Here is a 72,089-nt window from a genome sequence, read left to right on the forward strand (position 1 = left end):
TGTCTTTATGATAGGGATTCTGATGCCAGGGAAACCTTTATTCCGGCAGTGAGTGGACTACCCCAGTGATCTCATCCCTCCAACTGCCTGCATCCCATCCACGCGCCGGGCTCCAGGTGAGCTGACTCCCCAGAGCTCTCCTCGCCTGCCTGGTCCGCCTCTCATCCTCTGATCCGATTCCACTAGTGGACCGAACTGAACCAGGCTGCCACCTCCTCCAGGCAAGGACCCTGGGTTATTCACATTATTTGAGTCCACAAGGTAGGACCAAAAAAAATCTGTGGATGGCAGTGATGCTGGAGATGATCTGTGATATAATTTCCACCAAATAACCCTCAAGGACCCAGCAGCCATCTTTTTGACTGAGGATACCAACTCATCATATACTCTTTCGTGTGAGATGAAATGAGATAATGTGAGATACTATATGTACAAATGTTTCATAAATGGTAAGACATCATACAAACAATAATGAATACGGTCTCCATTGCCCTGATCAGTGATTCATCCATTTCTAATGACCCTTAGCTTTTGATTGATATTTCCGGTACCTGAGCCAGACCCATCTGCCCTGTCCATCTTATCTGGAGTTCAAATTTTGATAGCCCATCCACCAGTTCCTGTGTTTTAGATACCTGCAACAGGTCAGCCTGGCGCTTTTCCAGTGCCCAGACAACCTTTATGTGGCACATTGGAGATGGTTCTTGAAGTAGTGGAGAGCCAGCTTGAACTGGACCTGAGCTTTGGTGTTGGTCCGGTATACGTTGTAGCTCTTCTCCAGGGCTGCGAGCTCTGGGTCCGCCACTGGAGAACGGGGCTGGTGACCTACAATCACATTTGAGCAGGACCCCACAAGCAGGCTCCCGAGCCCATCAATAAAGAACTCTGCCAAGAGAGGGAAAGTGCAAGAAGGAAATGTGAGCTTCCGCCAGAGACCCAGGGCCATACTGCAGGTCTGGGAGGAGAGTCAGGGGGAGGGGACACAGTTTATACCCCTGGGGAGCTTCCGCCCCCATGAAGCCACCTGCCCAGGCTACTGAGTTGGAAGGACAGACAGTGATATGGGTAGAGAGACACAGATTGGCTTCCAACTGGACGGAACTGTGGACTCCAGGACTGAGGGGAATGAGAGGGGAAGTTCACCAGCTGCAGTTAAATAGGAGAGGATGTCTGGGAAAGGAGGAGCACCAGCAAGGTGGGTAAAGAGGGAGGGGCCAGAGCTGTAGGGAAAGGAAGGGGAAGGGTGTCTCGGAGAAGCAGAACAGCCTGGGGGAGACAAGAAGGCGGAGAGTGTGGAGGGAGGCAAGAGAGACCACGAGCTCTCCATTTTAGGGAGAAAGGGTGAGCTCCCCATTTTGGGGAGAAAGGGTGAGCTCCCCATTTTGGGGAGAAAGGGTGAGCTCCCCATTTTGGGGAGAAAGGGTGAGCTCCCCATTTTGGGGAGAAAGGGTGAGCTCCCCATTTTGGGGAGAAAAGGCGAGCTCCCCTGAGCAGTGGCACACGGCCCTCCCTCCTTGGGAAAAACCAGGCTTCTGAGATCAGTCCACAGCGCAGCTCCCTTCCTCACTCTTCCAGCCTCCCCACCTGAGTGAGCCACTCGCTGCAGGCGGGCGTCGAAGCCAACTCTTTGGAGCCGCTCTGTGTGGGCCAGGAAGAAGTTGACAACACCACTGGTCACCACGCAGCTGGGGAAGCCGTGCAGGGGCCGGAAAGATCCTGACCGCCGGTGGAGACAGTCCCCATTCTCACTGTGCTCCAGGAACAGCTTAAACTGGAACATGTTTCCAAGCACGCTGCCGCCTACCTAGCCGGTGGGCAGAGAAATCCACATTAGAGAATAGACTCAATATCCATGTAGCCGCTGTCAGGAAGCCTTACTGGACTGAACCTCAGTTATGACAAGAATCACACCCTTTATCTACCCTTCATACTACACTTACACCAAGTCCAAAGGGCAGACAACTCTGCTCCGTTTACCCTCCAGCAAGCTCACTCTTTCCAGAAGGTGACTCACTCCCTTCCAGTACAAGGAGTGGTGTTTAGGTGCAAGTGAGAGGCAGCCTGCTCGTGCAGGGGTCCCTACGTGGACTTCCTGCAGCCAGTAGTTTGCCTCAAGCTGCCTTCCTCCCATTCTCTGCTCCTGGTTCACCTCTCTGTGCTGCCTGTCCCTGCACTCGTGGCAGATGCATGCATCTAGCTGTTGGAGCCCGAGCAAAACAGGACAAGCAATTATATCTATTCCTGAACCATCATAATCACCCAGGGTGGCACAGCAGTCTGATTGTCTGCCATCACCTGTTCTTTACCTCCCCCCTTAGTAAATGAACCCTCTTGAGTTTTAACTGGACCAAATTAAAGTCTAGCCAATTACCCACAGAAGATGAAATTTTCCCACTTCCCTTGCAAGGTCTGACCATGTGTCTTAAGTCCTGGCTGAAAGGATGTGATCTAGAACAGATGTCTGCAACTTTTATAAGAGAACTTCTTGTCCTTCACTTCCCCTCTCCCCATTTCTTCCGACCATGCAGCTGAGGGCCACAAAGATGGACAAACAACGGGGAAGGAAGCTGGTCCAGGATGACCCTGGAAGGAGAGTTGAGTGCCAGCTTGCATTCTTACACGGGCGGGAACTGCACCTTCTATGTCATTTACGCTATTGTGATTGGGTCTCTAGAGACATCTTAGTCAAGCCAGATGCTTTGAGGACTGTCCACCTGGAGTACGAAGTAACTGTGGTCACTGTGCTACTTCTTATACATTTTCTTTCTTTTTAACAGTTTTATTGAGCTATCTTTGACATATTAAAATTGTATATATTTAAGGTGTACAGCTTGATGTCTTGATATATGTATACATTGTGAGAAGATCACCACACTCAAGCTAATTAACAAATCCATCACCTCTACATAGTAATCTCTGCAAATTTCAAGAATACAACGCAGCATTATTAATTATTGTCACCTTTTTCTTCTCTTTTCTATGTGTGAGTTGACTTTTGATGTTTTTGTTATTTTTTTTAATGTCCTTAAGGCCACATAGTCTTTTACAGCCTTGTGCCATTTTCATTTTTGTAATGGTGTGTGCCAGGGCCAGAGCCCCGCTCGCTTTCTCCGGCCACTCCAGGGAGGAAGGTAGAAGTAATAAACACACCATTTTAAAAACAGAACAACGGTGAGTTTTGGGCGCGGGTGTTGGTGTAATTTGCTCAAAGAAAAGTAAGAATAGAGGCAGAAGCAGAACTCGCATGTCTGATTCCCGCGTGATGGCCTCAACCCCAGAGCTGTGCTGCATCACCTCCTGCACCGGGCCCTCCCCCGCCCCTTCCGCCCTCCCTTCTCTCTTTCCCTCTCCTCTTCTTTCGCATACTTTCCTCTCTTCCTTTCTCCTCTCCTTCCCCTCTCGCTTGTCAGATTGCAATGGGGTAGAACCAGCAACTCTCCCTTACCACGTCCAGTTCCGTCTTCTCTAGGACATCCACCAGCACCTCAATCTTGGTCTTGTCGTTGAAGAGAAAGTCATCGTCCACCCAGAGAACGTATTTGGTGGTGACCTGAGATATGGCCAGGTTCCTACCAGCAAACCAGCCCTGTGAGTGGAGTGAGGTTAGATGGTGGTTGCCTGCCCTGCTACATATCAGTGTCACCTGGGAGCTTTCTCAGTTCCCAGCAACCAGGCAGCACCCCAAACAGTGGCCGAGAACCTCTGGGTTAAAGGGAGTCCATGTCTCAGAGACACTGGGAGAAGGACGGACTCTCTGGATCAAAGACTGAGACAAAGGCAGAAAGTCCTTCCTTGGCCCTGTGGCTAATATGGACCGATGGAAGTCCCCTTTCATCCGAGAGAGTCTCTGTGGCTCTCCCGCCCTTTCCCCTCATGCAACCTGGAAGCTGTTGGAGGGGGGGACTCTCCGGTATGTATAATATCCACTATCCACTTCCTCCTGTGTGTGCTTGCAAGATGGTGCATGGGGGAGAGAGCCGCTCCAGCGAGGGGGGAATTGTAGGGATGAGAGGTTTCTCTGCTGTTGGACCTGAATGTCAGGAAACCTTAGACTGTCAGACACCTCAAGTCACTTAGAAGGACCTCAATCAATTTCCACACCAAGTGTGAGGAGAGGCTGATTAACCACCCTGCTAATGCAGAAAAGGGAGACTGACCTGATTTCTCTGTGAATTTGGAATCAGCAAGGGGACTCCCCTCCCATGCCAGGACGCTGCTGCCTTGGGAAGGCCACTGAAGCAGCCCCATTCAGGGCAGAACCAGATTGTGGGCCCCCTTGTCCCGGGATCCAGGTGTCTCCCCATCTGGGAAGGACATACCTTCCCATAAGGCATGGTGTAATACTCCACATGGCTGTCATTAATTTTCAGGGGCTCCTTGCTGTCATCAGCCACGATCACGGTCAAGTCTGGGTAATACTCACGAACGCTCTGGAGCATGGTCATGAGCTTGTGGGGACGGAGGAAAGTTTTGGTGGCAATGGTCACCAGGTCTCTGAGCTTCCTCTCTGAGCAAGAAAGGGTAGATGTCAGAGCTCTGTCTTCGGGAAACCTCACTGTCCTGACTTGCATCATTCTGGGGGCACGTGGGTCATCTGGTGCGGTGGGGTCGGCTGAAGTTAACGCATGCTGAAAGCTACACCCTCACCTATTGTTTGTGGGTGAATGCAACAGAACCCGACTGCAGAGCCACTTCTCAGAATGACAGAAATCAGAAATCATTCCATAAACCCTTTTCAGTACATGCTGCACCATTACCCAGCTTCTCCTGGGTCTGTGGGAGTGAGTGGAAATGAGACAGGGAGACAAGAGTACAGCCATTTTGGAAAAAGACCGGTCTTGGGTAAACAAGCCTTGCAAACTAAAGGACAAAGGCCCTGGGGGCCCGAGTCCCAGAGGAAAAAAACCAGACTCACAGGAATAAAAGATTAACTTTATCTCTGTGCCACTAACAGTATACCTAGTTGCCACAAGACAAGAAGCTCAACTGTAAATTTTAACCTAATCTGTTCCTGGGCTTTCTTACAGAAAATTCTCCTGCATTTCTTCCCTCTCACAGAAGCACTCCCTACTCCTGACAGCCACCATGGAGTCACCTGCTGCTGATCAAAGAAGTTGGATGATTTCTGGAAATTATCCGTGATCACGAGACAAACCGTCCCTTCTGTTATAAAAGCAACTCTCCCCTTCTACTCGGGGAGCTGGCACTTTTTCCCTGCCTTCTCTCTCTCTTTTTTTTTTTAATTTTTTAATTTAATTTAATTTAATTTTTTATACAGCAGGTTCTTATTAGTTATCCATTTTATACATATTAGTGTATACACGTCAATCCCAATCTCCCAATTCATCCCACCACCACCAGCCCCCGCCACTTGGTATCCATACGTTCGTCCTCTACATCTGTGTCTCTATTACTGCCCTGCAAACCGGTTTATCTGTACCATTTTTCTAGATTCCACATATATGCGTTAATACACGATATTTGTTTTTCTCTTTCTGACTTATTTCACTCTGTATGACAGTCTCTAGATCCATCCACGTCTCTACAAATGACCCAATTTCGTTCCTTTTTATGACTGAGTAATATTCCATTGTATATATGTACCACTTCTTCTTTATCCATTCGTCTGTCAATGGACATTTAGGTTGCTTCCATGACCTGGCTATTGTAAATAGTGCTGCAATGAACATTGGGGTGCATGTGTCTTTTTGAATTATGCTTTTCTCTGGGTATATGCCCAGTAGTGGGATTGCTGGGTCATATGGTAATTCTATTTTTAGTTGTTTTATTTTTTTTAAACATCTTTATCACGGTATAACTGCTTTACAATGGTGTGTTAGTTTCTGCTTTATAACAAAGTGAATCAGCTATACATATAGCTGATTATATATATATCCCCGTATCTCCTCCCTCTTGCATCTCCCTCCCACCCTCCCTATCCCACCCCTCTAGGTGTTCACAAAGCATGAAGCTGATCTCCCTGTGCTATGCGGCTGCTTCCCACTAGCTATCTATTTTACATTTGGTAGTATATATAAGTCCATGCCACTCTCTCACTTCGTCCCAGCTTACCCTTTCCCCTCCCCGTGTCCTCAAGTCCATTCTCTACGTCTGCGTCTTTATTCCTGTCCTGCCCCTAGGTTCTTCATAACCTTTTTTTTTTTTTAAGATTCCATATATATGTGTTAGCATACGATATTTGTTTTCCTCTTTCTGACTCATTTCACTCTGTATGACAGACTCTAGGTCCATCCACCTTGCTACAAATAACTCAATTTCATTTCTTTTATGGCTGAGTAATATTCCATTGTATATATATGCCACATCTTCTTTATCCATTCATCTGTCAATGGACACTTAGGTTGCTTCCATGTCCTGGCTATTGTAGACAGTGCTGCAATGAACACTGTGGTAATGACTCTTTTTGAATTATGGTTTTCTCAGGGTATATGCCCAGTAGTGGGATTGCTGGGTCATATGGTAGTTCTATTTTTAGTTCTTTAAGAAACCTCCATACTGTTCTCCATAGTGGCTGTATCAAATTACATTCCCACCAACAGTGCAAGAGGGTTCCCTTTTCTCCACACCCTCTCCAGCATTTGTTGTTTGTAAATTTTCTGATGATGCCCATTCTAACTGGTGTGAGGTGATAGCTCATTGCAGTTTTGATTTGCATTTCTCTAATAATTAGTGATGTTGAGCAGCTTTTCATGTGCTTCTTGGCCATCTGTATGTCTTCTTTGGAGAAATGTCTATTTAGGTCTTCTGCCCATTTTTGGATTGGGTTGTTTGGTTTTTTAATATTGAGCCGCATGAGTTATTTATATGCTTTGGAGATTAATCCTTTGTCTGTTGATGCGTTTTGCAAATATTTTCTCCAGTTCTGAGGGCTGTCTTTTCGCCTTGTTTATGGTTTCCTTTGCTGTGCAAAAGCTTTGAAGTTTCATTAGGTCCCATTTGCTTATTTTTGTTTTTATTTCCATTACTCCAGGAGGTGAGTCAAAAAAGATCTTGCTGTGATTTATGTCAAAGAGTGTTCTTCCTATGTTTTCCTCTAAGAGTTTTATAGCGTCCTTACATTTAGGTCTCTAATCCATTTTGAGTTTATTTTTGTGTATGGTGTTAGGGAGTGTTCTAATTTCATTCTTTTACATGTAGCTGTCCAGTTTTCCCAGCACCACTTATTGAAGAGACTGTCTTTTCTCCATTGTATATCCTTGCCTCCTTTGTCATAGATTAGTTGATCACAGGTGTGTGGGTTTATCTCTGGGCTTTATATCCTGGTCCATTGATTTATATTTCTGCTTTTGTGCCAGTACCATATTGTCTTGATGACTGTAGCTTTGTAGTATAGTCTGAAGTCAGAGAGTCTGATTCCTCCAGCTCCGTCTTTTTCCCTCAAGACTGCTTTGGCTATTCGGGGTCTTTTGTGTCTACATACAAATTTAAAAATTTTTTGTTCTAGTTCTGTAAAAAATGCCATTGGTAATTTGATAGGGATTGCATTGAATCTGTAGATTGCTTTGGGTAGTATAGTCATTTTCACAATATTGATTCTTCCAATCCAAGAACATGGTATATCTCTCCATCTGTTGGTATCATCTTTAATTTCTTTCATCAGTGTCATAGTTTTCTGCATACAGGTCTTTTTTCTCTCTAGGTAGGTTTATTCCTAGGTATTTTATTCTTTTTGTTGCAATGGTAAATGGGAGTGTTTCCTTAATTTCTCTTTCAGATTTTTCATCATTAGTGTATAGGAATGCAAGAGATTTCTGCGCATTAATTTTGTATCCTGCAACTTTACCAAGTTCATTGATTAGCTCTAGTAGTTTTCTGGTGGCATCTTTAGGATTCTCTATGTACAGTATCATGTCATCTGCAAACAGTGACAGTTTTACTTCTTCTTTTCCAATTTGGATTCCTTTTCTTTCTTTTTCTTCTCTGGTTGCCATGGCTAGGACTTCAAAAACTATGTTGAATAACAGTGGTGAGAGTGGACATCTTTGACTTGTTTCTGATCTTAGAGGAAATGCTTTCAGTTTTTCACCATTGAGAATGATGTTTGCTGTGGGTTTGTCATATATGGCCTTTATTATGTTGAGGTAGGTTCCCTCTATGCCCACTTTCTGGAGGGTTTTTATCATAACTGGGTGTTGAATTTTGTCAAAAGCTTTTTCTGCATCTATTGAGATGATCATATGGTTTTTCTTCTTCAATTTGTTAATATGGTGTATCACATTGATTGATTTGCATATATTGAAGAATCCTTGCATCCCTGGCATAAATCCCACTTGATCATGGTGTATGATCCTTTTAATGTGTTGTTGAATTCTGATTGCTAGTATTTTGCTGAGGATTTTTGCATCTATATTCATCAGTGATATTGGTCTGTAATTTTCTTTTTTTGTAGTGTCTTTGTCTGGTTTTTGTATCAGGGTGATGGTGGCCTCAGAGAATGAGTTTGGGAGTGTTCCTTCCTCTGCAATTTTTGGGAAGAGTTTGAGAAGGATGGATATTAGCTTTTCTCTAAATGTCTGATAGAATTCACCTGTGAAGCCATCTGCTCCTGGTCTTTTGTTTGTTGGAAGATTTTTAATCACAGTTTCAATTTCATTACTTGTGATTGGTCTGTTCATATTTTCTATTTCTTCCTGGTTCAGTCTTGGAAGGTTATACCTTTCTAAGAATTTGTCCATTTCTTCCAGGTTGTCCATTTTATTGGCACAGAGTTGCTTGTAGTCTCTTAGGATGCTTTGTATTTCTGCGGTGTCTGTTGTAACTTCTCCTTTTTCATTTCTAATTTTATTGATTTGAGTCCTCTCCCTCTTTTTCTTGATGAGTCTGGCTAATGGTTTATCAATTTTGTTTATCTTCTCAAAGAACCACCTTTTAGTTTTATTGATCTTTGCTATTGTTTTCTTTGTTTGTGTTTCATTCATTTCTGCTCTGATCTTTATGATTTCTTTCCTTCTCCTAACTTGGGTTTTGTTTGTTCTTCTTTCTCTAGTTCCTTTAGGTGTAAGGTTAGATTGTTTATTTGAGATTTTTCTTGTTTCTTGAGTAGGCTTGTATAGCTATAAACATCCCTCTTAGAACTGCTTTTGCTGCATCCCATAGGTTTTGGATCATCATATTTTTGTTGTAATTTGTCTCCAGGTATTTTCTGATTTCCTCTTTGACTTCTTCAGTGATTTCTTGGTTATTTATTGACATATTGTTTAGCCTCCATGTGTTTGTGGTTTTTACGTTTTTTCCCTGTAATTGATTTCTAATCTCATAGCGTTGTGGTCAGAAAAGATGCTTGATATGATTTCAATTTTCTTAAATTTACTGAGGCTTGATTTGTGACCCAAGATGTGATCTATCTTGGAGAATGTTCACTGTGCACTTGAGAAGAAAGTGTAATCTGCTGTTTTTGGATGGAATGTCCTATAAATATCAATTAAATCTATCTGGTCTGTTGTGTCATTTAAAGCTTGTATTTCCTTATTAATTTTCTGTTTGGATGATCTGTCCATTGGTGTAAGTGAGGTGTTAAAGTCCCCCACTATTATTGTGTTACTGTTGATTTCCTCTTTCATAGCTGTTAGCAGTTGCCTTATGTATTGAGGTGCTCCTATGTTGGGTGCATATATATTTATAATTGTTACATCTTCTTCTTGGATTGATCCCTTGATCATTATGTAGTGTCATTCCTTGTCTCTTGTAACATTCTTTATTTTAAAGTCTATTTTATCTGATATGAGTATTGCTACTCCAGCTTTCTTTTGATTTCCATTTGCATGGAATATCTTTTTCCATCCCCTCACTTTCAGTCTGTATGTGTCCCTAGGTCTGAAGTGGGTCTCTTGTAGACAGCATATATATGGATCTTGTTTTTGTAGCCATTCAGCGAGCCTGTGTCTTTTGCTTGGAGCATTTAATCCATTCATGTCTAAGGTAATTATCAATATGTATGTTCCTATTACCATTTTCTTAATTGTTATGGGTTTGTTTCTGTAGGTCCTTTTCTTGTCTTGTGTTTCCCACTTAGAGAAGTTCCTTTAGCATTTGTTGTAGAGCTGGTTTGGTGGTGCTGAATTCTCTTAGCTTTTGCATGTCTGTAAAGCTTTTGATTTCTCCATCGAATCTGAATGAGATCCTTGCCAGGTAGAGTAATCTTGGTTGTAGGTTCTTCCCTTTCATCACTTTAAATATATCATGCCACGCCCTTCTGGCTTGTAGAGTTTCTGCTGAGAAATCAGCTGCTAGCATTATGGGAGTTCCCTTGTATGTTATTTGTCGTTTTTCCCTTGCTGCTTTCAATAATTTTTCTTTGTCTTTAATATTTGTCAATTTGATTACTATGTGTCTCGGCGTGTTTCTCCTTGGGTTTGTTCTGTATGGGACTCTCTGCGCTTCCTGGACTTGGGTGGCTATTTCCTTTCCCATGTTAGGGAAGTTTTCGACTATAATCTCTTCAAATATTTCTCAGGTCCTTTCTCTCTCTCTTCTTCTGGGAACCCTATAATGCGAATGTTGTTGCATTTAGTGTTGTCCCAGAGGGCTCTCAGGCTGTCTTCATTTCTTTTCATTCTTTTTTCTTTATTCTGTTCCACAGCAGTGAATTCCACCATTCTGTCTTCCAGGTCACTTATCCGTTCTTCTGCCTCAGTTATTCTGCTATTGATTCCTTCTAGTGTATTTTTCATTACAGTTATTGTATTGTTCATGTCTGTTTGTTTGCTCTTTAATTCTTTGAGGTGTTTGTTCTTTCATTCTTCTAGGTCTTTGTTAAACATTTCTTGCATCTCCTCGATCTTTGCCTCCATTCTTTTTCCGAGGTCCTGGATCATCCTCACTATCATTATTCTGAATTCTTTTTCTGCAGGGTTGCCTATTTAAACTTCATTTAGTTGTTTTTCTGGGGTTTTATCTTGTTCCTTCATCTGGTACATAGTCCTCTGCCTTTTCATTTTGTCTATCTTTCTGTGAATGTGGTTTTCGTTCCACAGGCTACAGGATTGTAGTTCTTCTTGCTTCTCCTCTCTGCCCTCTGGTGGATGAGTCTATCTAAGAGGCTTGTCTACTGCCTTCTCTCTTGTGCACAAACTATCTCTTTTAATAAAAAACTCTGCATGCTTAAGAGTCTTGTGGAAGCAATATTCATTTCTATGGTATTGCTGCTGCCCAAGAATCTGGAAAGGGCTCAGTAACAGAAAGAGTCATGTAAATCATGTTCAAGAGCATGGCAAATGAATCCTCTCCTACCTTTTCTCTTCTCAGGCCACATGATAGGTTTGGTTCTTTTGTTATAGTAAAGAGAGAATCAGGGGCCTGAATTACCACAGGAGGTGGTCAAGGTAGGGGACTCCCAGCCAGGTTGGTGGTATAGCATTTTGCTTTGAAATTCCATATTGTTCCAAACACATAGCAATGATAAAGAAAAATGTAGACATAGCCATGCTCAAAAATAGACATTTCCTCCAAGAACAGAAATCAACAGCCGTGAGTAGAGCTGGAGCTGGGCTTGCTGCAATCTGAGGTCAGAACAGGAGAAGAGGCTGGGAGGCCAAGTCTGAGTGTTAATGGAATAAAAGTGTCTCATAAGGTATGTGGGTCCACAGCCAGGCATTTTGCTGGAAGCCATGGACTGAAGCCAGGCTGCACTCCCTCCATCTCTCACCACATACTACCTGCTGGGCAAGGAACCCCAAACAGCCATCATCCCTGTACACACCGCCGGGTGCAGAGATGACACCACATCACAGCCAAGCCCTGTGCCAAGCCACCCTCAGGCCCAGCAACTGGCTCTTCAGTGACGCCAATATCACTAGGGGACAGGGACCCCAACAGTCCAGTATAAAATGATGGACTAGGAATCTTGGCTACTGGGAGTAGAAGCAACTGTAAAGCTGTGAGATGGGAACAAATCAGGAGAGAAAGAGAGAGAGGAAAGAGGGAGAAAGAGGGAGAGAGGAGAAAACGAAACAAACAAGCAAAAGCCTCCTACTCAAGATGAGCCACCAGCAAAAATTCCGAGACACTCAGAGAAAACTACAGCCAGCAAATCTACCCTGCGCAGTGTCTATCTACAAAATAAGAGAGGAATTTGGAAAGGATTTAAAATGAGAATATTTAAAATCTTTAAAGTGACAAATCACAGAATCACATATATGAAAAAGAAAATATGGAACAAAAACAGGCATAAATGAAATGAGAATATTTAGATATGAAACCAACTTAAAATTACTGAAGATAAATGTAAAGAACCAAAAGGGAGACGTGACTTCAGATATTTAAAATTTTTTTAACAAACATAAGAGAATGCTATGAACAACTCTGTGACAAAAAAAAAAAATAGGCAATTTACATCAAATTTAAGACAACTTTACAGAAACATTTAAAAAATTGACTCAATGTACATACAGATCAATAACCATTAAAGACACAGAACTGATAGTTTTAAATTTCTTCCCTTTCTCTCACTCCTTCTCATCCACATTCCCATCCTTAACCACCTTCCCCAAAACTTGGACAAAAAAAAAAAAAAAAGACATAAGGATCAGATAAGTTTTAATAAAACTCCAAGAGATGTATTATTCCTATTTTATTACAATTCACTTCAGCAAACAGTGAAAAAAGGAAAGCTATTCAACTCGTCTTACAAGACTTGTATAATAATATTGACAACAAAATTGGGCAAGGACATTACAGGAGAAAATAGTCTCAGTTTTGAATACAGATGCAAGAATCCTACATAAAATTGCAAAAAATTTAATTCAGCATTTAATCAACTAATACATTGCAATCAAGATGGGTTTATTCCAGAAATACAAGAACAATTTCAACAGCAGAAAATCAATCAATGTAAGTCACTACATAAACCCAATTAAAGGAGAAAAATTATTTCAATGGGTACAGACAATTTATCTGATAAAATTCAATACTCATTCATATAAAAACTCTCTGCAAGGAAATAGAAAGTAGAAATAGAAAAATTCTTAGTAGCAGTAATAGAAGGAAAGGGACTTCCCTGGTGGTCCAGAGGTTAAGACTTCGCCTTCCAATGCAAGGGGTGCGGGTTCAATCCCTAGTCAAGGAGCTAAGACCCCACATGCCTTGCAGCCAAAAAACCAAAACATAAAACAGAAGCAATATTTTAACAAATTCAAGAAAGACTTTTAAAAAATGGTCCACATCAGAAATAGAAGGAAAGAAGGAAACTTTCTTACCCTGACACATCTACCACCCTCATACCCAGCAAACATGAATGGTAGAGCATTCGAATGTTCTTAAAGTCAGGAACAAGCAAAAGTGCCTGCTACCACTGCTATTATTCAACACTGTACCGGAGATTTTAGTAAAATGCAGTAAGACAAGAAAACTAAACAACTGATAAGAACTGGAAAAGAAGAGACAAAAATCATTATTTGTTCAAGAGACTCTTTGTTAAAAACAATCACTAATATGAGAGCAAGAATGATGCTGCTTGTAAGTTCAACATTCAAAAATCACTAATGTCCTATATACCAACAGCAGCCAATTAAAATGTAGAAGAAAAAGATCCAATTTATAAAAGCAATTAGAAATATAAAGTACCTAAGACTAAATCCAATAAAGTGTGCAATTTCTTTACAAATAAAACTACAAAATAAATTATTGAAGAACCTATGAAGAGACTACGACATGGAGATTATAATATGGAGAGGTATACCAGATTCATGGTTGGGAATATTCAACTTCATAAAACTGTCAATTCATCTCTAATTAATCTACAAATTCTATGAAATTCTCATCAAAATCTCAAGGGATTTTGGAGGATCTTGATGAGCTGATGCCAAAACTCTAATGAAAAAGTAAAAGACCAAGAAGAGCTGAGAAAATTTTGCTAAATGAAGTACAGTCATCCTGAAGTATAGAATTTATCCCCACTAGATATAAAACCTGTTATAAAGTGTATGGAAACATTGTGGAATGAGCGCAAGGATAAATAGATCAATGTGACCTAAGAAAGGTTCAGACCCCTGCATGCATGAAAGTGGGTGTGTGAGGGGCCGGCTGTACAAGCAGGAGGAGGCTGGACCACTAGGTCTGTGGTGGTGGGACAATAGGCTCTCCATACACAAAAAATTAGGTCCTCTTCACATGCCACACGTAAGTATCTAAATGTAAGAACCAAACATGTGCAACTTTTGAAAAAAATACAGGAGAGTATCTTTATGGCTCCAACGTAGGGAAGAATTTCTTGAATAAGGCACAAAAAGCAAAAGCTAGAAAAAAACCAAGGAATCAATTTTATTAAAGGATAAAGCTTTATAATAACAAAAGACCCCGAAGCAAAATCAAAAGACAAGCCATGGACTGACAAAAGGTCAGAAACTAGAAGTTCATGCCATACAATGTAACTTTTATGAGAAGTTCAAAAATGCATTGTACCACACTGTATATGCTCTGTGTGTGTGTGTACACGTGTGTAAGAATAGAAATCTACATATTAAAATGTACAAAAACAGGGAAAAGAAAGATCATGACTGCTGGAAGAAGGGAGGGGAATAAGATTGTGGTGATTTCCATTTTATTGGTAACACTTTACCTTTAAAACAAATCTGAAGCCAAAAAAGGTTTTTTGTGAACTCCTTGTACTTATTTCTTTTATTTTTGAGAAAGTTATGATGTTAAGCCCATACTTTAAATCCCTCTCCATAGATACTTAATACTATTACTTTAAAATAACAATTTATATTTTGAAAAGAATCTATTTGAATAGATTACATTTTGAATATATAGGTAATACAGTAAAAAAATGTCAACTGTTCAAAATTCTAAATGTATTGAAAGTTACACCATGAAAATACTTCTTCCCATCCCTGTTCCCAACTACTTGGTTTCTTCCCAGGGGTTTACCAGTATTACTAATTTCTTGTTTATTTTTCTGTAATCAAGCAGTTATGTCTTCTTTCCTCCTTTCTTTTTACAGAAATGGTAGCTTACTCTTTACTCTTTTCTGTACATCTTCAAAAGCATTTTGTATCAGAATAAAAACCTTCCTGCTCCTGTTTTCCTCCTCCGTCCTTCTGAATGGCACTGCGTGGCATTTCATTATACCGATGGACCACATTTGATTTAACCAGTGCCTCCCACTTTTAAGGTTTTTGTCATTGCAAACAATGCTGCAATAAATACCTTCAAACAAATGTCATTTCACACAGATGTAAGCATCTGTAGGATAATTTCTAGAAGCCACATGATAAGTGGCTGGACCAAAGCACATATACATTTAAAATGCTGATAGACAGGACTTCCCTGGCGGTGCAGTGGTTAAGAATCTGCACTTCCACTGCAGGGGGCGCGGGTTCCATCCCTGGTCAGGGAACTAAGATACCACTCACAGTTTATGTTTCCCCACTCCTCCAATACAATATGAATGTAGTTTTCATTTGCAATTTTCTTAGCATGAAATTGAGCATATATTTTAATGGCTAAAAGTATTCTTGAATTTAACTTTTTGTGAATTGGCTTATTCTTTTCTTATTGTTCTTTTCTTATTGATATTCTTTTCTTATTGATTCACAAGTGCTCTTAAGTAAAATTAGACTTTCGACTTTAATGTGTGTTGAAGATATTTTTTTCCCAATTTGTCCTTTGTCATTTGACTTTGCATATGGTAAGTTTGTCATAAAAACATTAAAAATTGTTATGTATTTTATGTTTTTAGTCTTTTCCTTATGGCCTCTGGGTTTTGTGTCATATTTAGAAAAGTCTTATACTCCAAAGTTTTTATTTATTTATTTATTTGGCTGCGCCGCACGGCATGTGGGATCTTAGTTCCCGGACCAGGGATCGAACCCACGCCCCCTGCAGTGGAAACACGGAGTCCTAACCACTGGACCGCCAGAGAAGTCACTCCAAAGTTATTTTTTAACTCCACGTTTTTTTCTAGTACTTAAAAAAAAATAGATATTTGCCTATTTGGAATTTATCTTGGTATGAGCTGTGAGATAGATTCAATTTGTTCTTTTCCACATAGTTACACAGTTATCCTGCATGATTTCTTGACTAATCCATCTTTTCTCCCTTTAATTTGAAAAGCTTCCTTTATCACATGGTAAAATTCCAACATGTCTATTTCTCGATTTCTAATTTGATTCCATTGATGTATCTATTCCTGCTCCAGTACCATTCTATTTTTATAATTCTCCTCCTCCTCCATCTCAGACGGGATCCCTTCTGAATCTCACCAATATTCTATAGGACCCACCATGAAGCCCCAGGGACAAGGGCCTTACCTGGTCCAGGGTCATATAACTTGGGCATAACAGGAAGGCGGATGGTCACTGGAAACTTGGCCACTGAGGACTTGGACTGCAGACTCACTGGAGAGAGAAATAAGGTCAGGGTGGGTGCACTGTGTCTGGGTCACTCCCCACGCTGCCCGGGAAGCCGACGAGATGCGGGAGTGGACCGGTGGAACGAGACTGAAGACCGCATGGTCTATGGCATCCCGCCTCATAACTTGCTGTGCATCCCTGGGGCAACCAGCTGATCATCTCCGAAACTCACATTTCCTCCCCGTGAGAATCTGTCCGGTAAAGTGGGCTTGGAATCAGAGGGATGGATTAAGTTTGACTTTGCCTTGTTATCTGAAATTCCTTGGGTAAATCACTTCACCTCCTTCTCTATCTACAAAACCAGGATAATACTACCTGCCCCATTTTATACCTCACAGGGTCATTTTGTGATAAGAAATGTTTGAAAATCTGAAGGTGAAGAGAACTCTGCCTCTAGTTTGTGCTCATGGGAAATCTGTCCCACACTTCATTTTTTCTGTTTGTGTCCTGGGAATGCACCCTGTGTAGCCACTCAAAATGGGAACGGGTGCCTTTAATTCATCCAGAAAGAAACTGGGGCTGCCCTGACGGTGGCAGGAGTTGTTCTCCCACGAATTCTGGGGACGGGAATGGGGACTGGGATGGGAGGAGGAAGACAAAGCCACTGACCTGGGGGCTGCTAGCTCCCCACATCCCTCTTTCCTGTTAGTGCCCAGGACAAGATACTGATGCATAGACTGCCCCCCATCTACTGCAGCCAAAATCTTCAGCTTTGCTTGCTACTGAGAATGAGGAACAGAACTGAATGGTTTCTAGGGGCACAGCATGAATGATCTGTCTTCATGGAGAGCTGAGCAGGCATTTTGCCTGTCCTTTCCTTCAAGTCACTCTATGTGGTCAATGGCAACGTGGGGGATAGCACTGGGTACAGTAATTGGGAAGTTAGGTGTTTAGAGTTAGAAACAGGAGCCAGAGAGGCAGGCTTCCTGGAGGAGGAAGACTTTGAGGGCCTGATGGTGTTTTTCTGGGTCCCTAAGCATTTTGGACAGGTCCCTAAGCATCCAAGGACAGCCTCTCACCTACATCCACCCTGCAGCGCTGATACTCTGTGCTTGTGTATGTCACGTGCTGGAGTATGAAATTCAAAAGCTTCCGGTTACTGGTCGAAATGTTCAGCTGCTTCTGGCCTCTGCCCTGCACCACACTGTCTGGGATGTCAGCGAGGGTGTTCAGTGTCCCCAGAGAAGCTGTCAGGCTGACCTAGGGTGGATGAGATAGAAAGACGAAATGCAAAGAACAGCACATACCCAGAATGGCCAGCAGGGAGCAGAGCGCATAAACACGAGAGGAGAAGGATCACGGGTGCCCCTGAAACCTAGGGTCTGGCTCTGCGGTTGCTGCCCCAGCCCCAGTAAAGAAGAATCAAGTCCTAGGACCTGGTGTGTTCAAGGGCCATTTCTGAAGCATTCTTATCTCTTGCCTTGCAGGATACCATTTTCTTCCTACCCCGGCTGCTTGCTTGCTTGCTTGCTTGCTTATTTATTTATTTGTTTGTTTGTTTGTTTATGGCTGCATTGGGTCTTCATTGCTGCGCGCGGGCTTTCTCTAGTTGTGGCGAGCGGGGGCTACTCTTCGTTGCAGTGCGCAGGCTTCTCATTTCTCACTTCAGTGGCTTCTCTTGTTGCTGAGCACGGGCTCTAGGCACGCGGGCTTCAGTAGTTGTGGCGCATGGGCTCAGTAGTTGTGCTGCACGGGCTTAGTTGCTCCGCGGCATGTGGGATCTTCCCAGACCAGGGATTGAACCTGTGTCCCCTGCACTGACAGGCAGATTCTTAACCACTGCACCACCAGGGAAGTCCCATGGCTGCTCCTTTTGAATTCTGTTTGCCGACTCCTCCTTGTCTATCTGACCTCCAAAGAGAGTTTTTCAGGGTTTGGTTCTGCGTCCTCTTCCCTTCTTAATCTACACCTTCTCACTAGAGGAGGCGGCAGCTTAAATACTATTCATATGCTGATGGTTTAAAAATGTACATCTTCAGGGACTTCCCTGCTGGTGCAGTGGTTAAGAATCCGCCTGCCAATGCAGGGGACAAGGATTCGATCCCTGGTCTGGAAGATCCCACATGTTGTGGAGCAACTAAGCCCGTGCGCCACAACTGCTGAGCCTGTGCTCTAGAGCCTGTGAGCCACAACCACTGAGCCCACGTGCCACAACTACTGAAGCCCGTGCGCCTAGAGCCTGTGCTCTGCAACAAGGGAAGCCACCGCGATGAGATGCCTGCGCACCGCAATGAAGAGTAGCCCCCGCTCGCAGCAACTAGAGAAAGCCCGCGTGCAGCAACAAAGACCCAACGCAACCAAAAGTAAATAAATAAAATAAATAAATAAAGTAAATAATTTTTTTTTTTTTTAAAGTACATCTTCAGCTCCTATCTTTCTGAGATCCAGCTGCCTGGTTGGTTGCTCTGCTAGGAAGTTTCACAAGCAGCTCAAACTGATATCTTCAAAACTGAACTATGTTTTTTTCTCGATAAACCTGTTTTCCACCCCGTCCCTGGCTCTCCTGGCCTTGTGAATGGCACCTCCACCCACTCAGCTGTTCCAGTCCCCAAATGAAGTCATTCTTGTCCTGCTCTTTCCCCCATGCCTACAGCCAATCCATGAGTGAGTCCTGCCCGGTCCACCTTCAACATGTAGCTAGAATCCGTCTGCTTCTCTCCATCCCCACTGCTACTCTCTTCCCTTGCCTTCTTGTCTTCTGCAACAGCCAGTTATCTTTAGGAAAAGTAACCTAGATTATGTCATTCCTGCTGAAAACACTTTAGTCATTCGAGAGATACTTTCTGAAATCCAAACTACAGGCACTGGGAAAAGAGTAGTGAATAAGACAGACTCCCTGCCTTCAAGAAGCTTATAGTCTAGTGAGGAAGAGTGGCAATAAGCATATCATGACATATATAAAGTAATTCAGGTATGATAAGTGCCATGAAGAAGGTAACACACACACACACAAAAGAAGGTAACACAGAGTAGAGACAGAGTGACAAAGGTGTAGGGGGCAGCGGCGGTGAGGGTAGCTGCGGGGGAGGTGGCCAGAGGCGCCCTCTGGAGGACAGAGCAGCTTTGCTCGATCACCACCCATTACAGCCTTGTGTGGCATGCAGAAGGGGGAAAACTAAAACTATATTTCCCACACTCCTTTTCAGTTAGGGTTCTGGATGTGATTTACATCCCACCCCTTAGACATACTTGCATAGACCTTGATTTGGAGCTATCTTAAATGGGAAAGAAGGGCAGCCCACAGAGCATCCACCTTGCTGGCGCTGACCCGAACAGAGGCAACACAGCCCGGCTGTGGCGGCAGCTTCCTCTTGTAGCTGAAGGCAGCAGCACCCTTGGTGGCCCAGTGTTCTGGAAGTCCTCCCTGGAACTCCAGCTACCCCACGGCTGGAAAATTCATGACTTCTATAGGCACCCTTCCCCCTCTCCCCACCATGGACTCACGTCTAATATTTAATCAGGATAGAGACTCTGTCAAAATCTGAAACCAGCTACCATGGGGGGAAGAGGGCACAGGCAGTGAGCCAAGGACAGGATGCCAAGTGCAAAAGGGAGCTGGGAAGGGGACTCTTGCCTCATAGATGGGAGCATCTGGTCCTTCAAACTGGAGACCTGGAGAACACAGGAAAAAGGACAAAAAACACCATTTGAGAGGATGCCAAGGACTCCCTGATGCTCTCACCTTCCTGGCCGACTCCTACACATCCCTCCAGAGTCCCTTTAAGTGTCACCTATCCAGGGAGTTTGCTGACCACTCCCCTCTCCCCAGGGCTCTATTAGATGGTGTCCCATGGTCCTTCTCAAATTCCAGCAGTTCTAAAGCCTCCGATGCCCACCCTCAGTTTTGGATGGGTGCTGTGAATTAATCCAGTCCCTTCCAGGTATCTCTGTTACTGAAGGGAAGGAAGCAATAGATAAATAATGAATCATCCTTATATAAGTTTCCTGGAATAGTCAAATTCATAGAGACAGAAAATAGAATGGTGGTTGCCAGGGACTGGGGGGAAAAGGGAGTTACTGTTAAATGGGTGCAGAGTTTCAGTTGGAAAGATGAAAAAGTTCTAGAGATGGTTGCTGGTGATGGTTGCAGAACAATGTGAATGTACTTAATGCCACAGAACTAGACACTTCAAAATGGTTAAAATGGTAAATGTTATGTTATGTATGTTTTACCACAATAAAAAAAGAACTACCCAAAGTGGCAAATCATTTTTTAAATGACTATTCAAAAACACTAGCAATTGGGGCTTCCCTGGTGGCACAGTGGTTGAGAATCTGCCTGCCAATGCAGGGGACACGGGTTCGAGCCCTGGTCTGGGAAGATCCCACATGCCGCGGAGCAACTAGGCTCGTGAGCCACAATTACTGAGCCTGCGCGTCTGGAGCCTGTGCTCCGCAACAAGAGAGGCCGCGATAGTGAGAGGCCTGCGCACCTCGATGAAGAGTGGACCCCACTTGCCACAACTAGAGAAAGCCCTTGCACAGAAACGAAGACCCAACACAGCCATAAATAAATAAATAAATAAAAATTAAACTTTAAAAAAAAAAGAAAAAAACCTCAGTAACATTCAGCAATAAACATTTATTAAAAAAAACAAAAAACTAGCAATTCATCCCAAATTATTTTATTTTAGACTCTATCTCTGTTCTTATAATATGATCAATTCAAGCTCTAATTCAGACATATTCTTCTTATGTGGCCTTAGATAACTCTGTGAAGTTGGCAAAATAATATTTACCTCACAAGGATGTGATGCTGAACTAAAAGAGTGTGTAAAATTCCCTTGTAGAGGGGAGTTTTAACTGGCATAAATATCCTTTGCCATATGCACTCCCTGGAGATGGGCTCATGCTTTGCCTGCTCCCATGATGCTGGAGGCCACCAAAAAGCCAATTATGTCCCAAGATTCCTCGATGCACATAGATTTCTGTCCTCCTCTATGTTATCTCGGATACCCAGGGAGGTTACAGCTACTAAGGGTGATTCCCAGTGGTGGAAAGAGTGAGGTTAATGAAATGGTTTCATTTCATTAAATGAAACCATGTCACGCTTCATTGTGCTGGGTACACAGCAGGTACCCAATGAATGACTGTTCCCTTCTGCTTCCTCCTTTTGCTTAAGAAGGAATAAGAAGGTTGCTCGGGTCTTTTCTGAACGGAGATGTACCTACCTGGGATGGGAACCGTGTGCAGGGGCATCACTTCGACCCCGTGGACAGGGTACCCAAAGGGCAGGTTGGGCTGAGCCAGCAGGGGCGGTGGGCGAGGCAGCCCTTCTCTGCAGAGAAACAAAACCATTGGCAGCTGCTTTGACGCCTGTCCCTAGTTAGTTCTTAAAGTGATGTTTGTACCCAGAGCTTTGTGCTGCCAATGGTGAGAAATTGAAAGTAGGTTGGCCCGATCTGCCCTCCATTTTCTCTCCTCCTTTATTCCTGCCCCTCCCTCCAGCCTCTAATTCCACAAAGGAATTGAAGCAGATTACAACAAAGCACATTCAAAATCAAAATCACAGCCAGCAAAAAAGAAGAAACAAGATAATCAGACCATATCGGCCAACCCAGCAGCAGTTGCTAAACACCAAATACACATCTGAACTTCCTGGTAGCCAAGGTACAAAGTAATTGACAATACGCTGGACAAAGGACAAAGCAGACCAACTCCTGAATGGTGGTAAAACTTCTCTTGTCACTGAACAAATAAAATATATAAAACTTTATCTAGGAGTGGATGTTGTCTCAATATTTTTAGAGCAAACACAGTGGTCATTTCCAGATGGCTTTGTTGTTGTAACAACCTTCAGTCAAAGACATAACACAATCCAGTGATATTGACTGTTTGAGGGACTAAGGTAATACAGTTGATAGGTAGGCTTCAGGGATCCGCTTAACCATGGAAATCATTTAGATTACCTGGAAGAAAGATTAGACTACTGAAGTATTTACGGGAACATGAAAAAGACAAAATTTTAAAATGGAAAGGTACAGAAATAGGCAATTAACAGCAGAGGAAATACAAATGGCTAATAAATATATGAAACACGCTCAACTGCAATATTGATCAGGGAAACGCAACTTTAAAAGCAATGAAAAAAACAATGATACCTTTTCCTTGAAGTTTTAAAATTTTATGATAGCAAGTGTTGATTAGGTAGAGAATATGTAAATAAGGTACTACACTTACCGACTCTTCATGAAAGTGTGAATAAATGTTGGTCCTCTTGAAGGCAATCTGGCCATATTTATTAAAAGCAGAAATAAGCATATCCTATGACTGAGCAATTCAGATGCTAGGTAAGGGGAGAAACTTGTGGTTGTCAACAGTAGGACATGCATAAGGAGGTTTGTTTCAGCATTGCCTGAAGTGAACATCCTTATACACATCTTAATAAATGAAGGAAAGAATGTAAGTATAATGTAATATTATTATAAATTATGTAAATATAATAATGAAAAATTTGCAAAAATCTGAATATCTTTCAATAGGGGAATGGCTTAATAAAATTCATTGCATTCATATTCATAGCTGTATAGCAATTAAAAGGAATGAGCTAGATGTATAGACCACTCTTAAAAATATATCATTGAGGCTCCTGGTGTTGCTTGTGTGCTCATTTGGTGCAGACCTGGTACCTCTTTTGTGAAATGGCAGCTGAGGAGACTCTGGCGCTCGGATGACGGACAGAAAGCCCAAGGAAGGAGTCAAGACTGAGAATGGTTATCACGTGATTTGAAGGAGGCGGGGTAGGATGGTTCCGCCGCGCAGTTTAAGATGAAGAGGCACACACCACTTAGCAAGTGGACGGAAGCCTATGTGACCAGCAGGGTGTGTCCATGAGGCAGATCCGATTCCGATTTGATGGGCAGCCAATCAATGAGAAAGACACACCCACACAGTTGGAAATGGAGGCTGGAGATACCACTGATGTGTCCCAGCAGCAGACAGGAGGTGTCCACTAAAAAGGGAACCTGCTACTTTGTTCCTCCAGACCAAGGAGACATTCTCAGAAGACCACAGTTTGGTTCCACCACACCCTGACCACTACAGTATTGTTTTCTCTGTTCTTTCATTTTCCGCTTCCCCATTCCTGGTGTGTGTGACAAGTGTATGTGCACAAACATATTGCTTGCTTGCTTTCTGGCCGCACAATGCTCCTACCAGAGATGGAACCCGGGCCACGGCAGTGGAAACTTGGGGTCTTAACCACTGGACTGCCAGGGAATTCCCACTTGTTGCATTTTTTTAAAACTAAATAGCCAGTGGTATGTTTTGACTGGCATCAGATGGAGATGGGATGGGGGAATTCTGGTTACGAGAAAATACTGCCTTCTCCATTAGCAACAGGCTCACTCAGCTCTTGTCTTCATGTTCAGCAAATTATTTTGCTCTCACTGTTTAACACAAGAATAACAAGATAAAAAAATCCTTGCATACCTTGTTCTATTGGAGAATTTTAATGTCTTTCATTTATCTTTGTAAAACCAAGGACAATTTTATAACCCTCTTGCACGTAACTGTTACAGGTAAAGCAATCGGTATTTAAGGAGGTATAAATTCTTAGAAAAGAAATGCATCCTGGATAGTTTTTCTCTTCAAGTCAAACATCTTGTTGTTTAAATAAACTTCTTGTTTAAAATGGAAAAAGAAAAGGGACTTCCCTGGTGGCGCCGTGGTTAAGACTCCGCGCTCCCAATGCGGGGGGCCTGGGTTTGATCCCTGGTCAGGGAACTAGATCCCACATGCATGCCACAACTAAGAGTTCACATGCTACAACTAAGGAGACCGCCTGCCGCAACTAAGACCCAGTGCAACCCAATAAATAAATAAATAAATATTAAAAAAATAAAATAAAACCAAAAAAACCATTGAATGAAAGCAAATTTCAGAGTCATTTGTTCTTATGGTACCAATTACATTAAAAATACACACACAAGGTAATTCCCTGGTGGCACAGGGGTTAAGAATCCGCCTGCCAATGCAGGGGACACGGGTTCGAGCTCTGGTCCGGGAAGATCCCACATGCCGCAGAGCAACAAATCCCGTGCGCCACAACTACTGAGCCTGCGCTCTAGAGCCCGCATGCCACAACTACTGAGCCTGCGTGCTGCAACTACTGAAGCTCGTGAGCCTAGAGCCCATGCTCTGTTACAAGAAAAGCCACTGCAGTGAGACGCCCTCGCACTGCAGCGAAGAGTAGCCCCCGCTCGCCGCAAACAGAGAAAGCCCGCGCGCAGCAACAAAGACCCAACGCAGCCAAAAACTAACTAAATAAATTTATATATAAAAATATATATATACACACAAAACACCAGTAGTATATGTTTATATGGATATGTATATAAACACATAAATATGTGTGTGATTATGTGTGTTCATCTGTGTGTGTAACAGTATAAAAATTAGTATGGAATAACATCCCTTTTACTACCCAGGCCCCCCATCACCCCCAGAAGAATCTCTACTTGCTGTTACCAAGAAGTTGTAGAGTGCCCTATTCCCCCAGGTGTGAGGGGACAGAAAAACTTTTGGGAGCCACTGATCTAGGCCAATCAAGTTTGTACTTGCTGAGCTGAGACAGGCAGGTTTCTAGCCTGAAGATGCCAAATGAAACTCAGAGGAAGAGAGTGTGTGAAACAGAGAATGTGGAAACAATCCTTGTTGACTGATGTGTTTTGCTAAGAACAGTGCTAGGAGGATCTGGGCAGGGACATCGTTAGGCTCCGAGAGTGTCGGTGTCCAGCCTCCTGGCCTGAGAGCTGTCCGGTCCCGCTCAGCTGATATCTACTGGGATGCGGTACCCAAGCTCTGATAGCTTGGCTTAAACCTGTATTGCCAGATAAAAACCCAGGTCTGAGTCCTACCCATCCCACAATTTCCAGACCTGCCCCATACCAGCAAGAAACCACTGGACTGTCAGCGGTGTGCAAAAGAACAGAGCGAGCCGGCAGATGGAGTTTGTGCATCTGAGTGTAGTTTATCCAGAGTGTAATTACACCTGGGGGCGGGGGGCACGTCCCTCAGACTGCAGGGGAAAATGTGAAGCTCTTGAGCCCCTGAAGGATTGAGGTGAGGAGAAAGACACCATTAGCCCCAAGCAGGATCTTCCTTCCTGAGCATGGGGGACTGACTAGCAGAAAAATTTCCCAGAGCCGGGCCTCGTGGATACCCCTAAATTGGTAGCCAGCGTATCAGCCATTGAAAGCAGGTGCCTCAATGACTTGGCCCAGCCCGCTGTCCCCTGGAAAGCTTGGACACTTTGTGTGAAAGGGGCTTGTAAGGCAAAATCTTGCTTACTCACTTGCCTGCCACCAAGGGACACATAGCCATTGATATTCATGTATAATAGTGGTGTGTGAGAGCTGGTTGTACTGACACAGGAGAGTCAATTGTTGAATTTTCCGGAACTTTGAAAGCCAGCTTTTAAACACAGCCAGTAATAAAAATTAAATTATATACATTTAAAATTAAATACAATGGGAACACAGGTAATAAATACTCAAAACTCTCCACTTCCAAATTATTTTACTACATTCTCCTATTATTCTGCTCTTGAGGTTATTTTCATCTATTGTATCTGTATGGTGGAGATATTTTATAACTGGAATTCAGTGATATCTTGTCTGTAGCTTGATATCAGCCACAGTGTGATTATTAAACCACAGAAATTGGCAAACACTACAAGCCACTATCAAAAGCCCATTGTTAAACATTTACCACCACTGTTCATACTTCTCCCCCCAACATACATAAACGCACCTCCACACACGCACGCAACCACACAAATGTCCACCCCTCTTCTAAAAACACAAACTAATACACTGTACAACCTTTCTGCACCTTGATGCAGAAAGGTGCAGATCTACTTCACCTTCTAAAGGTGCAGCGGGATCTACTTCATTCCTTTTTAATGCCTGAAGCTTCATTTTCCAAACTGCTTCTCTTCCCTCAGGGAGTGAATCACACCCAGAGCTCTGTCCAGAGTCACACATCACCCCATGCCTCTTATTCATTCATTTCTTGACTTGCCTGGCTCCGTGCTAAACTGAGGACAAAGAGATCAATAAAGTCCCTTTCCTGGAGAGGTGAGAACCCAGAACCAGACTCCAAAAGCTAGAATACAAAGTCGTCTGTTCAGGGGGCTTCCCTGGTGGCGCAGTGGTTGAGAATCTGCCTGCCAATGCAGGGGACACAGGTTCGAGCCCTGGTCTGGGAAGATCCCACATGCCGCGGAGCAACTAGGCCCGTGAGCCACAACTACTGAGCCTGCGCGTCTGGAGCCTGTGCTCCGCAACAAGAGAGGCCGCGATAGTGAGAACAAGAGAGGCCGCGATAGTGAGAGGCCCGCGCACCGCGATGAAGAGTGGCCCCCGCTTGCCGCAACTAGAGAAAGCCCTCATGCAGAAACGAAGACCCAACACAGCCAAAAATTAATTAATTAATTAATTAATTAAGTTCCTCTTTAAAAAAAAAAAACAAAGTCGTCTGTTCAGTAACAGAGGTCAGGCCAGCTCTGAATGTCACCTTTTTCTTGAATGTTCCTTTTTCAATTCTCGGAGCTAGATGCTGCTCTCCCTCTTAAAACCTACCACATCCCTCCCTCTGACTGCTATTACAACATTGAGCTTGGGATTGAACTCTTGAGTTCCACGCAATTTGCTGAAAACACTCCCTGGGCCACAGACTGCCCATGTGCTCTGTGATGATGGTGGTGCAGGGAGGCTGTGACGGGGAGAGTGGCCACTTGACCCCTGGGGGAGGGCACACGCTGTATCCCTCTATTATACTGTAAGCTCATTGAGAGATGTTCTCTCGATCAGAGTGATCTTTGTACCTAACTCAGCGCCTTGCTCCGCGCTACGAGTCTGCCCGCCCAGCTACTTCCTTAATGGCCTGAGACCCAATTCATGTCAGTTATCATTACCGGACTCTGTTTTTGTTCATACCCGGATTGCCAGGTATAATCCCAAGAGAGCTGGGCATTTCCAACAGGTGAAGGAGGGCCAAGTGAGAACATGGCCAGTCCTTGGCCTTCCCAGTTTGGAATCTGTTCCTTCTTGTAATTCCTTCTGCCCAGCTCCCTCCAGACTAGTCCCCACTCCCAGCTAGTACCTCTTCTTATCCCTCCCTGCCTCCCAGCCCACCTGCTCCAATCTCTTCAAAGCTCCCTCCCTGCTCTCCCTTCCCCCACCACGCACCTCCTGCCAGGTGCACACCTGAGGCACTCCCTGCTGGGGACGGCCGTGACTTCTCTCCCTCTGCAGCCCTGTGCCACCCAGGACACAGACAGAGCCATCTTCCAACATAAACACGCCCCCGTGTTTCCCCTCCCACCATCCACTTATTCTACAGATGCCTGTTAGCCCTACTCTGTGCCAAGCACCTCAAGTCCCCGAGCACAGGGACCTCACAGACAGTGGCAAAGGGAGACCAGGAGGCAAACGGTGGGAACCATCCTGGCAGGAAGCAGGCAGACGGTGTTACAGGGGCACAGGGCCAGGGCACAGGTTCTGCTTGCTGTAAGAGCTTATCATATCATCTGTCTATGTATATATTTTTCTTACCTCCTCTACTATCCTATAACTTCACTGAGGCTATAAAGGCCTTCCATGGATCAACTTACTAAACGCCAACCCGAGGGACTATTATCATCCCCACAGCACAGAGGAGGTTAAGCTGCTTGCCCAGGGTCGCCCAGCTGAGACGTGGAGGATGCAGCCAGTCTGTTCCTTGGCAGCGCTGTTAGCCGCTGAGCCCCACGCTCCTTGCACAGCCACGTGGGGCCAGGGCTCACACCCCCGCCAGGATCACCTGCACACTGCACTGGCTTCCTGATCTCCAACACTCCCTCCTGCTGCTCTTCCCTCTTCTGGGGAGTCTTGCATTTGTGTGGAGTCTGGGGTAGTGACTGATTCCCACAATCAAACCTGGAGGGGCCTGACTGCCCCTTTCCCTTCCTTAATTCAAGACTTAGGCTCAGTCAACTGAGCAGTAAGGCAGTGGCCTAGGGACCATTCATCAAAGAGGCACAGACAACATCTGTCGCGGCAGCAGAAGGAACGTTTACCTTCCCCCCAGCTACTCAACAGGTCTCCCTGCCTTCCCTTTGCCTTCCCTCCGGGTTATCCTCCGTAGAAAAGCCAGAGTGATATTTTATATATGAAAGTATCTCATAGAATAACTTGCCACTTTTTAAAACTGTTCAATTCTTTGCGTCACCCAGAAAGCAAAATGCACATTCCTCCTGCTGGCTTACCAGGGCCGTCACCACTGGCCCCTCTGGACTCATACCGCCAGCCTCCAGCTGATGCACTAGGCGGCAACGGCTATGGCCTGCTTTCGTGTCATGCAGCCATCAGGAAAGGCCCACTCTGGCTTTGGGCCCTGTGTTAACTCTTCCTTCTGGGATGCTTTTCTGGGATGGGGGATTGTGGGAGACTCCTGCTTGATATACAAATCAGAGTTCAAGGTCACCTTTTTTCATTGTCCCATTAAATTTTACGCCATCAACCACAATACTTTAATTTACCTCTCCACATAGCACTTATAACAATCTACTATTTAGGTGATTTATGTATTTCTTTTTTTTTTTTTTTTGGCCGCACTGCGCAGCATGCGGATCTTAGTTCCCCAATCAGGGATCGAACTTGCACCCCCTGCAGTGGAAGCGCGGAGTCTTAACCACTGGACCACCAGGGAAGTCCCTCTTAATGTATTATGTATTGCCTGTGAAGAACTATAAGAATGATAATGTTAATAAACCACAACAATGACCGTAGGTAATATTTTTGCAGTGCTTCTATATGTCAGGCCCTTTATGAGTTACTAGCCTTTTGTATGTTAACACAATGTTCCTTACAATAAACCTATAAAGGAGGTATCTCTGTTACAGTTTTTCATATGAAGATACTGAAGTACCATGAGCCTAAGTAACTTGCCATCCAGCCTGTTCCGAGTTCAAGAGTTCAAGTCCTTAATCACCGTGCTATTATTTATTACAGCACGCTTTCCACTGAAACTCATAAATGATTGCTGGGAGGGAAAAAAAAGGGAAAAGACCTGCTCAGCCATTTCGTGCTCCCCTGGTTCTTGATTTCCCAGCCTGGTCATCCTACCACCTATGGATTTGGGGGAAGTGCCAACATCCTTCCTACAAATTCTCTCTTGATATGAGCCAGACACGATCCATCTCTGCTCTTTTCAACTGACAATCCTGGCCAATACACCCTGAAGGTTTAAAACTCCGGGCTTTGCACATAGCAGAGGGACAGTACATTCTTAACATATAAATGAATAAGATAATGCAACATGGTGAGACTCTAAAGGTACGTGCTCTGATGGCCTGGGTGTGTAGTGACTGTGCCACCAACACCACACTGACGTTTCAAAGTCTCTTCATTCCTTTGCTCTTTCTTTATTATGCAATGCTTGAGACACGTCAAGTGTGGTGGGTTTTTTGTTTTGTTTTGTTTTGTTTTGTTTTTGCCGCGCAGCATGGCTTGCAGGCTCTTAGTTCCCCAGCCAGGGATCAAACCCAGGCCCCTGGCAATGAGAGCGCCAAGTACTAACGCTAGACCGCCAGGGAATTCCCAAGTTTTATAAATCTTTATTGAAGGACTATTTCCTCAGTTCTCTTTACTTGGTTTATTCCTAATAGTTCCTTCCAGGGACCCTGCAAGAGCGAGAGTGCCTTCCTTCTCTCCCTGGACCCACACCCTCAGGAGACAGTAGGGAGAGCTTCTGTTGCACCTCAGGGCCCAAGAGCCCTCAGAGTCTGCATTACCTCCTCTGAAAGTGTTCAAATTCAGCCTGTCTCCTCATTTTCACCGCAGGGAGGTCTCTCTGGCCATAGGCATCCTCAAAGTTATAGCTTCCCTGATGTTCCGAAGCGTCACATTTGCACTGGTTTTTCGGGAAGAGCCTAAAACAAGATGAGGACTAAGATCACGGATTGGGTGGGTGGGCTGGTGCGTAAGGCGGGGCCTGAAGCCTAACCCAGCGTGTGGTTCCCCTCAGGTTCTCCTTTCCCATAGCCACCGTCCGGGTTGAGTTGAGACTCTAGAATGCCAGCAGTGGCTGTTCCCAAAGACACAGGGAGGGGAAGGAAGGGGAAAGAGCAAGAAGGCCCCCCCTCTCAAAACCAGCTTATGGTTACCAAAGGGGAAACAAACGTGGGGGGAAGGGATAAATTAGGAGCTTGGGATTAACATAGACACACTACTATAGATAAAATAGATAACCAACAAAGACCTATTGTATAGCACAGGGAACTCTACACAATATTCTGTATATAACTGAATCACTTTGCTGTACACCTGAAACTAACACAACATTGTAAATCAACTAGACTCCAATAAAATAATAAAAAATAAATTTTATAATCCAAAAAAAAAAAAAGGCCCCCTCTCTTGAGTCATCTCCTGCACCAAACTTCTGCCACACTGCGCGGCTTGTGTGATCTTAGTTCCCCGACCAGGGATCGAACCCAGGCCCGGCAGTGAAAGCTCAGAGTCCTAACCACTGGACCGCCAGGGAATTCCCCAAGCTTCTTTAAACTTGAGAGTCGCAGGAATGTCAGTGGCATCTCAGCACCCCCAACCAGAAGAGGAGGCCAGAGGGACAGAAAGGCAACATCTTTCCTGTAGTTTGGGTTAAACAGGCCCTCCAAAATCGTAAGGGACTTCGCTGGGAACAGAGTCCGTGCCCTGCAGACCAAGCCCTTTCCTGGTTCCATGGTTTGGAATCACGTTCGCAATCAACACAGGTGCAGGAAGGTAGGCAACTGGCTGTAAAGTGGGCACAACAGGACACTCTGAGCCACAGGAAGGAGAGGTCAGACCAAGGTGGAGTAACTTGCTATCTCACCAGATTCCATCATAGGTAAAGAGGCTCCTGACATGTTCCTCAGGCAGAAGCTTCAGCACCCCGGCAGCCAGAGTAGGGTGAGGGAGCTGTGGTTTGTGGTTACTGGACGCTGTATAAAGGTACACACTTCTGAACATAAATAACACAATGCCCAGGGCCAAGAGTAAGACCGACATCTTGAGGATCCACAGATGTCTAGAGCTGTTGGGACACAAAAGAGCAAAGGCCGTTAAAGTCATTTTTCTTGATTATGTAAACAAAAAAGACTTGATTGTGTAATATAGACGGGAACAGTAACTGGAGGAAAAATGTCAGTTAAACCTGTAGCTTACACTACTTAGCAAGATTGATTTCTGTTAAATAGAAGAGTAAAGAATCAGTTTGAAACAGAGAGACTCAATAAAAACCACAAATAAAAGAATAGGCAAAAAGATCCCAAGGGGAAATAAAGAGTAAGGTTTGCAATATTAATGTCAGCACAGTTGAATTCGAGGCAAAAAGATTATTAAGTGGGACCAAAAGGATCACTTATCATGATCACGTGCATGATCCACAAAACAGATGTAGAGGTCATGAACTTTATCCATTAAATAATACCATTAAAGCACACAAAGCAAAGAATGGCAGGATATGGAAGGAGGATTACAAATACAAAGATAGCCATAGATTCTAACATTCTCACATCTAACACTCTAAAATCTCAGTCCTTAACGGATCAAGTCTCAGAAATATATAAAGCAATAGAGCAGCTAAATTATAGAACTCATATTCTGTTAAAGAGCTTTTAGAACATTTACAAAAATGGGCCACTTATTTGAACACAAAGAAAACCATAATAAAGTAGAAATCGTTCAGATTAAACACTCCACACTCTCACAAGTACAATCAAAATGAAACCTATAATAATAAGCCCCCTCTCCCAACAATGTGGAAAAACAATTTTAAAGCTTTCCAAAGCAAGTGTTTGAATCAAGGACAACATCAGAACAGAAATATAAAGCTAATGAAAGTACTACATACAAAACTGTGGAACACACTAAAACTATACTGAGTGGAAAATTTGTAGCTTTAAATACAAATTTCTGATCACAAGACATAAAATTAATAAATTAAACAATCAAATAAGAAGTTTGAAAATGGATAACAAAATGAATCTAAGAAAAGCAGAAACAATAACTTAATAACAATGCAAATGGAAAGTGGCAAATTAGAAAAAAACCTGAAATGAAATAATTGCTAAATCTAAGCACTGAGGAGAAAATTTTTGAGATATCTGCCTACTTTATAACCTCCCTGCTCTAAGACTCTTCTCCTGACCCACAGAGGTGACACCTATGAGCCTAGTTGTACCACATGATGCTCCCCTGGCCATGGCTGATTGGACCAAGGGTGGACGCCTCTGAGCTGGGCTGATCAGCCAGAACTTCTTCCCAGGAATCGGCAAGCAGAGATACTGATCAGCTAAACCTGGTCCCCTGAACTGAGAATAGAGGGGAGGAGAGAAGGGAGAGAAGATAGAAGATGAGCGACACAAGAAGCCTAGATCTTGAATAGCTAGATGAAAGAGATGACTTTCTAGAAAACCACAAATAACCTAAACAGATCTGTAAAAGTGAAAGAAATTGAGGAAGTTGTCAAAGGCCTATGTACTCAACAAAGTCCCAAATCCATGTTTCACAAGTAAACAACTCAATGCCGATTTATAAAAACCAGTTTTAGGGACTTCCCTGTTGGCGCAGTGGTTAGGACTCACGCTCCCAATGCAGGGGGCCCGGGTTCAATCCCTGGTCAGGGAACTAGATCCCACATGCATGCCGCAACCAAGAATTCGCATGCCACAACTAAGGAGCCGGCAAGCCGCAACTAAGGAGCACATGTGCCGCAACTAAGGAGCCGGCAAGCCACAACTAAGACCCGGCACAACCAAATAAATAAATGAAATAAATATTTAAAAAAACAACACAACAGTTTTACAGCGATGCAAATGTAAGTACGGATGAATAATGATGTAAATATGCTAAACAAATATTAGCAAATAGAGTACAGTAGTATCCTAAATGAAAGATTCACCACTAACAAATGGAGTTTTCTCTAGGAGAGCAAGGATGACTCAGTGCTATAGTGTGGCTGAACCACTCTGACTCCCTTTTGTTGGCTTATCTTAGGCCCACAGTCCTACTCGCTCCCCTTTCTTTTCTTTTCTTTTTTTAAAGAATGACAGGGTCATCAAATTCATTACAGAATTCTCAACCTAACAAAAAGAAACAAATCACCGACAACAGAGGGACATGGTCTTGACCTTTTTTTTTTTTTTTTTTTTTTTGGTTCCTTGATTCTTTTTTTTTTTTAATGTCTGAAACATTTATATTAACATATTTCCATACAAATAACCCAATGAAAGTTTAGTATTAGTTGTTTTGTTTCTTTGTTTTTTTATACTGCAGGTTCTTATTAGTCATCAATTTTATACACATCAATGTATACATGTCAATCCCAATCGCCCAATTCAGCACACCACCATCCCCACCCCACCGCAGTTTTCCCCCCTTGGTGTCCATATGTCTGTTCTCTACATCTGTGTCTCAACTTCTGCCCTGCAAACCGGCTCATCTGTACCATTTTTCTAGGTTCCACATACATGCGGTAATATACGATATTTGTTTTTCTCTTTCTGACTTACTTCACTCTGTATGACAGTCTCTAGATCCATCCACGTCTCAACAAATGACTCAATTTCGTTCCTTTTTATGGCTGAGTAATATTCCATTGTATATATGTACCACCTCTTCTTTATCCATTCGTCTGTTGATGGGCATTTAGGTTGCTTCCATGACCTGGCTATTGTAAATAGTGTTGCAATGAACATTCGGGTGCATGTGTCTTTTTGAATTACGGTTTTCTCTAGGTATATGCCCAGTAGTGGGATTGCTGGGTCATATGGTAATTCTATTTTTAGTTTTTTAAGGAACCTCCATACTGTTCTCCATAGTGGCTGTATCAATTTACATTCCCACCAACAGTGCAAGAGGGTTCCCTTTTCTCCACACCCTCTCCAGCATTTGTTGTTTGTAGATTTTCTGATGATGCCCATTCTAACTGGTGTGAGGTGATACCTCATTGTAGTTTTGATTTGCATTTCTCTAATAATTAGTGATGTTGAGCATCTTTTCATGTGCTTCGTGGCCGTCTGTATGTCTTCTTTGGAGAAATGTCTACTTAGGTCTTCTGCCCATTTTTGGATGGGGGTGTTTGTTTCTTTGATATTGAGCTGAATGAGCTGTTTATATATTTTGGAGATTAATCCTTTGTCTGTTGATTCGTTTGCAAATATCTTCTCCCATTCTGAGGGTTGTCTTTTCGTCTTGTTTATGGTTTCCTTTGCTGTGCAAAAGCTTTGAAGTTTCATTAGGTCCCATTTGTTTATTTTTGTTTTTATTTCCATTACTCTAGGAGGTGGATCAAAAAAGATCTTGCTGTGATTTATGTCAAAGAGTGTTCTTCTTATGTTTTCCTCTAAGAGTTTTATAGTGTCCAGTCTTACATTTAGGTCTCTAATCCATTTTGAGTTTATTTTTGTGTATGGTGTTAGGGAGTATTCTAATTTCATTCTTTTACATGTAGCTGTCCAGTTTTCCCAGCACCACTTATTGAAGAGACTTTCTTTTCTCCATTGTATATCTTTGCCTCCTTTGTCATAGATTAGTTGACCATAGGTGCGTGGGTTTATCTCTGGGCTTTCTATCTTGTTCCATTGATCTATGTTTCTGTTTTTGTGCCAGTACCATATTGTCTTGATTACTGTAGCTTTGCAGTATAGTCTGAAGTCAGGGAGTCTGATTCCTCCAGCTCCGTTTTTTTCCCTCAGGACTGCTTTGGCTATTCAGGGTCTTTTGTGTCTACATACAAATTTTAAGATGATTTGTTCTAGCTCCGTAAAAAATGCCATTGGTAATTTGATAGGGATTGCATTGAATCTGTAGATTGCTTTGGGTAGTATAGTCATTTTCACAATGTTGATTCTTCCAATCCAAGAACATGGTGTATCTCTCCATCTGTTGGTATCATCTTTAATTTCTTTCATCAGTGTCTTATAGTTTTCTGCATACAGGTCTTTTGTCTCCCTAGGTAGGTTTATTCCTAGGTATTTTATTCTTTTTGTTGCAATGGTAAATGGGAGTGTTTCCATAATTTCTCTTTCAGATTTTTCATCATTAGTGTATAGGAATGCAAGAGATTTCTGTGCATTAATTTTGTATCCTGCAACTTTACCAAATTCATTAATAAGCTCTAGCAGTTTTCTGGTGGCAGTTTTAGGATTCTCTATGTATAGTATCATGTCATCTGCAAACAGTGACAGTTTTACTTCTTCTTTTCAAATTTGGATTCCTTTTATTTCTTTTTCTTCTCTGATTGCCATGGCTAGGACTTCCAGAACTATGTTGAATAATAGTGGTGAGAGTGGACATCCTTGTCTCGTTCCTGATCTTAGAGGAAATGCTTTCAGTTTTTCACTGTTGAGAATGATGTTTGCTGTGGGTTTGTCATATATGGCCTTTATTATGTTGAGGTAGGTTCCCTCTATGCCCACTTATTGGAGAGTTTTTATCATAAATGGGTGTTGAATTTTGTCAAAAGCTTTTTCTGCATCTATTGAGATGATCATATGGTTTTTATTCTTCAATTTGTTAATATGGTGTATCACATTGATTGATTTGCGTATATTGAAGAATCCTTGCATCCCTGGGATAAATCCCACTTGATCGTGGTGTATGATCCTTTTAATGTGTTGTTGGATTCTGTTTGCTAGTATTTTGTTGAGGATTTTTGCATCTATATTCATCAGCGATATTGGTCTGTAATTTTCTTTTTTTGTACTGTCTTTGGCTGGTTTTGGTATCAGGGTGATGGTGGCCTCATAGAATGAGTTTGGGAGTTTTCCTTCCTCTGCAATTTTTTGGAAGAGTTTGAGAAGGATGGGTGTTAGCTCTTCTCTAAATGTTTGATAGAATTCACCTGTGAAGCCATCTGGTCCTGGACTTTTGTTTGTTGGAAGATTTTTAATCACAGTTTCAATTTCATTACTTGCGATTGTTCTGTTCATATTTTCTGTTTCTTCCTGGTTCAGTCTTGGAAGGTTATACCTTTCTAAGAATTTGTCCATTTCTTCCAGGTTGTCCATTTTATTGGCATAAAGTTGCTTGTAGTAGTCTCTTAGGATGCTTTGTATTTCTGCGGCGTCTGTTGTAACTTCTCCTTTTTCATTTCTGATTTTATTGATTTGAGTCCTCTCCCTCTTTTTCTTGATGAGTCTGGCTAATGGCTTATCAATTTTGTTTATCTTCTCAAAGAACCAGCTTTTAGTTTTATTGATCTGTGCTATTGTTTTCTTTGTTTCTATTTCATTTATTTCCGCTCTGATCTTTATGATTTCTTTCCTTCTGCTAACTTTGGATTTTGTTTGTTCTTCTTTCTCTAGTTTCTTTAGGTGTACGGTTAGATTGTTTACTTGAGATTTTTCTTGTTTCTTTAGGTAGGCTTGTATAGCTATAAACTTTCCTCTTAGAACTGCTTTTGCTGCATCCCATAGGTTTTGGGTCGTCGTGTTTTCATTGTCATTTGTCTCTAGGTATTTTTTGATTTCCTCTTTGATTTCTTCAGTGATCCCTTGGTTATTTATTAACATATTGTTTAGCCTCCATGTGTTTGTGTTTTTTACGTTTTTTCCCTGTAATTGATTTCTAATCTCATAGCGTTGTGGTCAGAAAAGATGCTTGATATGATTTCAATTTTCTTAAATTTACTGAGGCTTGATTTGTGACCCAAGATGTGATCTATCCTGGAGAATGTTCCGTGCGCACTTGAGAAGAACGTGTATTCTGCTGTTCTTGGATGGAATGTCCTATAAATATCAATTAAATCTATCTGGTCTATTGTGTCATTTAAAGCTTCTGTATCCTTACTTATCTTCATTTTGGATGATCTGTCCATTGGTGTAAGTGAGGTGTTAAAGTCCCCCACTATTATTGTCTTACTGTCAATTTCCTCTTTTATAGCTGTTAGCAGTTGCCTTATGTATTGAGGTGCTCCTATGTTGGGTGCATATATATTTATAATTGTTATATCTTCTTCTTGGATTGATCCCTTGATCATTATGTAGTGTCCTTCCTTGTCTCTTGTAACATTCTTTATTTTAAAGTTATTTTATCTGATATGAGTATAGCTACTCCAGCTTTCTTTTGATTTCCATTTGCATGGAATATCTTTTTCCACCCCCTCACTTTCAGTCTGTATGTGTCCCTAGGTCTAAAGTGGGTCTCTTGTAGACAGCATATATATGGGTCTTGTTTTTGTATCCATTCAGCAAGCCTGTGTCTTTTGGTTGGAGCATTTAATCCATTCACGTTTAAGGTAATTATCAATATGTATGTTCCTATGACCATTTTCTTAATTGTTTTGGGTTTGTTTTTGTAGGTCCTTTTCTTCTCTTGTGTTCCCCATTCAGAGAAGTTCCTTTAGCATTTGTTGTAGAGCTGGTTTGGTGGTGCTGAATTCTCTTAGCTTTTGCTTGTCTGTAAAGCTTTTGATTTCTCCATTGAATGTAAATGAGATCCTTGCCAGGTAGAGTAATCTTGGTTGTAGGTTCTTCCCTTTCATCACTTTAAGTATATCATGCCACTCCCTTCTGGCTTGTAGAGTTTCTGCTGAGAAATCAGCTCTTAACCTTATGGGAGTTCCCTTGTATGTTATTTGTCATTTTTCCCTTGCTGCTTTCAGTAATTTTTCTTTGTCTTTAATATTTGTCAATTTGATTACTATGTGTCTCGGCGTGTTTCTCCTTGGGTTTGCTCTGTATGGGACTCTCTGCGCTTCCTGGACTTGGGTGGCTATTTCCTTTCCCATGTTAGGGAAGTTTTCGACTATAATCTCTTCAAATATTTTCTCGGGTCCTTTCTCTCTCTCTTCTCCTTCTGGGACCCCTATAATGCGAATGTTGTTGCATTTAGTGTTGTCCCAGAGGTCTCTTAGGCTGTCTTCATTTCTTTTCATTCTTTTTTCTTTATTCTGTTCCGCAGCAGTGAATTCCACCATTCTGTCTTCCAGGTCTCTTATCCGTTCTTCTGCCTCAGTTATTCTGCTATTGATTCCTTCTAGTGTAGTTTTCATTTCAGTTATTGTATTGGTCATCTCTGTTTGTTCTTCTAGGTCTTTTTTAATCATTTCTTGCATCTTCTCGATCTTTGCCTCCATTCTTGTTCCGAGGTCCTGGATCATCTTCACTATCATTATTCTGAATTCTTTTTCTGGAAGGTTGCCTATCTCCACCACTTCATTTAGTTGTTTTTCTGGGGTTTTTTCTTGCTCCTTCATCTGGTATAGAGCCCTCTGCCTTTTCATCTTGTCTATCTTTCTGTAAATGTGGTTTTTGTTCCACAGGCTGCAGGATTGTCGTTTTTCTTGCTTCTGCTGTCTGCCCTCTGGTGGTTGAGGCTATCTAAGAGGCTTGATGGGAGGCTCTCGGTCTTGACCTTTTTGAGGATTGGATTTTTTTCCTTTCGCCGTCAGGAAATAAAACTAAGAATTATGTCACTGAGTAAAAACAAAAGTGGGGAGAAAAAAATTCTCCAGGTAAATGGCTTTTCTGGTATTCTGTAGTTGTTTTCTCCTTAAACTGTTACCTGCTCCCTTTTCCATGTCACTGAGCTTTAGCCTACTCACAAGGATGTGCCCAAGCAAGGTAAGTTTCCTATCAACTTTTCCCCTGGCCTTTTCAGTCCTGGAAGGATGCCTTTTGCTGACGCAGATGGTTAATGGTCATGAAAGCCCCAAAGGGAGGGGATAAAAACCCGGTTCCCATCAATATGGACATGATTCTCCCTAGTAGTCAGATTCTATTTTTAGCTTTGGCCCTTAAAATCCCCCTGTACCCTTTTCTGCAGCACAGAGTGCAGCTTTGAATGCCTATGGATCAAATGCCTCTGGATCCTCTGCCAGATCCAGCCCATATGTAAGTTACCCACAATAAACTTCATAACTGCACTTCATGGAGTTGCCTGCTTCGTTTTCCGGTATCAAAGTTCCTTCCCAGTTAGAAGGATATTATTCGATGTCTCTGCCTCCCAACACACAATGTATTAATAAATTTCACCAAGAGAAAATTCAGGTCAGGAGAAAACCCAATATGATTATATTGACAGATGATTTTTTTTTAAAATAAATTTATTTATTTATTTTTGGTTGCGTTGGGTCTTCGTTGCTGCACGCGGGCTTCTCACTGCGGTGGCTTCTCTTGTTGCAGAGCACAGGCTCTAGGCACGCAGGCTTCAGTAGTTGTGGCTCGCGGGCTTTAGAGTGCAGGCTCAGTAGTTGTGGCGCACAGGCTTAGTTGCTCCGAGGCATGTGGAATCTTCCCGGACCAGAGATAGAACCTGTGTCCCCTGCACCGGCAGGCAGATTCTTAACCACTGCGCCACCAGGGAAGCCCTTGACAGATGATTTAAAAAGCATTTAATAAAATCCAACATCCATTCTTAATTTGTTAAACATCCCTCATTTAAGAAAGGACCTAAAACAGTCTCCCAAGGCAATAGAAAAGCAAAAATAAACAAATGGAACCTAATCAAACTTACAAGCGTTTGCACAACAAAGGAAACCATAAACAAAACAAAAAGACAACCTACTGACTGGGAGAAAATATTTGCAAATGATGTGACTGACAACGGCTTAATTTCCAAAACATACAAACATACAATTCAATAACAAAAAAACAAACAACTCAATCAAAAATGGGCAGAAGACCTAAATAGACATTTCTCCAGAGAAGGCATACAGATGGCCAAGAGGCATATGAAAAGATGCTCATCATCGTTAATTATTAGAGAAATGCAAATCAAAACTACAATGAGGTACCACCTCACACCAGTCAGAATGGTCATCATTAAAAAGTCTACAAATAATAAATGTTGGAGAGGGTGTGGAGAAAGGGAACTCTCCTACACTGTTGCTGGGAATGTAAATTGGTGCAGCCACTATGGAGAAACTAAAAACAGAGCTACCATATGATCCAGCAATCCCACTCCTGGGCATATACCCAGACAAAACTATAATTCGAAAAGATACATGCACCCCCTATGTCCATAGCAGCACTATTTACAATAGCCAGACCCCCCAGAAACAGCCTAAATGTCCATTGTGAGATGAATGGACAAAGAAGATGTGGGGTGTGTGTGTATATGTATATATATATATATATATATATATATATATATATATATACACACACACACATGCACACTCACAATGGAATATTACTCAGCCATAAAAAATAAAATAATAATACCATTTGCAGCAACATGGATGGACCTGGAGATTACTGAGCAAAGTAAGTCAGAAAGAGAAAGACGAATACCATATGATATCACTTATATGTGGAATCTAAAATATGACACAAATGAACATATCTACAAAATTAAAACAGACTCACAGACATAGAGAACAGACTTGTGGTTGCCAAGGGAGAAGTGGGAGTGGGGGAGTGAAGGACTGGGAGTTTGGGATTAGCAGATGCAAACTATTATGTAGAGAATGGATAAACAACACGGTCCTACTGCATAGCACAGGGAACTATATTCAATATCCTGTGATAAACCATAATGAAAAAATATGAAAAAGAATATATATATGTACAACTGAGTCACTTTGCTGTACAGCAAAAATTAACACAACATTGTAAATCAACTATAATAAAAATTTTTTAAAAAGAAAGGACCTAGAAGAAATGACACCACAGTAATAATCATGAGCACACCTAACATCTGGATCTTGGTTTACATACAGTATTCCCTTCTAAAGGAAATCAGAGCCCCTTGGAGAAATGGCTGATTCTGGCTTTGGGGCAAGGAAAATTCAAAGCGAGTCTGGAATATCCTGTAGTGTCAGAAAGGAAGGAAGCTATCTAAGAAGACCACAGTTATGTCCAAAGAAAAAGGAGCCGGTTTAGGGTCTTCTACCAGCCATATTTGGGACGACTGATACATCAACAAGAACAATGGCTATAATTAATTATAACACATTGAATAAAATAAAAACCCATGAAGCTAATGATACCCAAGGGAAAAAATGCAAGGGGTGAGTGGGGTACTTAAAAAAAAAAACCTTTTTAGTTATAGAAAAAATCCAAGTACATACAAAAAAATAAAGAGAAAAATAAAATGAATTTTACTGTATTCATTACCCAACTTCTACTCCTGTACAAAACGGATGTATCTATTTCTTTACCTATTTCCCTCACTTCTCAAATCATTTTGAAGAAAATCTTGACCTCATATCATCTCATCAGTAAATATTCTACCTCTGAAGGGTAATGTGGTAGTTCCGTACTCAAATGAACCGAGCTGGAACCACGTTTCCTTGAATTCCCTTCCCTGTGTAACGCAAGGTTAGTGATGGCCACAAGAGAAATTTGCATGAGATTTAGAGGCACTGCAGGTACTGGCAAGTTCCATCCACTTGATCCTCTTTCCCTCGACTCTGGGTCCAGCACTCCTTCCCAACTTCTGGCCCTGATGACCAGCTACCCCAGGTTCACTATCAGAACTTTCTCTGAGAATTCACAGTAGTGGTAACCATGAGGAACAAGCTTTCATATACTTCTCCAGCAACTCTCTTTGTGGCTGTACTCCAGAAAAACAGATGCGTCTGAATTCTTTTTTTTTTCTTTTTTTAAATTTATTTATTTATATTTATTTTTTAAATTTTTGGCTGCATTGGGTCTTTGTGGCTGCTCACGGGCTTTCTCTAGTTGCGGCAAACGGGGTCTACTCTTCGTTGTGGTGCGCAGGCTTCTCATTGTGGTGGCTTCTCTTGTTGCGGAGCACGGGCTCTAGGTGTGCGGGCTTCAGTAGTTGTGGCTCGCGGGCTCTAGAGCACAGGCTCAGTAGTTGTGGCGCACGAGCTTAAGTTTCTCCACGGCATGTGGGATCTTCCCAGACCAGGGCTCAAACCCATGTCCCCTGCACTGGCAGGCGGATTCTGAACCACTGCACCACCAGGGAAGCCCTGCTTCTGAATTCTGGCAAGTTCCAGCTCATTCACCTGTGACAAGGTGGCTGGTGACTTTTCTCTAATTCTTTTTTTTTTTGGAACTTTTTTTCCCCAGCCTGTCCCACAATTGTGTTAATTCCTATAAAAAATATTTCTTATTCTGCAATACTCATAGAAGTTCTCCTTCTTTGCTTAAGGCTTCAGATAAGGGTTCTTACACAGACACACAATACCATTATCAGCTAAAAATCTAACAATCATTCTCTAATACCATCAAATGTCCACAGAGTTTAAATTTCCCTTTTGTCTTTTTTTTTTTTTTTAAGGATCAAAGCAGAATCCAAATAAGGTCCATACACTGGTTGATATGCCTCATCAGTTCCTTTTAATATACAGATTTTCCTATATCTCTCTTTATTTTTTTCTTGCAACTTATTTGTTGAAGGAACCATGTTGTTTATCCTACATGATTTGGATTTTCCACATCTGGACTGTGCTGATTTCAGCCCCCTGGGTCATGTTCCTTTGTCCCCTGCATTTTCTATAAATTTGTAGTTAGATCAAGAGGCTCAATCAAATTCAGGTTTGGTTTCTGAGAAGACTACTTCATAGGTGATGGTGTGTGCCCCTCCATCCGGGAGGCGAGGCACAGAATAGCTCATCGTCTCTCTTTCAGAGGGTATTAGCAGCCATTTGATGATTGCCCAAATCACTGGTTCTGAGTATTTTTGGTCTCAGGACCTCTTTATAATCTTAAAAATTATGGAGGACCTCCAAAGAGCTTTTGTTTTTTTGGGTTATATTTGTCAGTGTTTACCATTTTGGAAATTAAATTTGAGGGGTTTTTAGAAGTATTTATTAATTTGGAAGTAAAAAAATAAACCCATTGCATGTTAACACAAATAACATATTTTATGGAAAAACACTACATTTTTCCAAACAAAAAGTAGTGAGAAAAGTGGCATCGTTTTACATTTTTGCCTATCTAATGTTTAGCTTAATAGATAAAATGAATCATATTGTTTCTGCATTCAATCTGTTATGATATGTTGTTTGGTTGAAGTATATGAAGAAAATACGGCCCCACACAGATGTATAACTGGAAAAGGGAGAAACATTTTAATTGCGTTTTCAGATAATTGTGGATATTCATCTTTGATACCACATCAAAAATCAAGAAGTGGTAGTTTCTTAAAAGGTTAGCAGCAGTGTGGAATCTGAAACCATATCAATGAATTTTTTGTACACTGTTAGATTAAAATCCACTGGTATGACTTGGACTTTGAATGGATCTTTTACCTACTCATGATTTTATTACATTATGCATTAGTCATATGGAAAATATTGGTTAACTGAGTTATGCTGATCCCCCAAATGCTGATGCATTTATTTATTTGTTTATTTAATTATGTATTTATTCGCTGTGTTGGGTCTTCGTTGCTGCGCACTGGCTTTCTCTAGTTGCGACGAGCAGGGGCTACTTTTCCTTGTAGTGCTCGGGCTTCTCATTGTTGCGGCTTCTCTTGTTGCAGAGCACGGGCTCTAGGCGTGAGGGCTTCAGTAGTTGCAGCACGTGAGCTCAGTAGTTGTGGCGCACGGGCTTAGTTGCTCCGTGGCATGTGGGATCTTCCTGGACCAGCGCTCGAACCCGTGTCCCCTGCATTGGCAGGCAGATTCTTAACCACTGAGCCACCAGGGAAGCCTTGCTGATGCATTTTTAATGCAATATCGAGAATTCACATTCATTAACATCAACACCGATCTCATCAGAAAAGTCTCTAAATATTAAGACTGTCAAACTCATTGCAGTGGAAATAAGTTTTACAAAGTTCTAATTTTTTGCAAACCTTGAACTTTATGATTGGCAACAAATACTGGCAACTGGCAGATCACTTGGTCCATTTTTTTGAGAAGACATCTACCCAATACAGAAGTCTGAATAACCAGCTTATTCTTATTCATTCTTATTCTTTCAAGCAAAAAAGATTTCCTTTAAAAAGCAGCTACTTCAGGGGCTGCCCTGGTGGCGCAGTGGTTAGGAATCCGCCTGCCAGTGCGGGGCACGTGGGTTCGAGCCCTGGTCCAGGAAGATCCCACATGTCGCGGAGCAGCTAAGCCCGTGCACCACATCTACTGAGCCTGCGCTCTAGAGCCCGCGAGCCACAACTACTGAAGCCCGCGCTCTACAGCCCGTGCTCCGCAGCAAGAGAAGCCACGGCAATAAGAAGCCCGCGCACTGCAACAAAGAGTAGTCCCCGCTCGCTGCAACTAGAGAAAGACTGCGTGCAGCAACAAGACCCAACGCAGCCAAAAATAAATAAATAAATAAATTTATAAAAAGAAAAACAAAACAAAAAAAGAAAAAAAAAAAGATTTCCATTAAAAAGCAGCTACTTCAGGGTCTTCCCTGGTGGTGCAGTGGTTAAGAATCCACCTGCCAGTGCGGGGGACACGGGTTGGAGCCCTGATCCAGGAAGATCCCACATGCCATGGAGCAGCCAAGTCTGTGTGTCACAACTACTGAGCCTGCAGTCTAGAGCCCACGAGCCACAACTACTGAAGCCCACGTGCCACAACTACTGAAGCCCACGCGCCTAGAGCCTGTGCTCCGCAACAAGAGAAGCCACCGCAATGAGAAGCTCACACACCACCATGAAGAGTAGCCCCCCGCTCGCCACAACTAAAGAAAGCCCGCCTGCAGCAATGAAGACCCAACACAGCCAAAAATAAATAAGTTTAAAAAAAAAAGAAAAAAAAAAAAAAAGAAAAGCAGCTACTTCAGCTCGCTACTCAAATTGCACAAGCACTTTTTCTTGAGACAACAATCACTGCATTTCAGTCTCTGGCAGGAATGTTTTACGTGTACCTCTCATCAAAAGATCTACTTAAAATTGACATTTTTTTAAAAAAAAATCAATCAATTTTACTGTTTCATCAAGGATATTCTGAAGTAATCTGGCTTTTTTCCCTGAGTGTGGTGGGAAAGTACAACTCCCACCAGTTCAAGCTAAGGTACCAGCAGCAGTTTTGCCCATCATTGCCTTTGCATCATCAGTGCAAATGCCAGCACAGTGAAAAAAGCAAATAGCATCTTACTATTACCATGCAATAGTTTTCACCTTGCAGACTCCCTGAGGGGTCACTGGGACCCTCAGGAGTCTACGGCCCACAATTGGAGAAGCCCTGCTCTAGCCCATTCTTCCACAGGCTTTTTCTTCCCTAATTTTAGAAGCTCTTGATGTATAGAAATATTCACCTTTTGTCTGTGGTGTAAATAGCTAAGGTTGTCTTTCCCAATTTGTCACTTGTCTTTTTTCTTTTTAAAAAAATGTTTAATTGTGGGAATAAACATAAAGTTTACCACCTTAACCATTTCTAAGTGTACAGCTCAGTAACGTCAAGTATATTGTTCACATTGTTGTACAATGGATCTCCAGAACTTTTCCCTTTTTCTTTGCTTATATTTTTGCATGCAAATATATTCTATCAATTTTTCTGTAATTGAAATCTTAATCTTTTACCCATTGAAGAAAAAAAGCCCCTCTTTACAAAAAAATGAAAATTAATGTATGTAGGAGAAATGATAGAATGAGAGAAATAAATCACCACTTTGCTACCACCAATGTAATAAATGATTCTGGCCAGGACCATCAATGAATGTTAAAACCATTGGGTGGAAGGCTGTTGGGGAACAGGATATTGAATGGTGCCAACGTCCACATTGCTTACTATTTACAAAGAGAAAAAAAACTCACCTTTACAATGGAATGATCAGGTAGTCACTATCTTAACCACGTGATCCAAATGAGCATCACTAATAGTGAGACAGCCTAACAAAATGTCCCCCTGATATGATGTGACATGAAGCACACAAATCACTTGTGGAGTATTAATGCCAAAAATGTTGAATCAAAATGTAGTCAAGACTCAGAGACCTCACTACCAGTTTATAGGAAATAACAGCAGATAAAGAAGCAAACTGAATAACACCATCAACAACTATCAGACACATCAGGATGTGGAACGTTCTGTAAGACAATTGGCCTGGACCCTTCAAAAAGACAATGCTATGAAAAGAGAAAAAAGAAAAAAGTGGAGGGATAGGATAGCTTTTGATAGTTTAAGGAGACTAAAAAGATCAAACAACAAAATGCAATGTGTGAACTTTGACTGGATCATTGTTCCAAAAAACAGTTATGAAAGACATTTAGCACTAATTATTAGAGAAATGCAAATCAAAACTACAATGAGGTACCATCTCACATTAGTCAGAATGGCCATCATTAAAAAGTCTACAAATAACAAATGCTGCAGAGGGTGTGAAGAAAACGGAACCCTCCTACACTGTTGGTTGAGATGTAAATTGGTGCAGCCGCTACAGAAAACAGTATGGAGGTTCCTCAAACTAAAAATAGAGTTGCCATATGATCCTGCAATCCCACTCCTGGGCAAATATCCGGAGAAAACCATAATTCGAGAAGATACGTGCACCCCAATGTTCACTGCAGCGCTATTTACAATAGCGCTATTTACAATAGCCAAGACATGGATGCAACCTAAATGTCTATGGATAGATGAATGGATAAAAGAAGATGTGGTATATATGTATACAACACACACACACACACACACACACACACACACACACAATGGAATACTACTTGGCCATAAAAAAGAATGAAATAATGCCATTTGCAGCATGTTGATTGGACCTAGAGGTTATCACACTAAGTGAAGTAAGTCAGACAGAGAAAAATATCACATGATAATCACTTATATGTAGAATCTAAAATATGACACAAATGAACTTATCTACAAAACAGAAACAGACTCACAGGGGAGTTCCCTGGTGGCCTAGTGGTTAGGATTCTGTGCTTTCACTGCCATGGCCTCAGTTCAAACCCTAGTCATGGAACTGAGATCCCACAAGGCTGTGCAGAGCAGCCAAAAGAAAAAAACACTCACAGACATAGAGAACAGACTTGTGGTTGCCAAGGGGGGAGGGAAGGATTGGGAGTTTGGGATTAGAAGATGCAAACTATTATATATAGAATGGATAAGCAACAAGGTCCTACTGTATAGCACAGGGAACTACATTCAATATCCTGTGATAAACCATAATGGGAAAGAATACGGAAAAGAATGTACATGTGTGCATAACTGAATCATTTTGCTATACAATAGAAATTAACACATCATTGTAAATCAACTATACTTCAATAAAATAAATTTTAAAAGCCATTTAGGGGGACAATTGTGAATATTTGAGCATGGGCTGAATGTTAGATCATGTTAGGGAATTGTTCATTTTTTTTAGGTGAGATCATTATATTGTGATTATATAGGAGAATGCTGTTATTCTTAGAAGTATGCTCAAGTATTTAAGGGTGAAGTGTTAAGATGTCTGAAACTTCTTTTCAATGGTTCAGCCATTTCAAAGAAGGGGTGAGAGATAGATAAAGCAAATGCGGTAAAATATTAATCTAGGTGGATCTAGGTGCAGGGTGTATGAGTGTATTCAGTAACATTGTTTCAAGCTTTCTTTGACAATTTTAAAAATAAAACTTTGGGATTTATAAACAATTAAGTAAAAATTCCTCAGGTAAAATAAGAATAGGTGGATGCTTTCTTAACATGGCAAAAGATTTACCTTTCAAGCCAAAGCCAGCATTATGCAAAACTCCATTATATCCAGGAACAAGATAAGAATGCCCACTGCTATTATTTAATATTATCATGAAAGTATTAATAAATGCAATAAAATTAGCTTATGGACTAAAAAAGATATATAACTAAAAGGGTAATTAAAAATATAATTATTTACAAGACGTAATAATTGCATATTTGGAAAAACTAAAATGTTTTAAATGGGAAACTATTAGAAACTGAGATTTTAGTAGGGTAGCTAGTTACAAAATAAATATTTTAAAAATAATAATAATTATGGTTATAATCTAATGACCGCGCACTGTTTTACCCCTTTGCCAAGAGCTTTGTGTGTATCATCTCATTTAATTCTCACAACAACATAATAAAGACGTTCCATTACTCCACCCAATTAACAGATGAATTAGCTGAGGGCAAAAGCAACTTGCACAGTTGGTTGGTGTTAGATACAGGATTCAAAACCAGACCACACTTTTAAACACTACATTACCCAGTTTTCTATAAGCCAACAACCATGAGTCAAAACGTAATGAAAGAGATTTCCCTGGTGGTGCAGTGGTTAAGAATCCACCTGCCAATGCAGGGGACACGGGTTCGATCCCTGGTCCAGGAAGATCCCACACTCCGGGGAGCAACTAAGCCTATGAGCCACAACTACTGAGCCCACACGCTGCAACTACCGAGCCCGCGTGCTGCAACTACTGAAGCCCACGCCTAGAGCCCATGCTCTGCAACAATAGAAGTCACTGCAATGACAAGCCCGGGCACTGCAATGAAGAGTGACTCCTACTCTGTGCAACTAGAGAAAGCCCGCGCACAGCAACGAAGACCCAACGCAGCCAAAAATAAATAAATAAATAAAAGAATTAAGAAAAACCAGTATATTAGGGAAGTACAAATAAATAGAGATAAATTTCTTATTCTTGACTAGAATAATTCCACATTGTGAAAATGGAACTTCACCCTATATTAATGTATAAATTCAATACAATAACTACATAAATGAAACCACAACAAAATTTTTTTTTCATTTGTCAAAATGACTCTAACTGCAAGTAACACATGAGAATAGCAAGGAAAATATTATACATAAGGAGAGCCATACTACTAGAGAATAAAATTATTGTAAAGCTAGAGGTAACTAAAAGCATGTTATTGATTCAAGAATAAGCAAATAGGTAAATGGAATAAACCAAAGTCCAGAAATACATGGGACTTCCCTGGTGGTCCAGTGGTTAAGAATCCGCCTTCCAATGCAGGGGACGCAGGTTTGATTCCTGGTCGGGGAACTAAGATGCCAAGGGGCAACTAAGCCCACACACCGCGACTAAGCCTCTGTGCAGCAACTAGAGAGCTCGCCGTGCCGCATCTACTGAGCCCGAGCACTCTAGAGCCCAAGCACCACAGCTAGAGAGAAGCCCACGTGCCACAACAAAAGATATCGTGTGCCGCAGCTAAGACCCGACGCAGCCAAATAAATATTAAAAACAAACAAAGTCCAGAAATACTTGAGTGGAATTTTATGTGGAATTTTCACTATTTTGTTATATATTTCTGTAACATCTGAATTTTCTAAAATGGCATTCAGAACAAGATAGACATATTTAAACTATTCAAGTTATAGACATGCCTGCAGAAAAAAGGCCTTTACTTCCTCTTAGTTAAGTTCAACCATCTGATCAGACCCGTCTCAGCTTGGAGTTTTGATTTACCAAAGCTGGCTCCAGCTAGGGACAGCATTTTGTGATGCAGTCATTAATAGGAATTGTTCAGTAGGAGATTCCTAACAAAATGTTCAACAGCTGTGTGTGTGTGAAAAAAAAAAAAAATGTTCAACAGCCTAATTTTTAACAGACGACTACAAATGTTCTACACTGTTAAAGTCACACTGTTTATGTGCTTACGTGGGGATATTAAAGTTATAATTGTATGGGTCTGCTATTCTGGTTGGACCATATTTGAGAAACATTCGAAAAAGGGCCAAAATCCAATTTATAAAGTCAGTGAGAAATAAGGAAATGAGCTTGTCATGTGTATCAGCTGATGGCAACTTGTCACTTCAAGCCAGGTGAAGCTGTTAACCCTGCCAAGTGGTTCTCCTAGTCCAGAGAGCTTTGGGGCCAGGCAGAAAGTAGAGAGGCAGCCTGAGTCCTGAGTCAAAAGTGGTGATCCTCATTGCCCCAAAGCACTCTTGTACCCTAGCAAGTAGGGTCTGATGTTAAGCTGTCTCTGCAGACAGTGGAAACCGATTAGTCAAGATTTTCATTTTGCCTAAAAAAGTAGTCTCATGATTCTGTGTGCTTTATTACAAGAATCCCTTTGTGAACCATGACACTTTGACAGCATAGAAACATCTACAAAGAGAAAGATTTAAATATTGAAAGATGCATCAGAACTTTTAAAAATGTCTGCGCAGTGAAAAAACACCTGAAATCAATATGGTAGTATTGGACTACTGAAATGGTTCCTAACAAATATGAGAGCAAAGGTTTAATCTTAATTCACCTATGAGAAAACCACCAAGACACCAAGTAATAAATGGGCACAGAATATGAAGAAATGACTGGCCAAAGAATAAGTACATTTAGTAGGTGAACACACAGGAAAATATTTGTTCTCACCTGTAAGTTAAAAAGATTGATATTGAAAATAACACTGAAGTAGCATTTTATGCCTATTAAGTTAATAACCAAAAAGGGTGGAACTTCCCTGGTGGCACAGTGGTTAAGAATCCGCCTGCCAATGCAGGGGACACTGGTTCGAGCCCTGGTCAGGGAAAATTCCACATGCTGCAGAGCAACTAAGCCGGAGCGCCACAACTATTGAGCCTGCGCTCTAGAGCCCGTGAGCCACAACTACTGAGCCCACGTGCCACGACTACTGAAGCCCGTGCGCCTAGAGCCCGTGCTCCGCAACAAGAGAAGCCACCGCAATGAGAAGCCCACGCACCACAACGAAGAGTAGCCCCCGCTTGCTGTAACTAGAGAAAGCCCACGCGCAGCAACGAAGACCCAACGTAGCCAAATAAATAAACATATTAATTAATTAATTTAAAAAATAAATAAATAACCAAAAAGGTTTGGTGAAATTGTGGGCAAAGGTGATATATACACACTACTTTTAAATATTTTAGTCAGGAATTTTTGGTTGCAAGTAACAGAAACTTAGTCAAATTATTTACATAATAACTATGAGTTATTATGTAATTATATAATACCTATGAATTGCTTCACTATATTAAGAACACAAATAACATCATCTTTTTTTCCTTGGACTAAATTAGAATTGGCTATACCCCATCCTCTACTGTGATTGGTAGAAAGTCAGAAAAACATTCTGACGGAGCTCCTGCCTCCTCTACTGGCTAGACTAAGAGCCTTAGAGGCAAAAGAGACTTCTGCCTCCAATAACAATGGACTGGGCAATTCAGACCAACTTTCTCACTGATGACAACTAGAAAAGCTGAACAACAGCAACAACAAATCTGCCTGAAAGGATCAGATGGCTACCAAGACAGTGAAGAATTACTGGGACTGGATTCAAGAGACAACGGAGGCTAAGGATGGAGGCTACTTTTTCCTCTGGATGTGTTTGCTGATTCCTAAGTGGGCAGCTCACAGGTTGAGCGTGTTTATCTCAGCCCCTTGGGGTTAAGGGAATAAACGTTAGAGTCCAAGATCCACCGTGAATGGAGATGGGCAGGGGGGTTCCTGATGAATCTCCTTTGCTTTGCATTGGAACTCCAATGGCTTACACCTCGGAGGAGTGAACCAGAATCAGATAGGAATTCCCAGGCATGGCCACAAGGCTTCCCGTCATCTCTTGAAGTTGGATTGAGGCAATCCCGCATTGCTAGTGAACCCAGTGCCTAGCAGAACTAAACATAAATCATCTCTGGCAGAAGTTATCCTAGGTCTCAGATTATTTTCACAAACTATTTTGTAAAGACATTGCTTGGCACATGTGGAGATAGCATTTTTAAAAAGAGGAAAATAAGGCAATAAAAACACAGGGCTTCAGATACTGGAGTTATCAGACATATATTGTAAAGTAAATAGACTTAGTATTAAAGAACTATAAATTAATTACTGAGAATTTTAACACAAAATTGGAGAATACAAAAAGAGACAGAAATTTTAGAAATACAAAATAAAATAACACTATTGAAAAGTTAATTTAACAGACAATTAGACAAGACTGGAAGATAAGTCAGACTATAACTGCCAAGGCCGGTGGAGGGGTGGGAGGAATAAATTAGGAATTTGAGATTAACAGATATACACTGCTATATATAAAGCAGATAAATAACAAGGACCTACTGTATAGCACAAGGAAATATATTCAGTGTCTTGTAATAACCTATTATGGAAAAGAAACTGAAAAAGAATAGATATATATATGTATATGTATAACTGAATCACTTTGCTGTACACCTGAAACATTGTAAATCAACTATACTTCAATAAAAAAATAAATAAAATAAGAAGATAACTGCCAAAATGAATGACAGAGGAACAAAAGATCTCAAATTACTGAAAAGAATTAAGGACACAGAGGATACAGTGAGTATTGGAGTATTAGAGGAGAGAGAATGGGGCAGAGTAATACTTGAAGAAAAAAAATGATTGAAAACTTTCCAAATTAATGAAGGAGATTTCAAGAAATTCTATTTAAGCCACAAGGAAGAAAATTTAAAAATAAACACACACCAAAGAACATTACATCAGTAGTCAAAATTAAAATACAAGGAGAATCGAGGCTAGTCACACTTGGATATCAGCTATTGCCTTAATGTGCTAGAGTCCTCCAAGAGTAACTGCTGACTTTACTCACTGGCTGTGGCCCTCATGGCATAGTCAGTCACCAGGTTAGTGACACGTATCAGATTGACTTACACAACTGTTAGATCCACTTATGCCCACAAATTAGGGGAATGTTTAGGAGACCTCTGTTACAGGAGTGTGTAGAAGCTGTCAAGTGACCTAAATTCTAGTCTTGGCCTGACTTTCTCAGTGACTTATTCTGGTTCCATGAAAAGGCTAGTCTTTCCCACCTGATAGTCTTTGGTGGCTTTTTTTTTTTTTTACATTTTATTTTTATTTTTTATTTATTTTATTTTGTTTATTTATTTTGGCTGCACCGGGTCTTAGACGCGGCACATGGGATCTTTAGTTGTGGCTTGCGGACTTCTTAGTTGTGGCATGCATGTGGGATCTAGTTCCCCGACCCGGGATCAAACCCGAGCCTCCTGCATTGGGAACGTGGAGTCTTACCCACTGGACCACCAGGGAAATCCCTGGTGGCTTTTTAAAGATTTGTTTTATTCAACAAGTGGAGTACCTGCTATGTCACTCTTCTGCATGAGTGAACAACTTTTACACTGTAATGGGGGGAGACGGACTGTGAAGATGATAAACATAGCTTTTTTTTTTTTTTTAATTTATTTTTGGCTGTGTAGGGTCTTCGTTTCTGTGTGAGGGCTTTCTCTAGTTGCGGCGAGCAGGGACCACTCTTCACTGCGGTGCGCGGGCCTCTCACTATCGCGGCCTCTCTTGTTGTGGAGCACAGGCTCCAGACACGCAGGCTCAGTAGTTGTGGCTCACGGGCCCAGTTGCTCCGCGGCATGTGGGATCTTCCCAGACCAGGGCTCGAACCCGTGTCCCCTGCATTGGCAGGCAGATTCTCAACCACTGTGCCACCAGGGAAGCCCCAAACATAGCTTTTTAATTGGAGTGAGGGTAATGAAAATGGTTGCCTTCTCTCCCCAGTCACCGAGGATACTTTGCGAAAGTTGATATGAGGCATTACCACTTAAAGAAGAACCAGAGCTTCTGCCCAGCTGTCAACCATGATAAATTGTGGAACCTCGGTCAGTGAGCAGACACGAGTAAATGCTGTCAAGAACAAGACTGGAGCGGCTCCTATAGCTGATGTGGTGCCATCAGGCTACTACAGAGTTCTGGGGAAGGGAAAGCTCCCAAAGCAGCCTGTCAAGTGAAGGCCAAATTCTTCAGCAGAAGAGCTGAGATTAAGGGTGTGGGTGGGGCGTGTGTCCTGGTAGCTTGAACCCACATGGTGGGAGATTAATTAAATGTTAACAAGTGCTTTTCAATAAATAAATAAATAAAATACAAGGAGAACAGCCAGAAGAGAAAAGATTACCTTTAAAAGAGATTACTGGGCTTCCCTGGTGGCGCAGTGGTTGGGAGTCTGCCTGCCAATGCAGGGGACACGGGTTCGAGTCCTGGTCTGGGAAGATCCCACATGCCACGGAGCAACTGGGCCCATGAGCCACAATTACTGAGCCTGCGCATCTGGAGCCTGTGCTCTGCAACAAGAGAGGCCGCGATAGTGAGAGGCCCATGCACCTTAATGAAGAGTGGCCCCTGCTTGCCACAACTAGAGAAAGCCCTCGCACAGAAACGAAGACCCAACACAGCCATAAATAAAATAAATAAATAAAATTTAAAAAAAGAAAAAAGAAAATGCTCCCTATTAAAAAAAAAAAAAAAAAAAAAGAGATTACTAGTTAACTTTCCAGCAGATTATACGGGAAGCCAGAGACACTGAAATATCTTCTATACCATCAGAATTATTCAAAAATGAAGGTGCCCATAAAGGCATTTTCAGACAATCAACGTTTAAGGGAATCTGTCACCAGTACACTTGCACTAAAGTAACTACTAAAGGCAAATTACTCCAGAAGGAAGATCATAAGGAAAGAAGGAAGAGAAATAAAAATGACAAATAAGTGGGTAAGTCTAGATGACTACTGACTGTATAAAATAATACTGTTTTGTTCCTAAACAAAACAGTAAAAAAAATCATAAAGCACAATATAACCAAAAAAGGGTAAAGTAATGACATGTAAATCAGGAAAGGCAGCGAACAGACTAAAAGTGTTCCAAGGTCTTTGTTCCAAGGTCTAGGAAGAAGATTAAAGAAGATTAAAGAAGATTAAAAATACCAAGTAATTTTAGACTTTGATAGGTCAAGAATATGTTCTAATCTATAGAGTAACTACTATAGAAATAGTACAAATAAGAAATAATATTCAATAGGAAAATGGGATAATAAAAAAAAAAATACAAAATAGTGCAAGAAAAGAGAAGAACATATATCAGGCAAAACAAATAGAAAGCACTCACTGAGATGTTAGATTTAAACCAATTGTATCAATAATTACATAAATGTAAATTGATTAAATGCTCCAATTAAAACATAAGGTAATCAGGCTGGATGGAAAAAAGAAGCGCAATTATACACGGTTTGCAAGAGACACATCTAAAACAGTGATATAGAAACACTGAGAGTAAAAGGAAAGATAAATACACCAAGTGTAACGAAGATAAAGTTGATATCTCTATATTAATATCAAATGAAGTAGACTTTTAAGACAAAAAGCCAAAACCACAGATAAATACCTCAAGTTATAAAATATTCAGTTCACAGGAAGAGATAACAATTCTTTATTCTAATAACATAGCCTCAAAATACATAAAGCAAAATCCTGAAAGAATTAAAAGGAGAAATAGACATATCCACAATCATGGTGTGAGATTTTAACATACTACCTGGCTCAGCAACATAGGTTCCTTTCAAGAGTAAACTTGCAATCAGAGTAAATATATAACATTCAGAATTGTTCAAGCTGGCTTAGGGAGCAGTTTGTGTCTCTAACCTAGGGGGTACTACTCATTCCTCCGTCTACGCAATAGATGTGAAATGAACACTAATCGCACAGTGATTTTAAAGATGAAACCAAGCATCAGTTACTTCAATTCGGCCATTAGTGTGACCACTTTGAGTTTTTCATTAGTGTTTAAAATTTAAAACAGTGCAAACTGCCAAGTATATTTTGTTTGGTAAGTGTGAATTTACCACTTATGGATTAATTCATACATAAGATATTTTACCCAGTTTGCATATCTTTAAGAATTGTAGGGCTTCCCTGGTGGCGCAGTGGTTAAGAATCTGCCTGCCAATGGAGGGGACACGGGTTCGATCCCTGGTCTGGGAAGATCCCACACGCCGCGGAGCAACTAAGCCCGTGAGCCACAACTACTGAGCCTGCGCGTCTGGAGCCTGTGCTCCGCAACGGGAGAGGCCGAGACAAGGAGAGGCCCGCGCACCGCGATGAGGAGTAGCCCCCGCTTGCCGCAACTGGAGTAAAGCCCTCGCACAGAAACGAAGACCCAACACAGCCAAAAATAAATAAATAAAATTTTTTTTAATTGTAGTTTTTAAAAACTGTCTTCAAATGAAAAGAAAGCAAGACAACAGTAATTGTCATTGGTATTACATATTATTACTGAAAATAATTCTGTCCTATAGAGAAGGGGAGTATTAAAAAATGATCAGCTGATGATGTCAAATATGCTAGTGTCATAACTTCTCCAAGAGGTCATGTCAGTTGTATTCCCAGTACCTAGTATGATGCCTTGCACGTGGTAGGATTATCAAACTTTTGTGGAATGAAATATTATGAATAAAATGTCCCACACAATCAAAAAAATATTGGCTTTATCCTCAAACGGAGTTGGATTCCAACCTGCTCCTTCCATTGTAGTCCTTGGGCAAACTTCATTTCAGTCTCCATTTCCACAACTATAGCATGGACATAATCCTTCAAAGAGTGCTTCGGTGAGCACTAGTGGCACAATCTAGAACAGGACCTATGCGTAACGTATACGTAACCTATACGTAGTAAGTGCTCCACACTGAATGAAATGAAATGAGTTTACCAACTAACAGCCCTCTTGTCTGTATTTCCCATCAGTCTGAAAACTGTTTTTGGAGACACCCTGCTCAACATAACGCTGCTTCATTTTCCCTGACTCATATGCCACATGCTGCATTTGCCGATGAAGGTCCTGCGGTATTACCAAAGAATAAAAAACATGAAAACCTAGATTATTCCTGCCAGATGAATAATATGAATCATATTACATGAATAATATATAAATGATATTCATAATATGAATGATTGAATAATAATATGAATAACAGTATAATGGAATAATAATTCCATTTTTCCTAAGTCACTGGCATTTTAGTTTTAAATAAAACTTACTAATATGCAAAAAAAAAAACCTAACATTTACTGAGTTTACTGCATGCTACTGTAGTGATCATTTCCTGGGTTGGTAGGGTGTGTTGGAGTCAACTAGCCTATCTCAGAGGGACAAAAATCAGAAATACCTATTTCAAAGCCAGATACTTTTTAATAAAAAAGAAAACTAAAAAGGCAAAGAAAAGTTTAGAATAAATAGTTTCTTCGGAGGAAGAAACGTGAGTTCCCCAAGGCCACACAGGCCAGCCGCCTTAAGATCATAGAGATGTAAATTAAACAGCAACAACCTCAGTTAAAAGCCAGACCTTTTGTTCACGATTCCAGCTGTCCATATGTGAAAGGAAAGTCAAGTTTGCCGAGGACTTGCCAGCTTTAAATTCATTGGCACCAGTTTGGAGTCTGGCACCAGGACTCCTCATCACTCATTAAGGAATGCGGGGTGAGGGAATGAGGAAGGTGCTGGAATGAAAGCCTTAGCCAGGGACTTTCGGCGACACAAGGGCTGCCTCCTTCCCCTCGCTCCGCCGCAGCCTCTGTACAACGTGTGCTTCATTTTCACGCTCATAAAACATCATCTGACCAACACGTTTTTGCATTGTCGGGAGACACCTTCCTTGTTAGTGTTAAATGATCGTTCTAGTTTTGAAAAATAAAAAGAAAACTTTGGGGATAAAAAGGCACAAAATGTATTTCTGATCCTTCTTCCTGGTTTATAAAAACTAAATGAGCCCTCCAAGTCTACTTTTCCCCCGGTGATTATTATGCTATTCCTTAGAGGCTTTAGCGCCCGGAGCCCCCAAAACTGACGCTCACTCTGCCTCGAGGCTGTCGCCTGAACCTGAAAACCTACCTTTCGAAATCCCTGACTCCAAAACCCCGGGCTGTTTTCTGAAGCTGCGTAAGAAGGAGCAGCCTCGGTTTCCCGACTGCCCAGAGCCCGCGGTCCCCTCGCCGGGGACCCACATCGCCAGGGACCCACATGTCCAGCCCTGGTCAGGGCGTCCGGGTTCCAGGCCGCCCCCCACGCTCGGCACCACCGCGCTACGCACTCCAAGCACGAGAGGCAACCTCCACGTCGAATTTTCCACCTCGAAAACCAGTGTTCCCTGGAGCGCAGCGCTAGATAACGAGCAGGGGCTCTCAATACCGTCCCCAGGTACTGTCTCCTCGCTGCCCCACCTACGTAGGGGACCGGTTGGACTTAATTTAGAGACCGGCTGTCCCCTCCCTCGGCCCTGGCTTCCGCGGCCCCCGCACCTGGCCGCTCCCCGACGGCGCGTCCGGCTGGCCAAGTCTGACCTCCCACTTTTCTCTGCTTCGGGGACACTCACCCGCACGAAGTCATCCCGAAACCCGCCGCCTAGCACGTTCCGAGGTGGTGGAGCCGGGCAGCCACCCCGCCGATTGTCCAGCCCTTGAAACCAACCCGGGGTAGTGGAAGCCGCTAGAGCTTGGGTCGGACCCGTCCACGTCACCACCAACCCCCGCCCACCTCCTGGGTCTTGCCTTCCGCCCAGCTTGGCGCCAGTCCGTCCCAGCATCTCTGTGGTCTTTTGCGGACGACCGCACCTTGCAGGATCTTAGTTCCCGGACCAGGGATCGAACCCAGTGCCCCCTGCAGCGGAAGCCCTGAGTCCTAACCACTGGACCGCCAGGGAATTGCCGAAAAGGTGACAGTAATGACCACAGCCCCTGCTTGTGATAGATACTAGGCAAGGGCTTGGGGGCTAAACGCTTTATTTACGTTGTACCATTTATTCGTCGCAACAGCCCCAAGAGACGAGTGCTGTTATTAGCCCCACTTTTAGGACGGGGAAGCTGAGGAGAAGTGGGGTGATCAGCTAGTAGGTGGAAGAGCTGGGATTCGAAGTGAGTCTGGGTGACTCGGAGGCCCCGGGCGAGTGGAGTAGTTTCTGTCCCTTGTACGCGGAACCCCCACGCCGGCCAGACGCCACCTTGTTGGTGGTCCGAGGTGAAAGAAGGGGCCTTTCTGCGGAGAACCGCGTGGACCCGGCGTTTTACCCCGCGGCACCCGCGCTTCCCTTCTCCCGGCCGGGTCACCCGCCCTGGGCTGTCGGAGCCCGTCCTCGCAGCGCTCTTCGAACGCGTAGCGCACCCTACCCAAGGTCTGCAGTCCCGCTCCCGCGCTTCTCTCCCAACTTCCCAGCCTCGGTCGGGGACCACTTCTCCCGCTCGGTGGGTAAACGGAGTTCCCGCTCCACCTTAAGGAGCAACAAAATCCCCGCGCCCACCTCTAGCCTCCCTACCATCACGGCCTCTCGCTTTCCTTCCCATTGAAACTGGGAAGGACAGGTATCCACCTGTCCGCGAGCCTCACTGCCTCCCGCGCAGCTCACACTTGAGTTCCGTCTTTGCCCCGCCTCCACCTCGCTCCCCACCCCACACCCCAGCGGAACAGTTCCGGCAAAAGACGCGGGGAGGAAAACTGTAGTGGGTTGAATCCCTCTAACAGCCCCTTACAGCCACTTAATGCCTCTGTGTCTGGAAGAGTCTGGTGAATTCCACATGAAATTAGCATTTGCCGGACCCTTTTCATAAGCCAGGTGCGGTGCTGGGCGGCTTCCTGTGGTTCATCTCAAGTGCCATTGTACTGTATTTTACTATGACCCAGCTTAAGTCACAAACATAACCTTGTTTTAAACTAGACAAAACAATGGCATTGGGCTTCCCAGGTGGCACCGTGGTTAAGAATCTGCCTGCCCACGCAAAGGACACGGGTTCGAGCCCTGGTCCGGGAAGATCCCACATGCCACGGAGCAACTGAGCCCCTGCGCCACAGCTACTGAGCCTGCGCTCTAGAGTCTGCGAGCCATAACTACTGAGCCCATGCACCACAACTACCGAAGCCCTTACGCCACAACTACTGAAGCCCACATGCCTAGAGCCCATTTTCCGCAACAAGAGAAACCACCACAATGAGAAGCCCGAGCACCCCAACGAAGAGTAGCCCCAGATCGCCACAACTAGACAAAGCCCCAGTGCAGCAACAAAGACCCAACACAGCCAAAAATAAATAAATTAAATAAATAAATTTATTTTAAAAAAATAAAACAAAGGCATTTAAAATGCTTGCAAAATGACCGGTGTTTCTATGTGTATATAGTACGCACTTACTTATACCCTGCCGTGTCCCAAAAAGGAATTTAAGACAGAGACATAAAATAGAATGCCGTGCAAATAAAAGAGAAAAATGACAGTTAATCAATCAAACCAAATAAGTCTGGAAAGAGATCTGCTACCAGAGGGATCTACAACCTTGCTGCAAGTGAGTCCCAAATTCGGCTCAGAGCTTCTCAGCAGCCAGCAGAAAAGAGAAACCCTGCTGGAGAGAGTTCTGAAGTAGCTATTATAGGTAACTATTTTCTAGGAATAGCTGTGAAAAGGATACTGTGCTTTCCTGGGCAAGACTAATCAGCAAAGCATTGTACGTTGTACTATTTGCCACGTACATGTAATAAAAAACAACCCATCGTTTACCAAGGGCTTTCACATACATCGTCCTCCTTAATTCAACGCATAATAAAGCTGTGAACCGCTTCGCAGATGTGAAGACCCAGCCTGTAAGAGATTTCATGACTTGTTCAAACTTTTGTGGCCAGCCTCGAGCTAGGACTTGCACCCAGGAGTTGTGTCTCTAAGGCCAGTGCAGACTCCACTCTACCGCCGCCCACCCCCCCCCCAGCTCTATGTATATGGGGAGCTCTTCTTGTGACTTGGAAGTGGGACTGGATTAATTCAGCCAGATTAACTCTTGCCTCACAGAAGTATTGTTGAACCGAGAAGGACCCTGTGGGGTCCTCCTGGGCACAAAAGCCTTTTGGGTGTCCCCTATTTCTTTTCTTTTTTTTACTTTCTATTTTTGAAATTTTTTATTTTTTTTAATTTTATTGAAGTATAGTTGATCAGGTCCCCCATTTCTTATTTGCAGGATAAAGGCTTCAGCCTTCTAGACCTTCCCTGAGTACCAATGGGCAGATTCAAATAAGGAAATAGGTAATGCAGAAACAAAGGAGGAACTATCAAGAAACTATAGTGCAGTGGTGGGGCAAGATCCTGGTTCCTCCTCAGGGAATATACATAACAATACCTTTGAGTTCTTCTACAGGAAGTAAGGCCCCCACCCAAGTGGAGGTGGTAACTTCAGGCTGAGCACAAGATTCTGTTGCCGACCAGGGTTCTTGGTCTTCCCCCATCAATAGAAATTGATTAAGAGGCCAAACAAGAAATTCAGGCAAGGCTTTATTAGGGCCCCTGCTGCAGCAGGGAGGGGGAGCGAAAACAAGTAACAGGTTCCCTTGCTGGCTCCAGAGGAGAGACGAGGGGGAATGAGCTGGTTCCTTAAGGGGGGGGCGGTGAGGGTAGGAGGTGTGTCCAGGGGTCAAGCCAAAGGGGCGGCTTAGGAGGTTTACCCACCCTTTTGGCTGTGTTGAGTGCAGGGGACATGTGCATTACCCTGCTTTTGCTCCTGACACCCTGGTATTTGCTCCCGCTCTTCAGAAATGGCAGCTGGGTTTTTTCTTCGTCTTTTTGTATCTTGTCCATAATTTGCCCCAACTGCGCATGGACTCAGCTGTTTTTAGTCTCTTATAGTTTCTTTGTATTTTGTTGCTTGAGGAGACTTTTGTCCAGGTGCAAGCACTGCAGCAAAGTGTCCCAGGTCCCAAATCCCAGCCTGTCTCAATTCCTGGAACACCAACCATTACCTCACTACCAGCCAATTGGAAGAAAGTCACACACACTGCAGCCCTCACCCCAAATTTTGCCTATAAAATCTTCTCCCCGAAAACCATTGGGGAGTTAGGGGTTTTTGAGCATGAGCCACCCGTTCTCCTTGCTTGGCTCTGAAATAAACCTTTCTCTGCTCCAAACTCCGAAGCCTCAGCTTGGCCTCATTGTGCATTGGACACAGAACTTTTCTTCAGTAACATTGTGACCTGTGATTTTGGTTCCAGGGTGCATTCTTTGTGATTGGCAGCAAGGGAAAGTTAGCTAAGTGAGGATGTTTGCTGTTTTTCAGCTTGATTAGCCAGGGGTTTAAACACCAGTTCCAGGGGCTTCCCTGGTGGCGCAGTGGTTGAGAATCTGTCTGCCAATGCAGGGGACACGGGTTCGAGCCCTGGTCTGGGAAGATCCCACATGCCGCGGAGCAACTAGGCCCATGAGCCACAACTACTGAGCCTGCGCGTCTGGAGCCTGTGCTCCGCAACAAGAGAGGCCGCGATAGTGAGAGGCCCGCGCACCGTGATGAAGAGTGGCCCCCGCTTGCCGCAACTAGAGAAAGCCCTCGCACAGAAATGAAGACCCAACACAGCCAAAAATAAAAAATAAATAAATAAAAATTAAAAAAAAAAAAAACAAACACCAGTTCCCCATGGCAAAGCCTGGCTGTGGTCCCTGGGTGTCTAGACCCAGAGCCAAGCAGTGTTCACTGCTGCCCTGAGAGATAGGGAAGAAAGGGCCCCTCCAGTCTATCTGGAGCCCTAACATGTGGCCAGGTCTGTGCACATCTTACACCAGGTGCTGTCTGGGCCAGCCTGAGGGTAGCCTCTCCCAGGATGACTTCAGCCTTTTTCATGGTGGCTGGTTACTATATATTTTACCACCATAACAAGACCTCCATTTCTCCCTATGTGTGGGCCCATTTCTGGCTGTCACTTGATAAATTGGCAAGTTCTTAAGTCATTTGAACCTCCTCTGTGCTTGGTTATTCCAGCCACTTCCAGTGTCCATTACACCCACCTCCATTACTGGTGTCACTGGGTCAAAGGCCAAATTCTTTTTTTTTTTTTTTTTAATTGAAGTATAGTTGATTTACAGTGCTGTGTTTATGACTGCTGTACAGCAAATTGCACAAAGTAGGCACTGTTCATTGACTGGCTGGATGATTACCTTGAGTGGTGGAATTGTTTTCTCATCCACATAGTCACTAGCCCTTCCTCCTCCCCAAATCTAGTCCTTGCTGATGCTCAATAAATGTACGCTGAAATTATTTTTATGTAAATTTATTTATTTATTTATTTATTTTTGGCTGTGTTGGGTCTTCGTTGCTGTTCTCGGGCTTTCTCTAGTTGTGGCGAGCGGGGGCTACTCTTCGCTGCAGTGCGCGGGCTTCAGGCTCTAGGCGCACGGGCTTCAGTAGTTGTGGCTCTCGGGCTTAGTTGCTCCGTGGCATGTGGGATCTTCCCGGCCCAGGGCTCGAACCCGTGTCCCCTGCATTGGCAGATGGATTCTTAATCACTGAGCCACCAGGGAAGTCCTATGTTGAAATTTAAAAAAAAAAAAAAAAAAAAAAAAAAAGAAGAAGAAGAAGATGCAGGTCAGCTGTTCAAAGGACTGAAGGAGCGGGGACAAGATACCCTGGTGTTGGTTTGCAAAGTAGCCCGCGTACACGGAGGGCAAGGAAAGACTGAAGAAAGAAGCAGACCACTCCAGATTGGTAGCTGGCAATTTTACTAAGCAAGGGAACTTACAAGGCTTGTCTTGAGCAGCAGCAAGACAAGTAGATCTCAGCATCCATCTGCCAGAATCTTAAGTTTATATAGAGGCCTTAACAGGGTTCAATCACGTATACCGTGGTTGATGGTCCCAACAACACCTTACTCTCTCAAGGCTGTGTCCTTGGAATGGCTCCCGCTGTGGGAACAATGTACAGAGTGTACCTTCCAAGGACAGGGGAGGGGGCAAGGAGCTGCCTACATCCACCTCGAGGCTCAACCAGCAGCCATGTCCTCTTGATTACCTCCTCCAACACCTGGCTTGCCATAATCTCAAAAGGCAAGTGGTGTCTTTTGCTCTAGAATAAGAATTAAGCTCTAGATGTACAGGGTTGGGCCCTCAAGGAGGGAAGGTTCTAAATAAATTATGCTATGATCTTGGTGAGGCTCAAAGGTTGTTCAAGGTCTCACATGCTATTCCTTCTCCCCGAAAGACTCCTCCAACCCTCCATGCTTCTTTTGTCTGGCTTCTATTTTCAGTCTCTGGTTACATGTCACTTCCTCAAAGTGGCCTTTTCCAGAGCAGGTGTAACAAGGAAGGACTCCTTGTTCAATCTGTTTCTTTGACTTTAACCTTTGCTTTTCGTTGCTTTTGTTATTATAATCATACCTGCCTCAGGGAACCCTGCCCGCCTGAGAATGGCTGCAAGAAAAAAGAAACTAACACATCCCCTCCCTGAGCCTGGCCATTCCAGCAGATGTTTTGCAAGACTGATGGCCCTTTTACTTTTACTTCCTTACTGCCTCTCCCTCTCTGATTCTATAAGAGAAACTGGCATCCAGACCCAGATAAGATGGTTTTTCAGAGACTCTAGTCTGCCATCTTCTTGGTCTGCCGGCTTTCCGAATAAAGTCGTATTCCTTGCCTCAACACCTCCGATTCATTGGCCAGTTGTGCGGTGAGCAGAGCAAGCTTGGACTCGGTAACACAGGGACCAGGTCAAATTCTTCTTTTGGTGTCCTTGTAGCACCCAGTACTTTCTGGTCACCGTCCCGGGCAGAGTTTGTAAGTTATATTAATGTGTTCATGTGCGTGTGTGTGTGTGTGTTTGCTGCCTGTTTCCAACATTCCCTGAAATAAGGAACATTACCACTTCTGTTTTGCTCTCCAGTTTATCCCTAGCATAGGAGCTGGCTCATAGTTAATGTTCAAAACTATCTCATGGGGGGAGGAGAGAAGATGGCGGAAGAGTAAGACGCAGAGATCACCTTCCTTCCCACAGATACAGTAGAAATACATCTACACGTGGAACTGCTCCTACAGAACACCCACTGAATGCTGGCAGAAAACGTCCGACCTCCAAAAAGGCAAGAAACTCCCCCCGTACTTGGGTAGGGCAAAAGAAAAAAGAAATAACAGAGACAAAAGAATAGGGACGGCACCTGCACCAGTGGGAGGGAGCTGTGAAGGAGGAAAGATTTCCATGCACTAGGAAGCCCCTTCGCGGGCAGAGACTGCGGGTGGCAGAGGGGGGAAGCTTCGGAGCCACGGAGGAGAGCGCAGCCACAGGGGTGCGGAGGACAAAGCGGAGAGGCTCCCGCACGGAGGAGCGGTGCCGACCAGCACTCACCAGCCCGAGAGGCTTGTCTGCTCCCCCGCCGGGGCGGGCGGGGGCTGGGAGCTGAGGCTCGGGCTTCGGTCGGATCGCAGGGAGAGGACTGGGATTGGCGGCGTGAACACAGCCTGAAGGGGTTAGTGCACCACAGCTAGCCGGGAGGGAGCCCAGGAAAAAGTCTGCAGCTGCCGAAGAGGCAAGAGACTTTTTCTTCCCTCTTTGTTTCCTGGTGCGCGAGGAGAGGGGATTCAGAGCGCCGCCTAAACGAACTTCAGAGACGGGCGCGAGCCGCGGCTATCAGCGCAGACCCCACGGCAACAGGGGCGCAGAGGAAAAAACGGAGAGGCTCCCGCACAGAGGCTCGGCGCCGAGCAGCGCTCACCAGCCCGAGAGGCTTGTCTGCTCCCCCGCCGGGGCAGGCGGGGCTGGGAGCTGAGGCTCGGCTTCGGTCTGATCGCAGGGAGAGGACTGGGGCTGGCGGCGTGAACACAGCCTGAAGGGGTTAGCGCACCACAGCTGGCTGGGAGGGAGACCGGGAAAAGGTCTGCAGCTGCCGAAGAGGCAAGAGACTTTTTCTTGCCTCTTTGTTTCGCTGCGCGCAAGGAGAGGGGATTCACAGCGCCGCCTAAACGAACTCCAGAGAAGGGCGCGAGCCGCGGCGATCAGCGCGGACCCCAGAGACGGGCGTGAGACGCTGGGGCTGCTGCTGCCGCCTCCAAAAAGCCTGTGTGTGAGCACAGGTCACTCTCCACACCGCCCCTCCCGGGAGCCGGTGCAGCCCGCCACTGCCAGGGTCCCGTGATCCCCGGACAAATTCCCCGGGAGAACGCACTGCGCGCCTCAGGCTGGTGCAACGTCACGCCGGCCTCTGACGCCAAAGGCTCGCCCCGCCTCCTCCGTACCCCTCCCTCCCCACGGCCTGAGTGAGCCAGCGCCCCCGAAGCAGCTGCTCCTTTAACCCCATTCTGTCTGGGCGGGGAATAGACGCCCTCAGGCGACCTACACGCAGAGGCGGGTCCAAATCCAAAGCTGAACCCCAGGAGCTGTGTGAACAGGGAAGAGAAGGGGAAATCTCTCCCAGCAGCCTCAGAAGCAGCGGATTAAAACTCCACAAACAACTTGATGTGCCTGCATCTGTTGAATAGCTGAATAGACAACGAATCATCCCAAATTCAGGAGGTGGACTTTGGGAGCAGGATATATTAATTTTTCCCCTGTTCCTTTTTTTTTGTGAGTGTATATGTATATGCTTCTGGGTGAGATTTTGTCTGTATAGCTTTGCTTTACAATAGCTTTATTTTACTTCACTATATTATAGCCTCTTTCTTTCTTTCTTTCTATTTTTTCTCCCTTTTACTCTGAGCCGTGTGGACGAAAGGCTCTTGGTGCTCCAGCCAGGCATCAGGGCCGTGCCTCTGAGGTGGGAGAGCCAACTTCAGGACACTGGTCCACAAGAGACCTCCCAGCTCCACGTAATACCAAACGGTAAAAATCTCTCAGACATCTCCATCTCAACATCAAGACCCAGCATCACTCAATGACCAGCAAGCTACAGTGCTGAACACCCTATGCCAAACAACTAGCAAGACAGGAACACAGCCCCATCCATTAGCAGAGAGGCTGCCTAAAATCATAATAAGGCCACAGACACCCCAAAATACACCACCAGACGTGGATGTGCCCACCAGAAAGACAAGATCCAGCCTCATCCACCAGAGCTCAGGCACTAGTTCCCTACACCAGGAAGCCTACACAACCCACTGAACCAACCTTAGCCACTGGGGACAGATACCAAAAACAACGGGAACTACAAACCTGCAGTCTGTGAAAAGGAGACCCCAAACACAGTAAGATAAGCAAAATGAGACGACAGAAAAACACACAGCAGATGAAGGAGCAGGGTCAAAGCACACCAGACTTAACAAATGAAGAGGAAATAGGTAGTCTACCTGAAAAAGAATTCAGAATAATGATAGTAAGGATGATCCAAAATCTTGGAAATAGAATAGACAAAATGCAAGAAACATTTAACAAGGACGTAGAAGAACTAAAGAGGAACCAAGCAATGATGAAAAACACAATAAATGAAATTAAAAATACTCTAGATGGGATCAATAGCAGAATAACTGAGGCAGAAGAACGGATAAGTGACCTGGAAGATAAAATGGTGGAAATAACTACTACAGAGCAGGATAAAGAAAAAAGAATGAAAAGAACTGAGGACAGTCTCAGAGACCTCTGGGACAACATTAAACGCACCAACATTCGAATTATAGGGGTCCCAGAAGAAGAAGAGAAAAAGAAAGGGACTGAGAAAATATTTGAAGAGATTATAGTTGAAAACTTCCCTAATATGGGAAAGGAAATAGTTAATCAAGTCCTGGAAGCACAGAGAGTCCCATACAGGATAAACCCAAGGAGAAACACGCCAAGACACATATTAATCAAACTGTCAAAAATTAAATATAAGGAAAACATATTAAAGGCAGCAAGGGAAAAAAAACAAATAACACACAAGGGAATCCCCATAAGGTTAACATCTGATCTTTCAGCAGAAACTCTGCAAGCCAGAAGGGAGTGGCAGGATATACTTAAAGTGATGAAGGAGAAAAACCTACAACCAAGATTACTCTACCCAGCAAGGATCTCATTCAGATTCGATGGAGAAATTAAAACCTTTACAGACAAGCAAAAGCTGAGAGAGTTCAGCACCACCAAACCAGCTTTACAACAAATGCTAAAGGAACTTCTCTGGGCAAGAAACACAAGAGAAGGAAAACACCTACAATAACAAACCCAAAACATTTAAGAAAATGGGAATAGGAACATACATATCGATAATTACCTTGAATGTAAATGGATTAAATGCTCCCACCAAAAGACACAGGCTGGCTGAATGGATACAAAAGCAAGACCCATATATATGCTGTCTACAAGAGACCCACTTCAGACCTAGAGACACATACAGACTGAAAGTGAGGGGATGGAAAAAGATATTCCATGCAAATGGAAATCAAAAGAAAGCTGGAGTAGCAATTCTCATATCAGACAAAATAGACTTTAAAATAAAGACTATTACAAGAGACAAAGAAGGACACTATATAATGATCAAGGGATCGATCCAAGAGGAAGCTATAACAATTGTAAATATTTATGCACCCAACATAGGAGCACCTCAATACATAAGGCAAATACTAACAGCCATAAAAGGGGAAATCGACAGCAACACAATCATAGTAGGGGACTTTAACACCCCACTTTCACCAATGGACAGATCATCCAAAATGAAAATAAATAAGGAAACACAAGCTTTAAATGATACATTAAACAAGATGGACTTAATTGATATTTATAGGACATTCTACCCAAAAACAACAGAATACACATTTTTCTCAAGTGCTCATGGAACATTCTCCAGGATAGATCATATCTTGGGTCATAAATCAAGCCTTGGTAAATTTAAGAAAATTGAAATCGTATCAAGTATCTTTTCCGACCACAACGCTATGAGACTAGATATCAATTACAGGAAAAGATCTGTAAAAAATACAAACACATGGAGGCTACACAATACACTACTTAATAACGAAGTGATTACTGAAGAAATCAAAGGGGAAATCAAAAAATACCTAGAAACAAATGACAATGGAGATACGACGACCCAAAACCTATGGAACGCAGCAAAAGCAGTGCTAAGAGGGAAGTTTATAGCAATACAAGGCTACCTCAAGAAACAGGAAACATCTCGAATAAACAACCTAACCTTGCACCTGAAGCAATTAGAGAAAGAAGAACAAAAAAACCCCAAAGCCAGCAGAAGGAAAGAAATTATAAAGATCAGGTCAGAAATAAATGAAAAAGAAATGAAGGAAACAATAGCAAAAATCAATGAAACTAAAAGCTGGTTCTTTGAGAAGATAAACAAAATTGATAAACCATTAGCCAGACTCATCAAGAGAAAAAGGGAGAAGACTCAGATCAATAGAATTAGAAATGAAAGAGGAGAAGTAACCACTGACACCGCAGAAATACAAAAGATCATGAGAGATTACTACAAGCAACTCTATGCCAATAAAATGGACAACCTGGAAGAAATGGACAGATTCTTAGAAATGCACAAACTGCCGAGACTGAACCAGGAAGAAATAGAAAATATGAACAGACCAATCACAAGCACTGAAATTGAAACTGTGATTAAAAACCTTCCTACAAACAAAAGCCCAGGACCAGATGGTTTCACAGGTGAATTCTATCAAACATTTAGAGACGAGCTAACACCTATCCTTCTCAAACTCTTCCAAAATATTGCAGAGGGAGGAACACTCCCAAACTCATTCTACGAGGCCACCATCACCCTGATACCAAAACCAGACAAAGATGTCACAAAGAAAGAAAACTACAGGCCAATATCACTGATGAACATAGATGCAAAAATCCTCAACAAAATACTAGCAAACAGAATCCAACAGCACATTAAAAGGATCATACACCATGATCAAGTGGGGTTTATCCCAGGAATGCAAGGATTCTTCAATATACGCAAATCAATCAATGTGATACACCATATTAACAAATTGAAGGAGAAAAACCATATGATCATCTCAATAGATGCAGAGAAAGCTTTCGACAAAATTCAACACCCATTTATGATAAAAGCCCTGCAGAAAGTAGGCATAGAGGGAACTTTCCTCAACATAATAAAGGCCATATATGACAAACCCACAGCCAACATTGTCCTCAATGGTGAAAAACTGAAACCATTTCCACTAAGATCAGGAACAAGACAAGGTTGCCCACTCTCACCACTATTATTCAACATAGTTTTGGAAGTGTTAGCCACAGCAATCAGAGAAGACAAAGAAATAAAAGGAATCCAAATCGGAAAAGAAGAAGTAAAGCTGTCACTATTTGCAGATGACATGATACTATACATAGAGAATCCTAAAGATGCTACCAGAAAACTCCTAGAGCTAATCAATGAATTTGGTAAAGTAGCAGGATACAAAATAAATGCACAGAAATCTCTTGCATTTCTATACACTAATGACGAAAAATCTGAAAGTGAAATTAAGAAAACACTCCCATTTACCATTGCAACAAAAAGAATAAAATATCTAGGAATAAACCTACCTAAGGAGACAAAAGACCTGTATGCAGAAAATTATAAGACACTGATGAAAGAAATTAAAGATGATACAAATAGATGGAGAGATATACCATGTTCCTGGATTGGAAGAATCAACATTGTGAAAATGACTCTACTACCCAAAGCAATCTACAGATTCAATGCAATCCCTATCAAACTACCACTGGCATTTTTCACAGAACTAGAACAAAAAATTTCACAATTTGTATGGAAACACAAAAGACCCCGAATAGCCAAAGCAATCTTGAGAACGAAAAATGGAGCTGGGGGAATCAGGCTTCCTGACTTCAGACTATATTATAAAGCTTCAGTAATCAAGACAGTTTGGTACTGGCACAAAAACAGAAATATAGATCAATGGAACAGGATAGAAAGCCCAGAGATAAACCCACACACAAATGGTCACCTTATCTTTGATAAAGGAGGCAAGAATATACAGTGGAGAAAAGACAGCCTCTTCAATAAGTGGTGCTGGGAAAATTGGACAGGTACATGTAAAAGTATGAAATTAGAACACTCCCTGACACCATGCACAAAAATAAACTCAAAATGGATTAAAGACCTAAGTGTAAGGGCAGACACTATCAAACTCTTAGAGGAAAACATAGGCAGAACACTCTATGACATACATCACAGCAAGATTCTTTTTGACCCAGCTCCCAGAGAAATGGAAATAAGAACACAAATAAACAAATGGGATGGGACCTAATGAAACTTAAAAGCTTTTGCACAGCAAAGGAAACCATAAACAAGACCAAAAGACAACCATCAGAATGGGAGAAAATATTTGCAAATGAAGCAACTGACAAAGGATTAATCTCCAAGATTTACAAGCAGCTCATGCAGCTCAATAACAAAAAAACCAACAACCCAATCCAAAAATGGGCAGAAGACCTAAATAGACATTTCTCCAAAGAAGCTATACAGATGGCCTACAGACACATGAAAGAATGCTCAACATCATTAATCATTAGAGAAATGCAAATCAAAACTACAATGAGATATCATCTCACACCGGTCAGAATGGCCATCATCAAAAAATCTAGAAACAATAAATGCTGGAGAGGGTGTGGAGGAAAGGGAACACTCTTGCACTGTTGGTGGGAATGTAAATTGATACAGCCACTATGGAGAACAGTATGGAGGTTCCTGAAAAAACTACAAATAGAACTACCATACGACCCAGCAATCCCAATACTGGGCATATACCCTGAGAAAACCATAGGTCAAAAAGAGTCATGTACCAAAATGTTCATTGCAGCTCTATTTACAATAGCCAGGACATGGAAGCAACCTAAATGTCCATCGACAGATGAATGGATAAAGAAGATGTGGCACTTATATACAATGGAATATTACTCAGCCATAAAAAGAAATGAAATGGAGGTATTTGTAATGAGGTGGATGGAGTTAGAGTCTGTCATACAGAGTGAAGTAAGTCAGAAAGAGAAAAACAAATACAGTATGCTAACACATATATACGGAATCTAAGGGGAAAAAAAAAAAAAAAAAAAAGGCCATGAAGAACCTAGTGGCAAGACGGGAATAAAGACACAGACCTACTAGAGAATGGACTTGAGGATATGGGGAGGGGGTGGGGTGAGATGTGACAGGGTAAGAGAGTGTCATGGACATATATACACTACCAAATGTAAAATAGATAACTAGTGGGAAGCAGCCGCATAGCACAGGGAGATCAGCTCGGTGCTTTGTGACCACCTAGAGGGGTGGGATGGGGAGGGTGGGAGGGAGGGAGATGCAAGAGGGAAGAGAAATGGGAACATATTGTATATGTATAACTGATTCACTTTGTTATAAAGCAGAAGCTAACACACCATTGTAAGGTAATTATACTTCAATAAA

The 72,089-nt window shown here is 42.7% G+C and overlaps 1 protein-coding gene, 1 non-coding gene and 1 pseudogene across 2 annotated transcripts; 2 read left to right on the forward strand and 1 right to left on the reverse strand.

Moving 5' to 3' along the window:
* Positions 1–679: 679 nt before the first annotated feature.
* On the reverse strand, positions 680–31,423 carry B4GALNT2 (beta-1,4-N-acetyl-galactosaminyltransferase 2 (SID blood group)). Its single transcript, XM_068530844.1, has 10 exons — positions 31,230–31,423; positions 30,148–30,285; positions 21,542–21,648; positions 19,945–19,982; positions 17,390–17,570; positions 16,269–16,355; positions 4,320–4,507; positions 3,446–3,586; positions 1,585–1,804; positions 680–885 (listed from the first exon to the last, which is right to left on the reverse strand). The coding sequence occupies exons 1-10, from the start codon at positions 31,403–31,405 to the stop codon at positions 680–682; spliced, it is 1,482 nt and encodes a 493-aa protein (XP_068386945.1). The 5' UTR covers positions 31,406–31,423.
* Positions 23,041–23,326, forward strand: LOC137755268 (small ubiquitin-related modifier 2 pseudogene; annotated as a pseudogene).
* A 21,265-nt stretch (positions 31,424–52,688) lies between the features above and the next one.
* Positions 52,689–52,816, forward strand: LOC137755657 (small nucleolar RNA SNORA3/SNORA45 family). Its single transcript, XR_011072051.1, has one exon. It is a non-coding gene; the product is annotated as a small nucleolar RNA SNORA3/SNORA45 family (small nucleolar RNA).
* The last annotated feature ends 19,273 nt before the right edge of the window (positions 52,817–72,089 follow it).

The sequence above is a fragment of the Eschrichtius robustus genome, chromosome 20 (assembly GCF_028021215.1).
Source record: "Eschrichtius robustus isolate mEscRob2 chromosome 20, mEscRob2.pri, whole genome shotgun sequence".
NCBI lineage: Eukaryota > Metazoa > Chordata > Mammalia > Artiodactyla > Eschrichtiidae > Eschrichtius > Eschrichtius robustus.

Bases quoted from the DNA above. Each gene is read 5' to 3' on its own strand.
- B4GALNT2 (XM_068530844.1), bottom strand. From the start codon at position 31,405: ATGTCGGTCTTACTCTTGGCCCTGGGCATTGTGTTATTTATGTTCAGA. The intron at 30,286-31,229 runs GTGAGATAGCAA...ATCTTGTTTTAG, and splicing joins TTTACCTATGATGGAATCTG to GCTCTTCCCGAAAAACCAGT. The intron at 886-1,584 runs GTGGGGAGGCTG...CTCTCTTGGCAG, and splicing joins GCAGCGAGTGGCTCACTCAG to AGTTCTTTATTGATGGGCTC.